The sequence below is a fragment of the Rhopalosiphum maidis genome, chromosome 4 (assembly GCF_003676215.2).
Source record: "Rhopalosiphum maidis isolate BTI-1 chromosome 4, ASM367621v3, whole genome shotgun sequence".
NCBI lineage: Eukaryota > Metazoa > Arthropoda > Insecta > Hemiptera > Aphididae > Rhopalosiphum > Rhopalosiphum maidis.
Window position 1 is genome coordinate 17,373,679 of NC_040880.1, and position 72,089 is coordinate 17,445,767.

A 72,089-nucleotide genomic window follows, 5' to 3' on the forward strand; every position below is an offset into this window, starting at 1 on the left:
AAAAGTTCAATTCTCCAGGAATAATGTTTTTAAATTATAACAAAATAATTAACATATAGTTATTTATCGCTTAATTAAGTAATTTCAACCAAATTGGAACTTAAAATGTCTGTAAAAAATAAATATCTTTATTACATTTTTTGGATTTTATTATATCAATGTAAACTACAACTACTTATGGAAAATTATATATACATTTTTAAAAATTTAGATACAAAAGAAGAAGTTTTTATGAATTTTTAACTATAAAATAGTCGAAATATTTTGAAAATTTTATCGTAAATAAAAAACGATAATAAAAATATTTGGTGAAAATTTCAAATCCTACGATCATTCGTTTTTGAGTTACAAAATAACAAAATTGATTTTTTTTTTTTAAAGTTGCCATCTATGGAATTACGTAAAAATGCCCGTTTTTCTAGAATTTTTCCCGATTATAAAAATAAGTTATAAGAACTTTAAAATGTTACCTATTTAAAGTACAAATTAGATCCAATTTTATATCCAAAACAATTCCCATTTTTGAAAATCGAAGCATTTTATCGACAATTTATCGTGTACTCGTCCACAAAAATAAAATAATGATATAAATAATATAAATAACTAAAAAAATGGTAAAAATATTTAAAAATTATATTTTATTATGTATAGAAAACGCTAATATAAACGTTTTTTTAATAAATTTCAAGTATCTGTAGATATTAGCTTATGAATTAACACCGAAAAACATTTTTTATCAAGATTCAAATTACACAATTACAAAACTTATTTTATTGGTATTATTAGGGATTTAAGGATACGCTGTACAGACCATAATAATGGGTATTAAATAATTGTTGATTATTTTGTTTATTTCTTATTATTTTCCTGTAAATATTTATAAAATAAAGATAGTATTTTACGAGTTTATTAGTTGTTGTAAAACTAATTTAATTAAATAACAATAATAAAAATAAAAATGTAATTATCTTAACGATATATTTAGATAATTATAAATTAACTCAAAATTATTTAACTTCCAAAATATATTACTAATTATTATGTATTTTAAAACAGATATTGTCTAGGGCCGCTACCATGGGAAAAGAGACAATATATGAGAGAATGTACCTAGTTTTTGTTATTTTTTACTGTAATAATAGTAACAATAATAAATTCATAAGACATAACAATTAAACTATTATTACAAAAGGTTTTTTTATATAATAAAAAGTATCTAGTTTAATTGTAATGCGTATAGATATACTTTAAAATTATCAAAGGTAGGTACTTGTGATTTATTAATATTATAAAATCGGTGTAGGTACCTTCCTACCTACATATTTGATAAAAACATGATCAGAATGAATGACCGGTTCATGATTCGAACACAAGTGTATAGTAGCGTGCAAACAATCAAACTAATAAGGTTCAAAACTCGATCACTTGGAAAACTCAAACACAAATCCACTCATTTATCCATTGGACGTATATTTAATTGTTCCGTTTGCATAATTCCAATTTAAAGGTAAATACAATTATTTTTAATTAATAATTTATGATATTATTAAAAACTATATATTTTTATCAAATTTTTACGGTTTGAAATAATAATGCTGTTTAGTTAATATTCGATTGTATCATTATATCGATAATGGGTAGTATATGTATGATGTATATTGGAAATAGGCTCGACTATAATCCATAACCTATTTATTTATCAGATATTTTTTTATTAATTACTAACAAAAATTTAACCAACGTTAATGTATTATGTATGTAAATTACATTTTATTCAACACACTGAGTATAGATGCTTATAATAGTACCTTGTACCTATAATATTACCTAATATGTATAGATGTATAATAGGAAAATGATTTAAAAAAATGTAAAAATGATCATAGTTGCCGCTTACCCAAACCCAATATAACCGTTCTCGTTGACTCAGTAGTCAGTAATATTATGATCATAATATTTACTGCGATTAAAGTAAATATAAATTATAGTACTACCTATGTATAATAGGTTGAACTTGAAGAATTAGGAAGAGGATGAAGAATCTAAGTAATTCGGATTTTTTTATATGATATCATGACTAGTGACTACTGTTTTTACTCTTTTAATCTTATATTAAGTCTACTGAGATTGTACTGGAGATCCGTCAATGGACGGTACCCAATCACCGCATCAAGAAGCATTGCCAATAACGTAACATAATATGCTTACTGTGCAATAATTTTTATGCAAATGTTATATTCATTTTTATTAAACTTAAAAGTCCACACTCCATTGTTTTCATTAAGGAATAATAGTATGCCACAATATTCATCACACTTCCAATGGCTACTATCAGATCCGTGCCGTTAAGATTTGGCGCCCGGGGCAATATTAAAAATATTCGCCCACTATTTTATTTATCATTATGCATTTAAATTTTTTTGGCGCTCTTTTAAACCATGCGCCCGGGGCTACTATTGTCATGTATATTTTAAAACGAAATAAAATATCTTTCCTCAAAAAACTCACCGTTGTGAGTCATTAAGTGGATACCCACTACACCCGCATTTGCAGTCGTATCTGCCTTTACAAGGTTAGGTTAGGTTAGGTTGCACGTTGCATAGCAAATTTACGTCGTTTTATTGTTACAGCGGAGAAAATAAATGTAGGTATAGCGTCCTTTTAATATTTTCATATTTGCCTCCCACCCTCGTAAGTCTTTTTAAATTCACGATAAAACACATTTAAAATTGGTAGTACGCCCATTGTACTAGTTTCGTAATATCTAATATCTATATATTTTTAGTTTGATTCACGTCTGTATTAATATGTGTATTGTGTACTTAAAAATACAACAATATAAAATCTGAAATTTGTTTTCATTAAAATTGTTTTTCCAATGCGATTGTGGATGACGTAAAATACCAATACATTCGTCATTACATGTAAAATCTCGTTAGATCATGTTATTGCCGTATTAGATTAATGCCTTGTCTGGCAAGTGGCAGGTGGCTGCACAATAATAATATCAATGGCTAATTAGTACAAATATATAGCATATTATTATAACGCAGTAGGTATAAAAGTATACATATACATGTTAAACAAAACAAACAGAACATCTAGCGCACAAAGGCCATCAGATTAGATTAGATATTTATTTAAAACTTTACATACCTAATTATATAATTCTAATATATATATATATATATCAATTCAATATCATTAAATTGTATAACATAAAAATCGTGTTGTCTCATTATAAACTATCAGTAAGGAAAATGATCATAATTAAAGTTCTACCAAATGTTACGGGAAAGGTTTTATCCCGTTTATTTTTTAGTACAAAATGTACCAACACTTTTTGTAATACAATTAATTGCGAAATGTATACATAACGCAAGTTGCAAATAAGCCTGCTTGTTTAGAATAACTGTTGAAACCAAATCAAACTATTACACGCAGAATATTTTATATAATTATTGTTAATGTGTTGACACATATAAATTACTTCGTTTTAAAATTACATTATTAGATGTGATAATAACTTCAAACATAACTAGGTAGAGCTTTTGTTTGAATGGTCCAATATGCAATATTGTATGCATGTACACATGGTCATTGTTTCATGGGACTAAAACTTAAAAATATCAATAGGTCCGGTTCAAATACAGTAGTGACATTTACCTCTCTATAATGGAAATCTCCTTATAATGAAAATTGTTATTGGTTCCAAGCGATTCCGTTATAGAGTGGTTTAACTGTATATTATTATACACCTCAGAATATATTTTAATGTTTGGAATTGTTTTGCGCACCAATTTTTGGCTCTATACATTATTTATTAAGTACTTTCTTAATAATATAATACATTATACAATTTTACAGAATTATTGTTAACTTGTATAATATTTAAAATCTGTTTATTTTGGAAAATTATCTGACATATACAAAATTGTATAACAAATTATAAGCATTTAATTGATATTATACTATGTTTTTTCAACTTTACAGCTGTACAGGCTACATTTAAATTTTAATTAAACAATACATTTGTTTTCCATTAAACTGTTCAATGTCTTAACTGGTTGCTAATCCATTTATTTATTTTTTTTCTTTTTATTGGGAATGTTTTTTTAATCACATACATAAACACGTGGGTACTTAATATTATAAATCACTAAATCGTAATTACAATAGAAAATTAGCCAAAAAAACTAAGAGCGTATTCGGATAATTTTTATTTGAGGTCTTGGCTCCTGATATCACATAAGTTTATAGAGCATTTATTTTTTTATTTTTATTAAATAAAACGTGTAGATTATTTATTATTAGTAATTGCCAATTTGTATTTAGTTCACACCACGTACTATACCTACGAGCTACAGTAATAGAAACAATTAATCTATAAACATATATTATGAGAGCATATGTTTAACTCTATACGTTTTATATTTTTGTAATATCAGATGAAAACAAAATAATGATTATAAAGAGATCAAAGACCAAAAATCATAGTATAGCTGGTTGTTACATCATAATTAACGTCGTGTAAAACATACTTAGTACCGCGAGCTTGTTTTTTTTCATATTTTCTTCAAATCTGACGTTACATTATAATAATAGTATATTATATAATTATAGTATTATAATTTATAATATATATAATACCTATCTATTATGAAATACAATTATGGACTCGCGGAAATCGGCATCTAATGCAGATATATTTCGGTATTATCACTGTTTAAATAGAATATGAACTTACCTATAGCCGCTATAGGAATTTATAAATGTATTATATAAATAATAATTTCCAAAGAGATTTATACTTTCGTGTGAACGCGATTTGGTCGATATTCTATATACCTAATTAAAACGAATAAACTATTTTAAGCTTTTAATAACTGCTATAACGGAATAATTTTGATTATTTTAGCTACATGAATATTTTAAAATGTAAATGCGTCGAGGGGTAATGTAATGCAGTGGCGCCGAAGTGTTTAAAAAATACTATGACATCGGACATCCAAGGGCCCCTCTGGAGCTTGGGCCCCATTTTTTTTCGATGTAACAATTAAATGCGAAACAAACTACTCACATATTTAGTGTAAAACCATTTTTTTTTTTCATTTTTTAGCCGAACAAATATTCAAATGTATTTTTAGTAACGCTTGGTGGGCCCCCCAGCTATAAAATCTACTATGACATATGTCATAGATAAATTAGGTGATCGGCGCCACTGATGTAGTGTTGTGAGTTTTGACGTCGTGAAGGTATTTAAACCTTATTATTTTTGGACTGGTTTGTTTTACAATTTGATGGAATGTAATTTATCCACTCAAATCAAGACGCACGTACTCAATGTCCGTTCGTCAAATATAAACAAGGAGTTGTAACTGTTACAAATAAACTTGTTATATCGTATTTAAAAAATTCAAATTTTATTGAAATGGTATTTTAGTGCAATATAATAGTAGTTATAGGAGGATTTAAATTTCATTTGAGGAATTGAATTTTTGATGTTCGGCATATTAACAAGAATCTTTTGTACATACTCGCCCTTCGTACGCACCACTTTTAGAAGTTTATGGTAAGTTAACTTATAACTATTAACTAGTAGCTACTATAGACTACAGTATACCTTAATATATATATAACGATTATAGTTCCAGTTTATTAAACGTATAAAGCACCATCGTGCACATTTAGACTTGTATTTCGTATTTAAGCTTTTTTTCAAAAATATTAATAGACCCGATTTCTTTAGCTGTTTATCGTTCTCTATGCTTACGTACGTGTAGTACTATACGGTCTACAAACTTATCATACTTGAGCTGTCAAGGCGTCAAGTAACTTACCGTACAAATAATACCCATGTATAATAAAATTATGAAATACATAATATAAAATAAAAATACCTAAACTAATTAGAATTTTATTTGTATATACATCTATAATAGCCTGAAAATTTCTCATAATCCATATTTGTGTTTATTATATTCGTCGTACTACTATTTTTATTATTAATCTCAATTATTTTATTGGACCTTGCATGTTTAAAATTAAATAAATGAATAGGTACTGGTGAGAGACCCAGGAAAATTGTCCAAGGACATCACAAAGGATCTTTGATACCTTTCGATACTGCAGCCCAATGTCCATTAGCACAGTTATAGCAGTACTTATACCTTATATTTTTTTTTACTATTCCTGTATAACAACGTAGGTCTCATACATGTCCAGCTAATGGTTTGTTTACGTCCAGTCGCTTATCGCGTTTATTATATACCGTACATTGGTACAAACGATACATGTTTGAAAGTGACGTTAAATTATACGGTAAAATCGCACAAATATCTGAGTGAAAGCCGCAACTCGTTTAAACTGAGAATTATATATATTTACCTACCTATATTGATAAGGTTAATTATATGCTGAAAAGTAAGAAAAAACACTGGCGTATACCTACAATTATACTATACGATATCGACAAGGCTTTGGTGAGTTTTGATTTTTGATCCGGCTGTATAAATTTTTGCAAAATATACAGGACGATTATTTTAACACGAATGGGTTGATATATATTTTTTATCTCTACGCGTCTAGAATCTAAATAATTGAAATGTTTTTGTCTTTTTTGGAATACTATTTGTATGAACGTGTAAATAATAATAGTTATAGTATATTAACATTAAAGGTATGGCCCGAGTCTAACAAAATACTTCTTGTACGCTTAAGTATTTGAGCGTGCGGGTAGCGGGAACTATTGATTTTCAAACGGCGACCGGGATAATATATGAATGTTGTGTATTAATAAGGCAAAATTACTGGCAATTTTTAAACGGATTCAGTTTTTTTATTTAAAATTTTTGACGAGTCGTTTTTAGTGATTGAAAACATGCTCACGTGCGTTATATCAACATAATATAGTATCGATGACGTCGCGTTAAGAGAATCGCTCTGTATCTTCATGTATGTATAGTGTTTATATATAAATACTACTATACTCTCATTTGATTGATAAATTCCTCGAGCCCGCTTTTATATAGGTACTACGCCAGTGATGACGGTAAAACGATTCGCCCTCAAACGTGCAACTGTACATTTGTCGAATTATAGTTATTTATTCATATGATTATATATTATACATGCGTATTTATGTATGGTCCTAGTAACAAATGCTTATACGGCTTCGGTAAACTGCAAATTATGTTCACTGGTTCATCCGTGCAGCCGTGCAATAATGTAGAAAATAGTTTACTGTTTGTAAATGTGACACTATAAGAGTTTAAAAAAGAGAAAATGTAAGTGTATTTTTTTTATTTAATGTTTATTTTAAATTATTTATGAAAATAACATAAATCATATAATTCGTCCATTATTTAATATTAAGAGTATGTTGATTCGTTTTTTAAACTACGAGATGTATGAATATCGTGAGCATCAAAGTTTTCCATCGACGTGATAATTGTATGTAACTATAGCTTGAGGCCTATCTGCACACGTTTTATGATTAGATAAGCTTAGGTGTGTAATGAAGCGTGTACTGCTAATTAAGTATTGAATATTGTAGATAGGACTTTAGGCTAATACGACTTTTATTTTGTGAGTGCGGGGTAAAAGACTTAAGGACACTCGGCCTTTTTTTACCGACTTCAATTTGTAGATGAATGATTTTGTGTACATAATATATACTATATATAATTTTAATTGCTATCGACTATCGTGTCCTATTAATCGATATCAGGTGATTCTTTTTGCATGAGACATATAACTAACACTACTTTGAAAAACTATTATTATATATACTTTTATATAACCTGAAGTCATTATAAAACAACATTTTTAAAAATCAAGAATATTTTATCACTTGATTTAAAGTTTTTGATGAGTGGAGTGTAATGGAATAACATCACCCTGTAATATAATTGTTCCACTATTCCACTAATGCAAATTTTAAATAATTTTAAATTATAAGTGTTATAACTAATTAACTACCATAATTTGTAATATATTTTTAAACATTTAAATAAATAAAAATATAAAGTTAAATATGCTATAACAGTTATATTATAAATATAATTATTTTTGAAAATGTTGCTTTGTAATAATGATTTAAATTTATGAGAAAAAAATATTTGTAAAAACGTTGGTAAAATAACAAGTGCCTTGTTAAAAGAATCGCGTCTTGTATAAACTGGAGAAAAAAAATAACAAGTGGGGTGATGCACCTCGCGGAGGTGGGACGCGCCCGGTCAGGTACGGATGGCGTATAAAAAACGCGCGCTTTCCGGTACGGAAACTACAATATTATCATTATCATACTCGTGCATACCATCGTCCATAAAATATAATATAATATTTACGCGTCCATGTCTAGACATCATAATATAGTATACCTATAATCTCGCGATAGTACAAAGTACTAGCCGCTTGATGCTCACAATCTCTAACTACCCGTGACTTTGATTATACCACTTTAAATTCGGATGGTGTAGCACATGGTATAAACTCGATTGTAACAAATGGTAAAAACTTTAGTGTTTATTATATATAAAAATAATATGTGTATGTGACGTTCGTACTTGTGCAGGTGTTGGTATGGAACGTGTCAGTCAGCAGCAACAGTGCGTCAAGAGAAGAGAGGATCCGACCGCGGCAATGGAGTACGACGACGAAGAGCGACAACAGCCGATGCCGTGGCCAACAAAGAGGCCGTGCAGCTGGGCGACGACGCAAATGCAAGTGCAGCGACCGCTACAGCAACGGAACGACGAATGCAACTCGACCGTGGACGCCATAAGGGGCTACTGCCGGAAACGGAACATGCCATTGGACGTGTATCGACCGGTGGTGCACCAGGACGCTGACCGGTGCGGCGGCGGAAAGTTCCGGCTGACCGATCTGATCAGCGAGCTGCACAGAGTGTTCGCCGAAGACCGCGTTAACGTCGAGTACGTGCAGTACCTGATGGAGTCGTACCGGAGCGACCCGGCCGAGTGGCTCAAGTACGCCAAGTTCAACAAGTTCCGGTACACCAGAAACCTGGTGGACGCGGGCAACGGCAAGTTCAACCTGATGGTGTTATGCTGGGGTGAGGGCGACGCTTCGTCCATACACAACCACCCGGAGTCGGACTGCATAATGAAAATGCTCGCCGGACAGCTGACCGAAGTGAGGTTTGCGTGGCCTGAAAAGTGCACTGTAAGCGACGACGAAAACGAAGACGACCAACAGCTCCAGCCCATGTGTGAAATAGGACGGACGCTCCTGGAAACGGACGGCGTGTGCCACATAAACGGTTAGAACGACATAATTATATATTATTATAAGTTATAGGCTAAAAGATATAACATAATATTATGATCCCAACAACAAGATGCAGATGTTATCGCAACAGCGTGCGAAGCTATATTATAGGAGTTAGGCTTGTCTCCGCCAACGATTTTAATTTTTAAACTACCGTCTTTCGTCAACAATCGATGAACAAAATATACACAAAAAAAATTGTAAGCGATACTATATGATGTGATCCGCACGTTGTACTTGTTGGCTTGCCTAAACGATTGGAATCGTAGTCGTCGAGCCGTCCTTAAAATCCTGATTATTCCTAATTGTACGTATTCGGATATTCGTCATAACCTTATAAATGTCTATTATTATTTAAACGCGTTATAGAGTTATGCGAGAATGAGGTGTTTAAGTTCAGATGGGTGTGTGCGAGTACAAACGACGTATATTATACAATACGTATTATATATTTATATTAAGAGCCCGGGCTCTCGTGTACTACATATATAGGTAGTAGGTACACACATTTACCGTGATTTTCAATGAATGGTCCGAACGAAAAGTAAATACAATCATATTACTGTATCTAACGTTATATTATATATCTCGTTAGTATGTATAAATATCTAATAAGACATACACGTATAGTAGACAATTTCTTTTTTAAATTATATTATTTTCGCAACAAGAATAATAAATAGACATTAATTTAAATTTGTTGCGATTTTAATGGAATAAACGTATAATAATCGTGCCCACATTCCGATAGTGACTAAACTTTATACCATTCTTAAACCTTAGTTCGTGGATTTTCACGCCCTAGTCAAAGGTGAATTTGTTATTTTTACTACACCTACAACATAAAATTAATGCTCCGAAAGTATAATTTATAAAGTGCAATAAACGATTGATTGGCATTAGATGAGAAATTTAATCTAATATATTATTACCATAATTTGTAAATATACCTTAATTATAATAGTATATAATTGGTAATAATGTGTCCTTTTAATTTTATCGTTATAAGTAATAATTATTTTAAATAGGTCAAACGTAAAATATACATATATCTGTTTGAGAATGTTAAATTTTCAAAAAGTTATAATACCAAGTACCTATAGATATTAAATGTCTACAACTTTTACTTAGTAACTACTTGGTCAAGTATGGATAATAGACGTGTAGACGATTCTATTACTATATATATTTTGAGTTTTAAAAATGTTATAGTCTCTTCCGAAAACCTATTGTTTTCAAATTGACAAGTAGTAATAGAAAATAGTACCTAAATTACCAATACCAACTACTGAAAATTTAATACGTATATTATCTATTCTTATCATTATTTAAAAATCCACGATACACAGCAACTCCTCAACTACATTTTTGTATACTTCAGTATTATATTTTTTAACTTTTAATATCGCAAATGGCAATACACATTCGGTAACCGTATCCTGCAAACTGCAAGGGATAGGTCCTATACATCATAGGTATATCACAGCTGTATCCGATTTTAATACGTTATAAGTAGTATTTTATCACAGCTAGCAATCTAATCTATACATTTAATTTCTGTATATTAATGTTTATTCGTTCATTCACTTGTGCGACGACAATTTTTGTTAATAAAATATATTTATTTTATTAACGCGTTATCTGAGTATTTGTTATATTATATACTACAGTATTTCCACTGCATCGAACGATGAAATAAGAATGTACAAAACACCTGTCAGGCACCAGGCACGTAGCCAGGAATTTTTCCATCATAAAATGCGGCCAATGTATGTTGGCACATTTTATTTTCCCTCCCCACTACCACTATCCTTCCCTTATCACTCAATCTGTCTCCATCAATTCAAAATATTTAATAATACAACATGGGGGGGCGGTTCAGGGCCACTATTTTTTTACTTAGGAAGTCCGGCCCGCTAAGACCTCTACCTTGGTGACATGCCTCTGACATCTGTGTAATCGTTTAATAGGTACTTCGGCTCAAGGGCCAGATTTGACCGAGGGTTTTAAGGGCACATGTACCGGGCAACAGATGTTTGAGGCCTTAAGGGGCATCCAAATGCCAGAATACTATGAAAAAATTTTTAAAATATTTTGACTCTCGGTTTAGGAAATTTATATAAAAATATATCACCTTCAAAAATAAATATTGATTTGTATTTATTATATAATTTGGGGTTCAAAATTAATACGCCAAGATTTTAATGGTAAATATATTTACATATAACTTATAAGTATTATCTAATTTCAATTTTCGGTCTTATTTTTAAATAATATTTGCCCTGGGCATCTAAAAGTCTAAATCCGGCCCTGGTCGGTTCGTTGGTTTATGTGTATGTGTAATTATGAATATGAAATTCTGAACAGGTCAATTGTGGTGACATGCAAGACTTGACGATAGGACAAATACAGTATGATATAGTGTATGAGTGCGTTATACCTATTACATATACGTAATCAGCCATTCGTTTTTGTACGCGAATGTTTAAAATTTAAATTGTCTAAAATGTCACTGTAACGTTTGGGGTACAAAGAAAAATATCGTTCGCGCAGAAAACAAGATGGAAGGTATATTATGTTATGCACACGCCTATAGCTACGATTACAGCTATACAATGTATAATATATTATCATTGCTGTGTAAATATTAGCTTTCGATTTCACAGGTGGCCAAAGCTCTTTAAGTAATCTCGTTCTCGTATCTCGCAAGATAAATTATAGGCAATATAAAATAGCTAAATACGTATAATTCGCGATAATAATGTTTTTGCCGATGTGTGGGACGTCTTAAAGTGCGAATCAGCGCGCGTGCACGGTGCATTATAAATTACGTGTCATACGATTACGGGGTATTATTATTGCCCGACGCACTTGAACACTCGACATAACTCTCGCCGATCGCATTTTGTAATACGCACTTTAACCGTATAAGTACGTCAGTCGATGACGCGAGACCGGCAATATCTCTGTAGCTCTTCGACTCCACGCACAATGTAATCTTCACTCGCACACCAGAACATTATCAAGCCGTGCGTTAATACTTTATAGACACACAAATAATAGTACGTACACTATTGTATAGGAGTGCGGCGATATTATATAATAATATCGAAATTTCAAAGTTTATATGATCGCGTCATTTCCTGCAGCACCTCTCGTGCAACAGTGGTGTGTGTGTGTGTGTGTTCGAAAGAGATTCAAAGGGTTCCTTCCACCTACGGAGAATTTATTATACTATATGTTCCTGTATATTTTTCTATCACTAACGGGGGAAAAATACCAAAATATTGATAGTAAAATTTATTTTTTTTTAAGAAAATACTGTCACAGAATTTCTTGAAAAATGTGTACAGCCTTTTCCATACAGTATACATATGTGGGTTATGTATAGTATATTTTCTTAGATGTATATGGTACAGTAGTTGCTGTATGTATTGAGTATATTTACCATTTACGAATTATATTTTTATCATATCGATTATCGTCGAACTATATCATATAGTTTTACGTTTTTATCTATAAAAGCTATAATGATCGATTTATTCAAGAATAATGAATGGTTATACTACTCATAGGTTAAATTTTTACCAGAACATTTTTTCAATGCATCGTGATCAAGAAAAATTTAAAAGCCTAAAAGTCACCTTCACAGTTTCATATTTAAGTTCAATGTACGTGCGTACTCTATGTAATTTTTGCAACTGCATATTTGTTTGCAATAGTTATAGGATATTATAGACCAGATGTACATTTTTTATTAATGACGTAAAATTAAATAAGTACGAAGTTTGACTCCAAATGTTTGCATATTTCATTACATCTTACAAAAAAAGTATGATCGACAAACTTATTGAGCATGCTTTATCATAGACATATCGTTTTCTCCTATTTATTTCCCTATAATTTTAGATTTTAGAGTTCTTTTGGTATTTCAATTGCATATTTCGAAAATGTTTTCTATAAATGTACAAAAAATCTCGAACTAATGAACTAATGAATAATGTAAATTTTTAACAAGATTAAAAATAATAATTTTATTTAATCAAACATTTTTGTTTTTGATTGTTAAATAAACAAAAAAAAATTATCTGTATATTTTAGATATTTATTAATAATTTGAATTGCATATTCACACATTTTTCTTCGGTACGATAAGTCCCGGAATTCTATTTATACTTATAGGTATTTTATTTTATTTTTATATTTAAAATACTTACAATAATGCTAATATTTTCACAAACTATGTATATATATATTTGTTTTCGAAAGCCAATTCGTTGAAAATGATCTCTCCCTGGTCGCAAGTGAATTTAGGTATAGTTAAAGATCACACATTTTATTCGCTGCATTCGACTAATACTTGTCTATAAAATTGCACGTATTATAGCATTATAATTTATAACACCTATTTACTCGTGACGACGTTTGTCGCGATTTTGTTTGGTATTCCGTCGCGGAGATGTACGTCAACTCTCTGACTATAAAATATATTATTATTATTTTACATAGTACATTGATAATTAACGCGGTTTTAACTGAACTCTGTGCGCTTGTAGAAAAAGAGAAACTCTAGTATTTTATATTATTTCCGATCGAATAACTCGAGTTCAGTGTACCTATACCGATTACTGGGTATATATAGATGGCACCAACTACCTATATCTACCCGAACACGAAAATGACCAAAACAAAAACATCCGAAAACGTTATTTGCATTTCACCACGTCTGCGATCCACTAATTATATATGTATAAAAAATAATAATTTATGAATAACTTACCGCATTAATTATACACACACGTATGTTTTTTATGCGTAATTCCGGTCGAACGACTCGATTAATTTTTACATAATAATATAGAATCCGCTTAATTGTGACACATTGGTTATGACCTATTTGTCTCCATTATCCGGCTATCCCGATTAACCGAATAACCAATAAACCGATACATTCGTTCGGGGGACTATGCAACCTATCCCTATTAAGCGGTCCCCTTTATATGGTGTCCCAAATAAGCAGATTCTACTGTATTTGAAATATTCACACAGAGATGTGTTAAACGAATTTCAGAGAAACCGGCTAGTATCATATTATAATGTTATTTATGTGGTAGGTCGGGGACAAATGTTTGGCAAAACCGTATAAGCTATTGATTAAGTATGCTAAATTATGGCCTGTAGGGAAAAAATTGTATTTTTTCTGTTTTACGCACAGCTGTGTGTCATATGACCTTGCTCGCTAATTAACTATTTTCTCTCCTTATGAGTTTCTATAATATGTCAAAGGCAAATCTCTTATGCTTATAGGATGTGTACATTATTTGTTTGTATTGTTATTTCCTCAGATACGATGGGTCTACACCGAGTAGAAAACGCCAGTCACACCGACAAAGCTGTAAGTCTGCACTTGTACTGTCCGCCGTTCGAAGAATGCTCCACGTTCAACCAGCAAACAGGACACAAGATGACGGCCAAATCAACGTTTTGGTCCATTTACGGCGAAAAAGTTTCCAAGGTATAATACTTGTTCATTTTTCAAATTTTATATTTTATTATATAAATACTCGTACAAATGTGCGTCAGATATATGTAGGCATAATTTCCATTACTCCATAGAGACTTAGACGGTAGACTTCTGTAGTGACGTCCATATAACTTTTGTAAGCGTGATTGAGCGCGGTGCCCCTCTCTCTCGGTCAACGGAAAAAATCGTATACCCTTCTAACGTACTTATTTAAAAAGATCAAAAAATAAAGTCATAAATACAACCTTTACTTAAATGCAAAAATAACTCGAGGCGAAACTCAAACCCTCAAATTCAAAAACCAATTTTTAAATCGTTATATATATATATATATTTATACGAGTACGTTACAGTAATATATAATATATTATTTAAAAAAAATAGCTGTCTTCATGTTTGTAACTATTGCGTTTTATTAAATTGTCCAATTGTCATGTAGATCCGTCCACAAAATTAAAAAATTAAATCTTTTACGACGTAAACATGTCTACGCAAAACAAACGAAAAGACATAAAAAATAGTTTTAGTGTTTTACAAGTACTTGAATAAAACTTTAATAAATTTAAAAATATACATACCTATTTTCGCGCCTGCAGACTGTAGCTCACCCAGAGGCGTATTTAGAGGAGGGCGAAGGGGCAATCGCCTGGGCGCCAAATTGTAAGCTTATTAAATGGGCGCAGCATTAGAAGTTAAATTTTTAGGGTTTAGGGTTTAAATTATTTTTAATGGGGAAAAAGGACGCCAAAATCGTAAATACACTTCTAAGCCCACCTTAGTCCTTATCTGGCTGTATCTCAATTTGTTAATATTTTCTAATTTTATTTTCAGAAACATGCTGAAGAATTGGTACCCGCTGATGATAATTAAGTTTGAATATAGCAAAAACAATCAAACATAATATGGACAATATCTTATATTTTGATTTAGATGAAAATTACTAATTATATATCTATACTTACCTTTACCTACCATATCACGTATTTCTATAATTTATATTGTTATTAAATATAAAATTTTATATGAAATCATGTGTCATGTTAGGTATAATATAGTATATAAATATATTATATATTGTTATCGATAAACAATATTGTATTTTGCATACTATTTTAATATATTATTATATTTTTTTTTAAAGTTTTAATTAAGTCGATAATTATTGTGTTCAATGAACACCCGTCATTAACATTATATGTATCACAATAATATATTACAATAATGTACCTACCTGCATAATATTATTGTGTAATGCCATTAGGCCAGGCATTTATAAACACACCTACACTAAAACCCTATTAAATATATATGCAGTTATGTCCTAAAAAATAAACTGATTTCACTCTATTGTGTATATTAACTGTTAAGTGAATACGATTGATACGAGTATACTTCTACCTACATTTAGGCGACTAAAAGACTAAAAATTATAATTATTGGCAGAGCTCTCGTGAGTCAATACAATTACCAATTATTATTACTATTACCCTCACTGTTTATAATTAGAATTTTAAACAAATTGTACCTGTAGCGTGTTCAGCACAAAATAATTGGGTAGACCAGTTTTGTTTTGTAGCGTGTAATTGGGTTTATAACTATTGGGGAAGATTTGTCCTATCACATATGGAATATATGGATATGATAATAATATTCAATAATAAATATTAATAATATTTATATTATTTATAGTAACGCCACTGTACCTAATTAAAGAATGCAATTAAGTATCTATAGTAATTATAGTATAGCTATTTAAATAAAGAAATATTAATAACAATTCCCCAGCTCGAGTTAAGGACGAGATGGTCTGTCCTGACTTAATTAATTAATTTACAAAAATTAATGTTACCTAAGACTATAAATAGGGTAGGTCTTTATCAAAATATGACGATAGCTGGTCTGAACCGGAAACTGGGTATAATAAAGCTCGAGGTATTACCTCGGGGGTATGTTAAAAGTTACTGTGACACGTTGACGATCGTTTTATTATAGATAAAATTAAGATAAACTTTTCGCAATAAGATGTATGAATAAATTACTTGGAATGGATAACAACCAAGTTTGAAGCCATATGGCAGACATAAGTTTTCTATTTGCTCGTCATAAGACATTAACATTTGTAAAATTCAATGATGACGTTTGAAAAGTTTTTTATTAGACGTTGGTAACTCAATTATCTAATGTACGATCAAGCATTAAAATTTTCATTAAATTTGTCCAACGTGTTCATCTGACTAACTTTGTAATATAAGCTCTACGATATAACAATCTACAATATTTGTAAAGGCCAGCATTAGATAACGTCCATTATTGCTAAAAATATTCGACAGCGAAAAATGAAAGATTGTAAGTAGTAAGTACTATGATGGTCTAAGGTATTATTTGTGCGTGATGTGGTCAACACTTAAGAGGCCAATCGACAATCATTCAGCTCCAAAACAGAAGCTGGAACCAACAAAATGTAATACCTCCCTTCTCCATTAAAATCATTTAAATATTAAATAGGTACCGTTAAAAAAAGAAGGCTAATTAAACACTACTTATTAACAAAAAAGGTCAGCTGACAGCTATTATAAAATATATTACAAGTGTGAGTGAATATCGATACAGCTGAAATTTCATTTACAGAGAAATACGGTACAACGGGTAAAAATAAATAAATGGTACAATTTACAATTTTTAAACTAATTTAAAACGAAAACTTGTTCCACTCTTACGTAGAATGATGATTGTGCATATATGACGGTGTTATATCGAATGCGAGGTTGAATGAGAAATAGTCAACAATAGGAATAAGGTAGATGAATTTACATCAATTAAATAGATGGGTAAGTATCATTATAAAAACATTAAAAACCATAAACTTGTATCCATTATTGTCATATATTATTTATTGACTTATTCTATATTTCTATCTATTAGTCATTGCAAAGGAATCTAAAATCGAGGTCACGCTAGAGATCTATTTCAATGAGTCTTTACAGCTTTAATTTAATGATGACATTTTAATTTCTAATAGTGTTGCCAAAATTTAAAACTGCCAGTTTTTTATAATAGCAAAAAATGTATTTTATGCATGAGATTGAAGGGTTATAAATGTTATATTATAATGTTGTGTATTATTATTATTTAATATAATAATGAATTCAGAAAATTGAAAAGTTAAACACAGCATTTGTCATGCACACCAATATTATACATCTATAAATAAAAATATGCATTATCCTCTATACATAATACATATAATATAATATATTATATTACACACATTATGTGTACCATAATATATTTCAATTTGTAGGTATAACAAGCCTATAAGACTTAGAAAAAATAAGGATACATGCCACCGCCCAAATTATGATCTTGAATCGTGTCAGTGTATATGCACGTCATACACAACACATAATGTTACAAGATATAACTTCTGAAATTGCAGTATAATTTACAAACACACGTGGTCAAGGTCAATGATCAATCACAGTTATGTTAAGTACAGGATGTAACCTTTTAACTATTTATGCTTCAATCCTAGTCTAATCAGTATGTCTCCACTTAGAATCTTTTGTTGTACACAATTATTTATCATTAAATTCAAATTGAACATATATTCACTATAGCAATCACACTTAATTAAGAGGTACACTGAAAACCTACTAAACAGGAAAGCAAATCCAGATTTTTTTATTTATGAGTGGGTAATTTTTTTTTTTTTTATGTACCTATAGTGGTTCACCTAACTTCATACCTAATTTCCAAATAATTGAATTTATTTCAAAATAAAAACAATTAAGTAGATTCTACAGATCTTGTTAACTTAAACAAGGAAGCTCAAAAAAGGATAAATTACTAGATAATGACAATGATAAATACCCAATTGCGACATATTAAAATAAAAAATTGATTTACCACAAAATACAAATAGTCCACAGCAATATTTCAGTTTCACCAGAACTAATTATTATGAGAATATAATAAATATATATTTTACTTGATTTAAACTATTATGTGTAGGTTCCGATATGGATCTCTGACAAACTGGACTCATCAGATAATCATAATCATATATATATATATATATATATATATATATATATATATATATGATATTATGTACAGTAGGAATATTTATAAAATCATGTAAAATATATGACAAATAAATATTCAGTTACCACAATATTTCTATATTTGTTAAATAACAAACAATAGATGGTCAGTTGTCTAATACTAGTTGTTAGTTACACAAATGTTGATGTTAAATTGCCATTATGTATTTTAAATACTAGATATTGCATAATACAACACCTAATAAATAAAATCATTATAATTAAAAGGACAACAAATCTTAAACTATGGTAAAGAATAAATTAAATGGATTAGAATTTATTATGTTTATAAATAGTTATAGGGAGCTGCCTCTTTACTCGATTCAATTGATGCTAACAAAAACTTACATCTAATTTTAAATATAATAAAATGGAGACTAAGTTATTTCATTATACAAGCAAAACTCATGCTTCGGGCAAAGAGAAAGAATTCTTCAAATGAAGACATGGATATTGGCGCGTATAATCCAAATCATTTTCATCCCATTCATCATCATCGCTGGATTCTGAACGTACCATTTTGATAGTTGCAACAATTGGCACAGTTGTAAAATGATCCTCGGATATTGGCATTAAATTTTTCAACTTTTGCCTAAAATAATATGTTATATAAATCAAAATATAATACATATTATAATTACTCTATAGTCTATAAGACTATAACATTCAAACATACCAAATTCTTCGATTTGCAACAGCAAAGACCTTGGGAAGTGGGAAGCCATTAAATGTACTTGCTACAGGTATTGTATAAGCTCCCATGTCCTCAAAAATGATCCAATCACCCATTTTCATCAATGGCATATTTACCAAATCAACTACTTGATCTAAACCATCACAAGTAGGTCCCCAAATAGAACTCTGACTAATTGGACTCATCGGATAATCCTATAGTAATGTTAACATAAATTTATTATACAACTAATTAATTAACAATTTAATGTTATCTAACTCACATTCAGAGGTTTGGGTACAACAATTGAATGATCATAAAGAATACTATTGAAAGAACCATAAACTCCATCATTAATAAAATACATGACATGGTTTTCATCATTTGAACGTTTTTTAATAGAGTGAATTTTCGTAGAAAGTGTAAATGCTGAAGCCACAAAGAATCTACCCGGTTCTGCTATGATGGTTACACCATTGTTTGGAGGGAACCATTCATTAAGTGCATCATTCACTATGTCTGCAATCTAAAAAATAAGTATACAAAATAATTTAATATAATAACTTTAATTGCCTTTTTTAATAAATTGCATACTTTATCCAATGAAGTGTTTTTATTTCCAGGAAATCCTCCACCAATGTTCAACAAGTACATATTCATAAAACCTAACTGCTGGGCAAGTCGGAAAATAGCTGCTGAAGCAGCGATTGCCCTTCGAAAGGCAGCTGGTTCATTGCATCCTGAACCAACATGAAAGCTTACTCCCACAACAGACAAACCCAAATCACGGGCCAATGACATTAATGCTGGTGCTTCGGTTAGAGGATCGCAGCCATATTTGATACCAAGTGGGCACTGAGTTTCAGTTGCATCACAACGAATTCGTATAACCAAGCTAAAACAGTTAACAAACTATTAACTTTATATCTTGACTCTTGAGTTGACTATTATTAACTTACTTGCAGGATGGGTGAATAGATTTAATTTTGTACAGTTCTAGTTCATTATCAAATGTTGTCAGATCAACACATTGACTCATGGCATACTTAATATGTGAGGTCATTTTTGCTGGATTAGCGAATATTATACGAGACGGATTCACCCCCAAGTCCAAAACTTTTTTTATCTCGGCCTAAATGATAAAATGAAATTATAAACCTAAAATTCATATATATATATATATAATTTTTTTCCTTACTTTGGAAGCACAATCGAAATTCGTTCCAAATGCAGCTAACGTTTCTAGCACAAGGGAATTGTCGTTGCATTTTACAGCTAAAAATTACAAAATTAAATTTCAAATGTAAATAATAACATCATAAGAATTAATAATAAAGATGTTTAAAATATTATTTTTATATACATTTTAATTAATTTTATTAAATAATCAAATAAATATGCACTTAAACATTCTTAGACTATTTTTTAAAACATCAGCAAAAATTGAATGTAAAAATAAACAACATTAAAATATGTGGTCTATTTAGTTAACCACTATTTAAATATGTACTACACAAATTTATATCCTATAACCAGTATTATCTAAATAATATTTATATAGTGTTAAAAAAATTATAATAATAATGACGGTAAAATGATCTTATACCAGTTAAATTTACTTTTAAGCTATGATAAGTAAATAGTAAATATAACAGGTACACAAAATTATTTATTATCTAGATATTTTTTTTTATTCATTTATTATCTTATTTCAAATATTTGAAAATAAATATGTTATCCATCTAAATCTTACAAATATCTAACTATACTAACATGATAATATATTAAATTATACACAAATTTCATGTTACATATTTTTTTATGATTCCACATAAACTTATACATACGAAATACCTATAGTATACTCAATCTATACCATTCAGCTCACAGAATATAACAAATAAATAAAAAAAAATTGTTTATTCGTTCAACTCAATTATAGCATTTGCCAACAAATGTGTAATAATTTTACTCTAAAATTGCAAATAATTATTGGTAAAAACTAAAAATATATAAAACTCCAAATAGCTTTGAAGTATGTATTATGGTTATACATCAAATATAAATAGATAATAATAAAGTTAGACTAGTAAACAATAAAACTTTGTACTAATTGATAAATAATTAAGATTAAAAGTTCTAATTATTACACTTACAATTAGTAGTAATTTAAATTCATCAATTTATTTTAATTAAGAATAATAAATAAAATATTTTTAGAAACAAGTAAATGTAAATGGACTTAAAAGTTATATGCACATTATATTCCTATTCCCTGTTCTAACAGATTATTTTTATAAATATACAAAAACATATACAAGATTTATAATAATATTTAAGAATAATAAACATGAACAAACAAGTAAACAAGTATTTTATATTTTTCAAGCTACCTAAATACAGTGTTTTCTGCAATTACAAGTACTTGTAAAAATAGTCTAGATAAAGAAAATTATATTATTAAGAATCTGATCATAACTTTAATTTTTCAAAATACCTACTGTGATAAAAATGATAAATTTTTCCAATTTCAGAAACTGACCTGAAGAAAAGTTCCCGTACAATAGAACCAAATCCTAATACCGACTTGAAAAACTCATGTATAAAACAAATAAGCACTTCTCGTCTTGAAAATCCTTAGTTATTTTTCATCAAAAACCCAAAATTCTTGATTCTAGTTTTTTTATATATTGAATCTATGTGGAGTCCAAATGACAAATCTGAACGAAAAACAACTCCTAAATCTGATATATTTAATACATATTTTTTATGATCAGTTTTAGAAAAAAATATGATTGTATTATTTTCTATTAAGGAATATATACAATAGTATGTATCGCATTGCATTTAATACTGTTAGGTATCACTGTTTATAAGAAATCTTTTTAATTATTTCTACATAATTTAATAGTTATCAGTGCATTTAATTATAAAATGAGTACTAAATCACTCACAATATTATTACTATATTAAAACACTAAAAAATTTAAATTAAAAACAAATGATAATAGTGCCCAGATGAATCTTTGAATTAAACAATTGTTTTAATACAACGAAATTAATATTTACAGTTGTGACCCGTCAACTAAAAATTAATAAGTTAAGATTAAATGTCTTCCTATGACAATTTAATATACCTAATATTAACTAAACTGAATACCTCATTAATATAAATAAATTATTAAAATCATTTTTATTTAATTATTTATTTCGTATGGCTAAAATCATTGAATACAACACTATACAAATAATTTAATGAATTAAGGTAATGAATTCATTATTCTACAACAAAAGAGCCAAAACAACTAGTTCAATACTATCTAGAAAATTTGTTATTTGAATGCACATAATACATTTTTATCAGTATACAAAATATTAGTCTTGGAAATATTCTAATATAAATAAAATTAATAAAAACAAATGGACTAAATATAACTTAAATAGTATTGTTCAATTAATAAGCATTATTAAATTGAAATAAATAAAGTTTTATACACTATTCATGAATGCTAAATAATATTACTAACATTCTCTACAGTTTAATAAGTATTACCTTATATGTTAAATGTGAAAATATACCTAATGGCTAATTAAATAAAATAACATTTTTATCTGAACTCACCATAAAAAGGTTTTACCCGTGGTAACTTTTGCTGCCATATTTTTGCTTTATGCACAAGATCACCAACATCAAATATATAAAATGGATCTGATATTTCCTAAAAAACAAAAAAAATATTAAGTATTATATGTAATTAAATAACATTTAGTACATTATAAAGTAATAAAGTTTGTATAATCAATAATTACCTTTGTTCTAACTATATCTTTTATAATTTCCTCAACAGTCACTTTATTATCAATGACATGAATTTGTTCTTCAAGTCCACAAATTCTCATACTTGTTTCGCTTGTACAATACAACTAGTGTCTTAGATACTATATTTAATCACCGAAAATGTTAGTGAATTGAAAAGGTAAACTAAAAATAAAAAAACATTAAATTAATACTAAAACATTTTCATTTAAAATCTCAACTATTATTTAGTAAGATAAATTTTAAAATTTTAAATTTTAACAACTGTTTTAAGCCCTTAATAGGCAATTTATAAAAATTATAATATTAATTTAAATTAATAATTTTTTTTTTGTTAAAATACAATGATAACATAAAAAAAAAAGTTTAAAGTGCAAATTAGATAACAATTTGCTATCAAATATTTAATTTAATTTACTTCTTTAAACACACCATGCTATTTTATCTAAAAAATTAAATAGTAAAGAGAAATATTACCTATGAATACTAATTACTATTATCTATAACAAGTCATACTAAGATACTTAATCTAACTCATTAGTCATACAAACAATATATAATAGAATAACTTGATTTATATGATGTATAAGGGAAGAACAATAATTATATTCTACAAGATAAAATTAAATTCTCAAAACACATCATAAAAATTCTAACCATTTAAAAATAATTTTTTCTTCTACATTGTAAGTAACATAAATTTATTTTGAATACTTAAAGATTATCTAATAATTTAATTTATAAATAGGTAAAAAAAAAAAAACGTGTTTAATCATTTTGTAGTTATTTTATATCATGTAACTAAATAAAAGTGATAATCACTTTAGCTATAAATACTAAAAATATTACACATGCAAATAATTTATTTTATTATTTTATAATAAATAAATATGATATATGAATAATATAAAAATAAATATTATATTTAATACCAAGAAAATGAATTATCTATATTATTAATATAACAAATTAATAATTACATTTATTTTATAAGAAAAAATTTATAATTTTAAGTTATTTAATTTCCGATAAATAGATATTAAAGAATAAACTAATACATTTTTGTTAAACTACTAATACATATATTACTTACGAGGCAGCTTTGTAGTGATATTTTATTCAACAGTGTAACGCTCAATCACAATGTCAGCAACGCCACGGTGGATCTACGTTTAGTCCAGATTGCCAATTCACTGTACGCCAAGCGTTTCCTGTTGCACACCACTTTACCAGCTGACGCTGTCCCTGAAAATTAATTTTTTTTAAAAACATTTTAACAATTCATTAACATTAAAATAAATATATAAAAATCTCAAATATGAATATATTTCTTAATAACCTACCCTGGTGTTTTAAAAAATACTATTATTTGCATAATATATAAAAAGTAACCAAATGTATGTAATTGAAACATGTAGCACAGAGAGCTATAAGCTAAATGAAAGCTACTAATGGAAACATTTTTGATATATCAGACAAATTTATCTTATCAGCTCATACAATAAAGATCAAAGGGCATTATTTAATTGTATAAGTTGTGCAACACCATTTTTAAAATTTATATTGAACATTTAATAATACCAAATATGTTAAAACATTTTTTGATTTACCTTTTAAATGTTGTTTATTTAAATTTTTGATTTAAACAAAAATAATTTTTAAATTTTAAATTTTAATTCAATTGCTCTTTAATCTAATTATTATTTAAAAAAAATAAAATCTAATCACGTGTTTAAATGACTGTCATAGATAACAATACACTTGACATTTAAATGATTAATACAATTAATAAAGATTAGCTAAATTTTTAAAATATTTTTTCAAAATTCTATGTTACAATTGTAATTGTTCAATAGTAGTCAACCTATAGATGTATTAATGCTACTGAGTATCTTTTGAATTATATATTTATATTAATAGATATAGGTAGCGTACAACAGCAATTTTAAAAGATTACATTATGACATAATGAATAATAATAAAAATTGTGCGCATTTTCATACATACCATCCTCACTCCACACTTTTAGTTAACATTTAAAATATTCAAATAGGTACATAACATATACGATCCTGAATAAGTTTCATTAAATTGACCTTGAACATTTTACATATAAGTATTTAACAATTCACATGTCAGAATTTAACTACCTTTAATCTATACTTATATGTTGGTATTAAAAACAAAATTATTTTTTTTCGAGAATAGTTAAAAGGACCTACAATTTTGTGAAAACTAGTTTATAATAAATCTATTTAAATTAAAATGTTTAATTGATTACAACTTAATAATAAAATTTGTTCATTTAAAATCATTTTTAATGGTAAGTTAATATGTATACATACATATTCTGTTGACTGTTTCAATACTTATTGGAGGATCACAGTCTAAATTGATAATCCAAAAATCCTAAGATTTTTTAATAAATTTTGTTTGATAGAAAAGTTAGATATTATATTGAATAATATATATTAATATAACAGAAAACTTAAAATTTGAATATAATTTGATTTGTATTAAATAAGCATAATAACAAAAGTATCTAGCATTGTATGTCAAAATATCACATAGCATCTGGTGATTAATTTAAGATATTTATTATGATAAAAGTACAATTGTCTCATCTCTCCATTTGAAGTGATATCTATTTACAAAAATTATACATTTAGTAATATAATATTATACATTTGTATAAACTTAGAATTTAAGAGTATTTTCCTATCTACAACCCTCAGATAGATAATATAGATAAGTGATGTTTATCCAAAAATTATTTTTTTTCTTTGAATACTAAATTAAAAATTATTTTTTTATCTTACATTTCATAAATATTATTTTAGACTTTGAAGCCCTCTAATTATGTAAACTACTTAATACTGACTCAGTCATTGGCAATATGAGTGCAAATCATTTATATATATATATATTGTATCAGCTACCAAAAATTAGGTTTATACAAAATTTTATAACTTATATCATTGTAATATAAAATAGAATTTAGTATTACAGTGAAATGATTATTTTGAGATGAGTGGGTGATAAGACGATTACTGATATTTGTGTTTCTAATGATTTCAGAGCGACTTGGCAGAAGATAGCTATATCAAAATGTATTAGGTATAACAATTGTAAAAATACATGATTTTCCAACATTCACTTTGCTTAGAGCCTATACAGTTGCCCTCCAACAACAAACGGTGACACAGCGACGTTTACAAATCGTCCATGTCCGATGGAGCTGCTAGTAAAAATCATTATCTGAACGAATTGTGCTTACCTTAGAAGTGGAACACCACCCTAACTGGATTCTGTTTAATGGCGAAATTTTGACTGTAGGTTAAGAACAGGTAAAAAACGAAATTAAATGCATAAATTTTTCCGACGTTCGAACAGACGGGAGCGGTGTGTCGAAAAGGACGAAAACAAGTATTTTCGATAGTAGAAAGATAATTAATGTTTTTATCAAAAACGTAGGAAAAAAATAAATGGAAAAAACACATGGAAACAGTGTGACCTCGAGCGAATATAATTATTGTTTTCGCGAGCAGACCAACATCGTTCTAACGCAAAATTGTCAATAAATCATGTCTCGTGTGGCAGTCGGCAGTGGCGAACCTCTAGCGAATGGCTAATGCCTTTCGATTCTCGTGTTTATACTAAGACACTAGCTAAGTGGACGACAGGTTAATAATAATTAAAATAAGTAGTAGGTACCTAAAATTAATAATAATAATTTGTATACTACTAATATAATATAATATTTATAGTTGTTAGGTTATTTCACATTGGCCTCAGGTATGCCACTCTAGACTTGTCGGTAGAAGTTACAAGGGTGTGCCTTCGCCTGTCGCACACCCTGAAAATCCAATCGCCTGTATAATACTATTATAATATTAACTATTAGCCTAGGTGAATGGGCGTCTACGACTACTTTTACACACTGGCCGGCCCCCTTTGCTTTCAAATTACAATTTTTCTACGTCGTCACGCCAAAACATATTTATCATCGCTTAGACACCGATGACAAATAATTCGTTTTTATGAATCATCTAGCAATGGCATATAATTCGATCATCAACAATGATACAGTATTTTTAAAATATCCATTCAGAATTTTCGTCTGCCTAAATATCAATTCTATATTAATATTATATAATGTAATTTACCTACGCCTATCTATGTATGTCTATTGCTTATAGCTTCCAATTTAAATCAAATGTCAGAACAGCAATCTTTGTACGAGAATAAGAAACTTTCTATTATCATTCATTGAAATACCACAAAATATGTAGGTATACATACAGTGTATAAAGGCTGCACGTTTTTCCCATACCCGTAATTCCTGTAGCTATGGCTGACTCCCCCTTTTTGAAAGTTAAGTATATTCTAGTTGTAATGAAGGTGTTGCCGGTATTGGAGCTACTGGTTAAGGAGCAAAAATTCGCGTACATCGTAAATGCCAATTGAGTCAGAGATCGCAAGTAAAAAATATTATAAGAAAAATCATCATGTTAAAATTATTTTGTTAACCTATAAAAGGACACTACACCCTCATGTGTTGTCTCCGTCTTACACATATAAAACATAGCAAAAGCTGTTTTGCGTGGGATAGAACCACTCTGGCTGTAGTGATGGTAAGACTACTAAGACTTCAAATTGGTATATAATATTTTCACCACGTAAAAAGGATAACTTTGGCTGTGAAATATCGTTTTAATTTTTTTTTAATTATACGAAAAATTTCTTATTGTTTCAAAATCCATTATTTTTGAACTTAAATAACTTTTTTTTTAGTTACGATATCTAAAAAATAAAAACGATATTTCACAGTCAAAGTTATCCTTTTTATGTGGTGAAAATTTCGTTTCTTAGTCATTGCTGTAGCCTTCTCGGTTCTTTACCGCACAATACAGTTTTTGCTATGTTTTACATTTGTAAGAGGACACAACAAATGAGGATGAGGGTGTAGCACTATAGCGTCCTCATTTAATGACTATAATTGTATAATTACTAATATTAAAATAAAATAGATAAATATGCATTTGAAATGATAGTTATTAAAAATATAATGTGAACACTAAAAAGAGTTGGGGATGTGGGTTTGTGTCCTGCGAGCTCTTCACTTTTTGAGCACTCCCAGAAATATTGGTTTAATTGTATCTATCGGTACATAATTACTACATATAATACATATACTGTAGAGTGTAGGCATAAACATTAAAACATAATTTGTACCAGCACCACATATTATACGTTTGGGCTTGGCATCTACATAATATGCAATAAAATTATACTAGTACAAATATACATTTAATTTAATAGTATGAGAAATTGAAAAAAATATATATAATATAAAAAATAAAAAATAAACGTTGATATTTCAAGATACATATACCTAAAAACGGCACTATGAATTTGTTCCAATTTGTAAGTTAGTAAGTTAACTAATTACTATGCCACAAATTAGTCTCAAGGTAAATATTGCCATATTATTTTATCATTTAAATTTTTCAATGAATCGAAATATTCGAAATCCAATGTGACCTGTATCATCTTTCAAACAAAAGAAATATTTGGAATGAAATCTAACTATTTCATGAGATATGAGCTTTCTTATGCGGAAAATGTTTGTTTCGAAAATGCGTAGAATTAATGTCTAACCATATCCTATGCCCTTTTTTTTAGTAAGGTGTAACGTCTTACGTGATGGCCGTGATACGTGTTGTGTTAAATGTGTTCTTGATTATTCCTGTAGCTATGAAACATAAAATCTCTTTAATAAAGTATTATTCGGGGATAACCTACAAATTAAAAACTAACAAGCGTTCACGAAGGCGGAGGTCAGGTCAGTGACAATATACAGACAGAAACGATGACGCGGGGCATTATAATTAAACCGCTTTGTATCACCAGCGTAGCCGCATGTAAATATTAAAATAATTAATAAACAACTATGACACGCGAGCATTACGTTGTTGTTTTCTTAAAACATTATAGATATTATAGTAGGTAACATCAATTAGACCGCTGACCACTGTTTAAATGTCCTAATTTATTATTTAATTATATATTCGCCGAGTGCACGATTGCTGATAAATGCGTTCTAGGTCTTGTTCATCAGTACCTATAAATATTATAAACTGTTGTCTATTAAACCATCCTAAGTCAGAATTATTAATTAATGAATCATCATGATGATATGTGGTTACACTGCCTATCACAGGTATGAGGTATAACCAACAATACTAATAAATTATCCTACTTCAGTTTGGATGGCAATTCGCTTACTGTACCACGGCCCACGCAGAATAAATAAAATTTCATACGTCTTTTAAGTTTTAATACGTTTACTGAAAATGTTGGTAACAAGTTAGCTATACAATTATAGTAGTAATTACTTATTAGTTATTACTATAGAAGTACAAGTTGAATATATTTCAACGACACAATTACATTAGAAGCCATGCTGGTACCATAAAGAATAACAATTATATCTCAGTGGCGCACCAAAGTTGGTGGACTCCGAGCTGGACCACCCCCCCCCCTAATTTTGAAGCATATCAAATTAATCATTTTTATTATTTCATTCATTTTTTTTTTTGTGATATTATAGTAATAAATTTATTTTAATGTATTCTATAGTAGTATATTTTTCTAATTTAAGGACTTTTTTTAATCTTGTTTTTGCATCAGAATTTTACATAACAACTTTTTGTTAAATAACAATGATAGATTTGTAGTTCTTAGAACATCTCCCCTTGGAAAAATACTGTTTGTCCCACTTAAATATACAATGTAACAAACAGTAATCGATGTCATTACTTTCTCATAATTCAGACTAACGTTTGACCTGTAATTTAATGGTCCGAACGGCGAAATTGAGTTCAAAATCAATGATCTTCCTACGCTGAATACCACCGCATAACAACATTGGAATTACATTAAGAGGACGCCATACCCGCATATGTTGTCTCTGTCTTACTAACGTACATCATAACAAACTTTCGTTCAGCAGAATACATTTTGTGATGTTAGATTTAATATTGAGTAAATTTACCTAATACCAAATTTAAAGGTAAGAATATTATCTAGACAATGACATATTATGCTTTTATTTATATTATTATTTTAAAGTGAGTTATTGCTATGTAAAGTTTTACAACTCTAAAATGTTCATAACTCACTTTTAAATGATAATATCAATAAAAGCATATGTCATTGTCTAGATAATATTCTTACCTTTAAATTTGATATTAGGTAAATTTACCCTAATATTAAAGCTAACATCACAAAATGTATTCTGCTGAACGAAAGTTTGTTATGATGTACGTTAGTAAGACAGAGACAACATATGCGGGTATGGCGTCCTCTTAAACGAATCCGAAAACAATTATTTCGTGAGATTGGCTGCGTATTCTAATAATTTAGAAGATAAAAAGTTCAAGCCATAACAAATAATAAGGCGACAGAAAATGTATGTAAGAAATCTACATTTATATGAATATTATTTAAATAATTTATTAAGGTTGGTAATTATTTTAATTATAATAAATAAATTATAATGTGAGTATAAGGTATTACTCATATATTCTACTACTTCTTGTTCTACTTAGCAAGACAAAATATGCATATAATATTTTAATATAGTTCAATCAACGGCAAATATGAGCTGGGGCTTTGTGATTCAATACATAATTAACCTGTATAGCTTAACACTTACAAATTATTATATTTTAAAACTGAAAAATAACGAAAATCCTCTATATATAAGGTGTATTAGTGTATTATTAGAGTATTAACCTAACAACTTAACTTAAGTATATATATATAATAACTTATAAAAAGTAAAATTCTTTTGATAAAATTATGTTACATGATACTTTGTATAATAAACTCTATATCACAGGCACGATATAATAACATATTCACACATACGGAAATAATTAACTGTAAGACTTATTTCCAATAAGCACCATATGAAAATAATGCTTCGCTATACCTATACATATTAAAATCAACAAATTATACTACAGACTACCGAACTCCGTACTACGACATGGCCACCTATACTACTGACTACTGTAAAATTTAAATTACATACCTACTTTAGTACTTTGTAAGTATTATTTGTTTATAAATAGGTATTTAGTAGTCAATAAAACCAATAATAATAACTGTATAATTGAATCTTGGTTATATTTAAATACGTTTAAGATCCTTAAAATATCTGTCTACTACCAGTTACGGTAATTAATAATAATTATTAGGTATAATTGTTATACATATAGGATCACACGATTCTCCCTAGGTATCTTATACTTAACTGATCACCCCCTGGCTACGTTAACGTTCTTATAAAATACATCAGTATTTATTAAACACAACATGAAAAGAAATATTTTATGAAATATAATGTATCATAATGGCATAATGCACGTGTTAACTTATAATTGGTGTAAAAATAAATTTTGATAATTTTTCATTTTCAATCTTGTTTTTCTGTGTATTTTAATTGTTCATAAATAAAAAATCAAGATAAAAGACACGATAACGGATAAAATACAATATCTCACTGTCTACAATGGGGATAATATGATTAAGATAATTCAATAATTGTTGTAAAGGTATAATATATCTGGTTATATCTAATGATTACATAGGTACCAGGTACGCATTCAGTAAATTATTACAGAGTTACACGTGCAGTTATACACATTTACACAACATATCAACAACAATAAATGTGTTTATAATTATAATAATAACCAATAAATCTATAAATCCGAATTATTTCCTAACTCTACGGTATTGTATCATAATATTTTCCTAACTATAATTTCAAACACTTATAAAGTTATAAAAACAATAGGCTAATTATATAACATAGACCAATGCCAAGTCATCACTTCAGTGGTAACTAAATTTTTTTTTACTCGAGTGCCGTTTAAAAAATTTAAACTTTGTAGACCACAATGTAAAATTTATATCGTAAATAAACATACTTATAATTTTTAGTGGTATAAAATGCAATACATAATACATACTTAACAGATAGATCTAAGTTTTCAACGATTCTTACATCATTCCATTATTTAGACATTTAAGTTTATTGTAATATATTTTCTTATACTTACTTAAAACAAATGTATTATTTTGTTAGTTATGTGATTACGTTTATTATTGAATGTAGCACAATATATATATATATATTAATACTACATAAAAAATGTTCAATAAAATATTAAAATAAACATGATAATTATATGAATAGTTCTATAATAGGCACAAATAGTCCAAATTTCTTAGTAGTCTCTTAACTCCTTTAAAGTATTATTTTTATATTGATTAAATAAACATTAAGTGTATTTAATCAATGGTTTTAAAAATACATGAGGCATATCCTCTACCCCATCTTCACTAACAACTATATTTATCGACATACAAAGACAAATTATTATGTACGTCAGTAATCAGTAAATAAGTACCTAATAAGTAATATATTATATATAATTTACATTTTACATTCAATATCTCCATTTCATTTATTATTTGTGATGATTGATGAAAATAATAATTAATTGTTGGATCATATTATTCTTTAACCAAACTACTGTATTTAGTATTACCTATTAATATTTATTATGGGTTAGTAAAAATTATGGCTCGCTGGTCGTAGGTAGAAACTATTACTAAATTGCAAATAATACAAATAATGATAATATGGTTTATTATAAATAGTATTGATTTATCGAAATCTGGAAACTTGAATAATCATTATTTTGATATATATATTTCATAAACCTAACAATTTATACTTCTAAAAATATGTTAAAGAGGCCAAAGAAAGGTATGAACTTACACCCATCTTCAAACGAATTTGTTCGTTAATACTTTTGATTAGGCTAGAATACATCCCAGAATGTTTACTCCATAATCCATATAGACATAGTTATACTTCTGAATCAACATTTAATTTGTATTTAAATGAACTGCAGAGTGCAAAAATAATATTATCTGATAGTGATACTGATAACATTTAGTGTAAATTTAAACTAATATATATCATACAATTATACAAATTACAATTTAATTATAAAAATTATGAAGAACAATATTCTAATTACCGTATTTCATTCCGATGAATTTTTATTTTTGATAAATATAATATTTTATAAATTATATTAAAAAAAATATTTAATTAAATTTTCTACTTGTAGTAACTATTGTAACTAATAATAATAATACAATATATAATTGAAATCAAAATTAAAATAAATATAAAATTGTTATAATTAATTTGTATTACATAGCTTATGAAATTACACATTGTGTGTGGTCATAATCACGGAAGTATAGGTATAGAATATAGATATAACTATGTAAAACGGTTATTAATTTTATTTATTTAGTTATTACTATAAAGGTCCTCGCTGATTAGTAACTAATCTAACCTATTGACTTTTAATAATGTTAAAATAAGTTTATTTCGTGAAATATTTACAAATTATTTTTTATTTCAATACTAATAACTACATATTTTAATTTTGAATATTTAGATTTTTTTTTAATAATGTTCATTAAAGTTATAATATAGTAATACTTTTAAAGTTTTAATTCGACTTAAAGTTCAAAATACAAAAACGTTATCCTATCAAGAATACATTTTAAATTATAATATGTTGATGTAATTTAAAACTATAAATGGTTTATTAATTTTAATTATTATAGCATTTATATTTTATTTTAAGTTGTAATTTTATCATCATAACGTGTTTAATAATTAAATATGTATTTATTCCTTCCCAACCACACACATATATATATATTGTGCCCCGTGGGTATAGATTGTATATTGCAAATAAAGAAAAAAAAAGTTATAATTGAAAGAGTAGAGATGATGGTAGGTATTACATTTAAATTTAACATTTATCTATTAATATATTAATTTTCTCTGTTATCTCAATCTAAACTAAAATAATTTGATTAGTATTAAATTTAAACTATGCATATCATATACATATAGGTACCTAAACTAAGTATCGATATTTCTAAAAAAAAAAAAAATTGCTATAAAATGAGAAATTATAAAAATAAGAAATACCATTTAAAATATTTAATACTTTAATATCAAATAAATGAATACATTTGGTTTTATTTTTTGCAAAAATGTAAGTTTCGTAATAATTGTATAATAGGCATATAAACACTAAACAGTTAGATATACCACCACATACACCACATTTATAGTATTCATAGAAAATATTTATGAGGAAGTTAGTGTCTAATGTACTAAAAACTATAAATTATATAATCAGAATCATGATGGGGACCAATGTAATTATAAGCAATCTAGACAAAGGTATATTTTTAATTTATTATAAATATCTTTTAACGTTTTAAATTTAATAATACCTAACTACCCAAGTATTTAAAAATTATAAGTATAATGTAGATATATCTGCAGTCGTCGACGTTATATAGTGACTTATAGTGACAGTGGTTGGCAATGAATATTTTAACCAACATACTAGGCAAAATTTTTGTCAGCTAGTAGACTATATATATTTAATTACTGGGTGACAAGCCAACCAGTGTCAGATTTAATATATATTTTACCCAGGGCAAAGTATAAAATTAGCTCCCTCTCACAATTCAGCCCTCTCTATTATTATTCCACTGTTATACTTATATAACAGTTACTCTCCAAAAAATATTTATAAATATATATACATATAATTAATACATGATTAATATGAGTTTATGACGATTATCGTTCCGTGATCATATTAGTATAGTTGAATTGTTTAATTAAATAATTATTTAATTTGTAAATACTTGTGTAATAATAATCTGACTACAAAAGTTTCAATTTGTTTTAAAAAAATTAAAATGTAATAAAAATAGTATGAGTTTAAAATTTGAAAACTGCGCCCTTCTGGGCAGCAATGGGCCTGGGATCGCCCCCCTCTAGATCCAGTACTGAAACCAACAACGATATTTTTTAAAAATGACGTTTGAAATTATTAAACAATTTTATTTAATAGTAAATAATAATTTCTTATATTTTATTTTGTTTATCATTTTGTTTGATTATTTAAACTTAGAAGTAAAAGTAATTATTGAGATTTTCCACAGTAGAAAACCATGTAACCACTGACTGTTCACTGTAAGTTTCTATAAATTAATATAACGCGAGAAAACAATTTATTTTATTGACAACTCCCTTTCAGCCACCGTGAGCACGCTATAATAGCTATAGCTATTGGTTGAATATTTTTTCACTTTAAACTTTCAAATTATAAATTGTTGAAGGAATTTAAAAAAATATATAATGTGTTTATTTTAGTTCTTACTTTTATTTTACAGTTGTTTTTTATTCTTATATATGTTATTGAATGCCATTAACAATTTATTATATAATTAAATTATTTTAACATAATAGCTAGATTACATTTAATTCATAAATTATTTATAACTTATTTATGTGTTTCGAGTTTTAATGGTATTGTTAGATATAGGTATAATTTTGTTTATTTAATGCTGAATTGATTTTTTAGACTCATATTTTCAGGTCGAATTTAACTATGATTTGTTGTGTGGAACATTTTTTTTTAAATGTCGACCAATTCTTTAAAAGTTTAAAATATCTACATGTATAGTTAGTGCATAACATTAGTGTTTTAACAAGTACTTTTATATATATATATATTTACATTCAGTTCAATTGTAACGTAATAATACTATATTGAACAGTAATACACATTATACAGTTAGGATTAAACATGAGAGTCGTGATATCAACCATCATATATCATAAAATTGCGCGGTCGAGAAAGATCATGTAAGTAGGTACACTCTAAGAATTGGTACATATTATTAGAATAATAATTAGGTATACACTCTATGTAATCTATGTGAGACATCGGTTTAAAGTTCAGACCGATTATGTTATTAGGTTTTATAAAAACCAATACGTCGTAGAAGCGCATTTAACACAATTTCGTTTGACGGCGGTCCGACATTATACGTGTGTATAAAATATATTATCAACTGATTTATTCAACACACCCATAGTGACTTTACGAGTGGTCATAACTATCATAATCTCTAAAATTAAAAATGGCTGCATTAACTTAAAATTATTATTTAACATTATAGACGATAGTTGATATTAGATATCCCATCATAACATATTTTAGAACGTTAATACAAAATGCAACGTTTAAAGATTTATAATCGCCACAATAAAATATACTGACGGATTTTTATTTTTTTATGAGATATTTTATAAATATTGCTAATTTGTTAAGTATGAATTATGATCCGTAAAATGGGGTAAATAGAGTTACACATCATGCTCGGCAACATTTTAAACTGTCAATACAGCAGACATAAAGTGGTATAAATTACGTCATAGATAATTATTAAAATACGTATTGTATATAATAAGCGCGCTCTAATTAATTGTTTAAGACTATTTGCACATATTACACGTTACTTGTAAATTACAAGAGCTGAGAGTGATTAAAAATTAATTGCTGGTTTATGTATATTGCAAATTATAGTATTATATAAAAATAAAACATTGTATACTATTGTCTATAAATCTATAATACACATAAATAAAACATTCGATTTTTGACGAGAAATAGTTTATTGGGATAATTTTAACGATTATTAGTAAATTGTTACAACAAACTGAACAAACGTTCAATAATATACAGGTTAAGTTGGTTAGTTATTGGAATTTTTCAATCATAAATCTCGTATTATAGTTTAACACAAGTGAAGTATATAATCTACGAAGATAACAAATGATTATAATTTAATGCGATTTTTCAAATCAATATCACATAATTAAACGTACAAATGAAACTTGCTTAATAACCTATATAGTTGGCACCTAATAGTACTTTTGATAAAATATAGTATATATATAAAACTACTATTATTTATCTTATAATATCTTATCATTCTTATCTTACATTCTTATATCATACTGCAGTAATAAGCAATTCGTGCCTCATTTCCAAATCTCTATACCATCGCCAAAAATGTGTAGCCTATATATGTGTAATATGTAATTGATCAGTGATTGACTTAAGTTATTATAACTTATTTTGTATATTCAATTGGCAAGCTGGTGAAGTTTGTTATATCCTATTATAGCAAGGTGAAAGAATACTCCAGTGATAAGTTGTATTAAACAGGGATAACTTGTATCTCTCCTCCATGATGAAAAATACTACCCTTATTGTACACTTAATACTTATAGTATGCTAGTCCAACAAAATGTCAATATTGATAATTTAGTATAGAGGAAATAATAATAAGATGTTTTAATTAGTTTTATAACGAGTCCATCATTAGACGTCACACCCGCATCTACAAATGCATCTGATCAATGGAGAACGGAGAACATTAATATTGAGATCAGCAGTTCCAATTTAGCTTAAAAAATAGAGTACATTGACCTGTTTTAAAATTTTTAAGTAAAAAATTACGTGTTTACAGTTATGAGAATTTTAAAATATATATATATATGTTTATGTATGTATATAATACATATATATGAATATATACTCATAACTTGTTTAAATATTAAAATATCATAAGCACACCGACAAGAGAAGAGAACACGGATAATAATAGAATAGGTCAATTTACGAGTAATATAATATTTGAGCTAATAAGACAAAATTAAAACTGCTAAACATTAATTTTAATATCTATGTTAAGCATTAGATAGGCAACATACGTATGGGTGAAACATCTTCTCGATTATTTAAAGTTTTTTTTGAATAGTAATTCCCAAAATTTTGACAAAAATGAAAAAATAATGACCAATTTGAATTTTAAAATATTGCACTGAATAATGAAAATTGTCTTAACATTCTATTAAATTAAATTTTATCGCCAAAAACTGATATTTTTCCAAAACCACTAACCGTTGTTATACGTTTTACATTTTATAGATAAACACTGGTTTTCATAACCTTTTTTTCTTTTGGTATAAACGTATTTATGTATGCATGCATGTATGACATAAAATCTGTTTACAGATATTGAACAATCAAGACGTATACCAAGTACCTATGTTAATAAACACGGCTACACGTAACAAAATGTATTGAATATACCGGTTTATAGGTTTATTATATTTTATTATTATTAACTGAAATATTTTGCAAGTTTTATAAATATTGGAATGGACAAAATAATATTACTCCCTATGATTATCTCGATGATTTGATTGTTGTAACTTGACACAGCAGATGCAGGTAAACAATATTTGTTTGGTAATTACCTATTTCTAAGGAAATTGCTGACAGAAACACTACTTGAGTTAATTTGCAGGCAATTAAAAAAGTATCCTATTATATAAAATTAATTAATGTAGAGAAAATGTGCTTAAAAACAACACTAAAACAGAGAAATATTCATTATGAATGAATGAACCTATATGTACTATGTACGTGGAATTGGTATTTATATAAATAACTAATTATTATTAAGTATTTAAAAATATAAATAAATTTATAATTACAATTTCATACTATATTCAGTATATTCTGCTGTCCAGTAATTCTAATAATTAACTATTATTATTTTTAAATAAAAATTCATACATAGATTCCCTATGCTCTACATAATATTATGACCTAACTAAGAATTTTCATATGTTATTATTATAAAATTAATGGCATTTTATAAAAATAAAATATTTTTCATGATTTCGTAAATCTATAACCGTAGATTTTTATAAGAATTTTCGTACAATATACGTAATACGTAATACACATTTCCACAATAACAAGTTATTTACATATACGATATATATAGTTACATATATTTACATTTCCGCGTGATGAAATAAATGCAGCATTGTCGTTCCGAAAAACATACATAATTCCTAAACCATAGAACATGTTCTATGCCTAAACTAAGATAAGTTACAATTTGTTACGTACTCCCGTATGATGTTTATATCACTAATCGACTCTTCTGTCATTATACAAGAAAAAAAACCGATAAACTTAGATAGGTAGGTTACTCCAAAAATTACACAAAAACGTATAACTGTAAGTAATTATTTCTAGATAATATTAAGTATTCTTTTCTGACGAACATAAATAAAATATTACAGTAATTCCATCAAAAATAATTTACAAGTCATCAACCATCGTATTTAAATGTTCGCGCACTCTTTTATGAATAACTATAAACTGTTAACTATGAGAAAGTTAATTTTTTTATTGGCTTTGTCGTACAACAATTTTTATCTTTCTAATTCAGAAAGTAGTCTATTAATAAGTCGATAATAGCATTATAATTTATAAGTATTATTCCTAAAAGACTCGAATTTAAAAATTTATTTCTCCTTTGTTTTCATCTACTATTAATTTTATTTTTAATTTGCGTATTTATCGATAAGTTATATACCCTAATTTATCAAAATATAAATATTTACCTTATTCTGATCTGGATACTGTAATAAAAGGCATACTACATACTAAAAAGTAAATATAGACGATAATAACAAAAAAATGAAAATAATCCTATTAATTCACAATATAATGTTACGAAAAATACATTTGTATAGGTTTCGTGAAAAAAATAACATTCATGAGAATAACAATTCCAGATTATTTTTTCCTGTTTTATATTTTACGATGTTTTAAGATTAATTTGTCATTCTGATGCCCTCTCAAAATTTGGCGCCTGTGGCCAATGACCCCCTTGCCCTCCTAAATACGTCACTGCTCCTAAGCCAAAAGGAAGTAAACAACAATGTTGTAATTTTGAGAAAAATAACTTTTTCTGAATCATGAAAAACTTTAAGAAACCTTTTAACACCTCAAAGCATAAATACATACTTTTAGCTCAGAGGTATATACATCAATATTCAATATTATTGTTTACAGAAGGAAAATGCAGTATATGCAATATGCACATTGCATATAATTAAAACGTGTTACGTGTACAACATTGAACGATTTAAACAGTAATAATAAGTAATAATAATTTACCTACTGATATTAAAACAAGAAAATAATATATTATATAATTATAATAAACAACATTTATTAATAACACAACCATGATAATAATATTATATCATAGTCGATGCCCGATGGGCTAAACCACAATTACAGAATTAATAACACCTAAAATGTTAACAGTAGATATCTTTATAAATTATTATAAATTATAATGTGTGATAGTATGACATTCTGTGATATTTATAATATTTTTGTCAATACCTATTACCTACTAATCGAAAATACCATATTTGAGCCAATATTAAGTAAAATTATGGTATAATATGAAACCAATAGCATTTACGGTATTTTTGCTAAAGAATGAAAAAACGCGTATTAAAATAACAAATATTTTGTTGTAATAACAACTTCAAATTTTGTTGCTTACAGCCTTTTGGCTTAGGAGGGCAGTATTGACGTGTTGTTGGTGTTACGACTGTTACTAATCAGTTATCGCAATTTATACAAACACATGAAACTTGTAATCTATTAAAAATGTACAACATAATATTTTTAAATAATAATACAATAATTATTGTATTAACTTTTTAACAATTATTACTCTTCCCAAAAGCGGTTATAATCAACAAAAATTAATGTTGATTCATCGATATTACGATTATATGAGTTTGGACAGTCGATACCTTAATGTTTGGTCGAATGTCGATATAGACGATAATATATTTTTAAAAGCAATGGCGGAACAGGAGGGCTATAATATGAGTGTTCATTTTCTAATTAACTTAATAACTTAGCTAGTTAAAGCAATAAGCATCTATTTATATTATAATTTATAAAACAATAACACTTAGATTTTTTTCAGTTAAATTAAAAAATAATACGTTGAGTATATAGTTAAAAGTTAAAACTACAATTACCTAATTAACAATTTTTTTTGGCTTGATCTCACTGTATAAATACAACAATTTAAAAATATAAACATTCCTAGATTTAATCTTTTTGTTGAAACAACTACACGATTGACGAGTAATTGCCTAAATCGCTAAAACAATATGTGCAACAACAACAATCAGAAAGCATGATAAAATGCAATTTCCATGTTTATGTATCTATCATTTAAAATATTGAAAGTTGCACTGAATAAGTGTTACGCGGTTGGTAATTAAAAAAAAAAATACTTCTTTTAAACCGAATAGCTAATTTAATATTTGTCTCCGTATTAATTTTAAACTTTTAGAGTCAAGACAGTATTGTTTATTTATAATTTAGCGTTAACGTTTGACTTAAACTTAATCAATTCGAGTAAATTTCTATCATAAATTGTCCATCTTTGTTTGAAATGTCCGGCGCCTTATGATATGTATGTACGCGATTAAGCATCACATAATATACTGTGCCAGCTAATTCGAATATACATCAATAATATATTATTGAGACTCGTTACTTAGGCACAAACACGCATTTTATCATCGTAATGTTTCGCCACTCACCAGTCCCAGTCTTCTTCTTCGGAGGGTAGTTCGGTAGTTTTGCCAAACGCGCATTACAGCGGGCCGACACACCGCCGTTAAATAACATATAAGCGGTACGAATTTCCTTTGTTCGGTTATCGGGTATCCAACAAAAGTGGGAGGAGGACTGGTGCTGAGTATTCTCGCTGTGTGAACGACCCACGTCTCTGCACACCACCTGGCCGGCGTACCACCTACCCCGTAGTTGAGACCCGAGGCTCAAGACTATAATACACAATGACTCGAAACCGAACAAACGACCGTGATTCACCGCGTCTTGGACTACGCCGCGCCGCCGTCTCACGGCCACCTGTTCCACCTGCTCGCGGGCTCTCTCTCCCCCGTCTACAACGCAATCAGATATAATGTATACTCCCGAGGGTGGCATATCGTAACTATGTACCGTAATACATTTAGTTACTGAAGTCTCTAAAACCGTGTTTCGTTTCGGTTTTGACGAGGAAGGTACTTGGTCCGCGGTCGCGACTGAATAGCACGCAGCAGAGCTGCCGAACGGGGTTTTTAGTTTTCTTCGATTCGTGTCTAAGAACAGATTTCGAGGGTGGCGACTTGGTGGAAAAAAGATCGGGCGGGCAGGTTATTACAGCAGTGAAAACCCGTATGTCGTGCACACACGCGTCACCGACGTCGAGACTTTCCAAAACTCGCGTCCGCGGTTTCGTGCGAGTCTAAAAATAAACCACACGACGGGTGAGTTGACGAGACACGATAAGACAAGTCTCCATCGCTGTATACGATATCGCCGTGCGCGGTTTACACGCGGGTCCTTTAAAGCGGATTTATAAAAATACTTCTGGAAATAATCGTCGCGGACGTCTAAACTCGGATGTGAAACCGATTGATTCGTTTCGCGTTATCTCCGGCGCGTGTACGAATACCTCTACCTGCCGCGGCCGTGCAATGTGCCCCATATACGGAATCTGTTTTGTCGCGGCAATCCGACGATGTTAAGTTATTAGTTATTACGACGTGATAAAATCGTAATTAAATAATATCGTGTCGTCGTCGCAGATCGCTATCACCGGCACCGCGACGTGTAGTGTGGCTTGGCTTTATGGCGTGCACATCTACCTAAATACGATAGACGGATAGACGATATCGAATTATCAATAATATTATTATTAGATACCCACTTGTATGTGTCGGAAGCCCCAGTCGGACGAGCTCACGGCCCGGCGGGGGTACGGTATCCAACGCCGATGACGGGGTACGACGACCTACGGTGTCGGGTGCAGCAGCAGCAGACAGCAGTACATCGCGATCGTCGTCGTCAGTACTCAGTAGTCGGCAACTCACTACTCGTCACTCGTCACTCGTCCGTCGCGTAGTAGCCAGCAAACAGCCGGTCAGGGATTCACACGTCCCCGCAAAATAAATAGTCCGAGCCGCGTTTCCGAGTGACGAGTGTGTTTTTATTTGAATTTCTGTTGATCGAACCGGCATACGGACGACGACGATTCACATTAAATAATATTACTATAATTATATCCAACCAACGCATTGTTATTTTTTGTAAACCGCAATAAATCACACCAACATTTCAACATTCTACACCACTGGTCTGTACAGTGGCTTTACAACCTTAAAATCGAAAACTTTACAACCATTTCTGGGAAATTCGTAGTCAACAGCAGAACTAACGTGATTTGATATCCACCACCGCCAAACTTGGTGCTTCGCGATAATATGGTAAGTGACTGCCTTCTCCTCTTCGGACGTGGGATATCGTGGATGTTTGCTGCTATTTTTCCTCGACCACATGTTGCGTTGTCTTTTAAAATTAAAAACAATTTGCTTAATTTGGCTTGCATCAGGTGTCCTATTTTAGGATTAACTGTCGCCGAAAAATAGACAATACTATTTTTGTAATTTGTTGGAACTTAATTGAATTTTTTATTTTTTAATGGTTTATTGATACCACATACCATACTATACTTGTGCTTTAGTGTACCAAAATGTAGTATTTTCTTATTAGTGTTGAATGGTTTAACTTGTGAGTAACTGTGGGATTGATTTAATATTTATTTCAGGCATTGAATCATCAAAGACGTACTGATAAATGGTGGGAAACAGAGTATAGTGACAATATACATTCATATTTACAGTACCACGAAGTTAAATGGAGGATGGTTTATGGAGCTAGATCACCACAAGTAATGCATACATTTATTATAATATAATAATAGTATTTAGACATTATACTCTATTTTATTATTATTTAGATTCATTTGCGACCCGTGTTGTTAAAAACTATTAGAAATATAGCCAAGACATGTGAAATGTCAAATGTATGTGTTCATTTGGCCGTCACCTTGATGGATTTATTTATGGATAACCATGATCTAAAATTTGATACTATCATGCTAGTCTCGTTTGCATGTTTAACATTAGCTGGTAAGTGCCTTTCTTACCATTTTTAACTATCGATATAAAGTTAAATAAAATTCATTTTATTTCCATAGCAAAAATTGAAGAACATTGCTTAAAAATACCAAAACTAAATACCATGCAGAATGTCATTAGTAAAGATGTAACAAATTCACACTTTCGTAAAGTAGAGATGAAAATTTTAATGTTTTTCGAGTTCAATGTTGCGATACCTACAGTTGCACATTTCATTGAATTTTATAAAGACCATTTTTTCTGTGATAATGATTTTTATCATAACGAATTTGCATGTATTTTAAAAGACAAATTCAATAGAATGATTCTCTCATACCAGGATGCATCATTGGAAAGTTAGTATTCTATATTCATTGAATTCATTCACATTTTATGATTTAATTATTGAATAATATTGTTTTTAAATAATTATTATATATTTTAAGTTTAAAAAGAATGGCTTGGGCTATTTAAGATGTATCATTTTTTGAATTTTCATGAAACTTTTATATGATTCTTTACTTTAATTAATATAAGTATATTTTGGATAGGAGTAGATTACAACCAATATTAATTAGTATGATAACTTTTAAATTTAACCCATGTTTGTTTCTTATTGATTTTATTGACTTTATTTTAATATGCATATATGATTTATATTATTTGCAATTTTTGTAATGTATCGCATTATTTTTATTAAAAAAAAAACATTAAAAATCAGTTTGTTAATCAGACAGCATACCGATATTACACCTCTCAATCATCACAATGTACAGTAGCAGATTACTAAGGTTCCTTTTCATAAAAAACAGAGTATATTTTTCTAGGTTTATAAAGATTTGTTTAGAATGATAAATTTATCCACAAATTTTACTTTATTAAAGTTGTTCTTAGAAATCAAAAGCTAAAACTAAGCGATGGTAATTTAACTATTTAAAACCACTAGAAATATATCTGAATATATTTAAAATTGTATAATAGTTTAATACTTGTTATGTAGTTATATTTAAAATATATTATGTTTGTATGTTTCAGGCATAAAACTTATATCTTATAATCCATCAATGGTTGCCGCTAGTATTATTTTAACTACTAGGCATACATTAGGATTGGTACCATGTTGGACTGCACAATTACGAAAAGTGACAGGATACTTAAAAAAAGATCTTGTGCAGTGTTGTTCTCTATTAGGGTATTTTTTTTAATTATTTTTATTATAAATTTTATTTAGTGATTTTTTTTTATTTTAACATGTGTGAAATGAAGGTTGAGCTTATTACTGTAATAATCTTGGCTAAACTAACACACGAATAAAACTATTTTAAGTGGACATCAATTTTTTCTATAAAACTTGTAGTGTTATTATTTTTGATTTTTATAATTGGTATTGTCAATTTGAGTTTTTTTATTCAAATTTTATTTTTATGCTTACCAATTAAATGAATGACTTATTTATTTTGTTTCAATAAATGATACAATCGTAATTAAAAATAATTTTTCTTTTGATTTTTTTAACCAACATTTCTATCTTATATTTTATTTATAACTCATTAAATTGTAATTACTAATTTAAACATTATTTTGCAGAAGAAATGTTATGCAGCACAGAAAGTTTGTGCCAATGGATGAAGGATATCTAAGTTCTTCTCCTGGTTTTCGATCTCCAATAATCATGGGAAGTAAAAAGAAAAGAAGTCACATTGATGTACCAAATGTAATTTTATCAAAACGAACAGCATTCTAAAACTTTTACAACTGTGATAAGTTATCCTACAATTTATTCCTATTTTCCTTCTTGTGTACTGTGTTGTTTCACAATGCCTATTCTAAGCTATTTATTTATTTCTACTATTTAAAAAATATATTGTGATATTTATTTATTCATAAAGCTCAATTTATTTTATGAGACTGAATTCTGTTTTGTTTTATTGGGTAATTTATATTTACTATTTTTTTGTTGTTATAAACTTTAATTTTTATTTATTTATATTTATTTGTTTGTGTAGATAAAACTAGTTAAAAATGTATTCAATCATTTATTATGTAATTGTCAAAATTTCAAATTCCTAAATGGTAGATTGAATATAATTGTAAAATACAATTATGTTAACTAAACATGCATTTACTTTTTCATAATTGATCAACTTCCTCTAATTCAAAGCCATAACTGGGGGGGGGGTCAACAAGTAATATATTGTAAATATGGCCATATTTCAGGGATAATTTTATATTATTGTTAAAAGACTCTGTGTACTAGGTATACTTAAATGAATAGGTTCTTAATTTATTATTTAAATGTCTTTTTCAATAAGTACTTCTTTATGTATAAAATATTACAATTTCATGCATTTAAGCATTTTGATTTTCAAACTTAAAATTGTTTTGTTACCTACTTATTATTTTATATAATACTATTATTTAGCTTCTCTATTCTTAGGTCTGGATTAAATAAGGATGCCAGATTTTGAAATTCCTAAACATGTAACACTTATACAGAAATAAGTATATCTTCTTTTTTTTACTTAAATATTTATTAATATGAAGATACATTATTATTTATTAATAATATAATATTTTTAAATTTATAGTATTTATATAATATAATGATACACATTTTCTCTCAACTTCTATTAATTAGGACAAGCTGAATAATTGATCGGGATACTAGTATGTATTTTTAAAATCAGAACTAATGACGATAAGCCTATTATTAAGGTAAAAAAAATGTATCCAATGTATTCTATCTATATTCAAATTGTATGTTCAAATTTAATTAATTGACTTCATAATTGTCCATAGGCGTAACTAGATGAAGGCTAAGTTGAGCTTCCCCTGCCCCAAAAAAAAAAAAAAAAATTTATTCATGAAAAATATTGCAGGGCTCTAAAATATATTTATAAACATTTGACAAATATAGTTATGGGCCATTGTAAGCTGTTGTTTAAAAAAAAATTGTATTAAGTAATAGTAGTGTTACAGTCATTTTACTTTGAAGGGTACAGTTAAATCTTTTTTTTTTTAATTGGAACCTTAATATTTTATGAAAAAATTATGATGTATAAACTATAAATATTTACTGGTACTTTAAGAACTAAGAAGTTAAATATTTAAAAAAAATCAATACAAAATATAATAAAAATTATTGTCACCCATTAAATCTTAAATAGATCTAACATAATGTGTATGTAATTAAGACAGCGACTTATAAATAATATGTAGTCAAAAAACATTCATACATTTATTAAATGTAATTTTTTCTTGGTTCATCATATAGATCATAGAATGTTGAGTAACACAATTATAATTAAATAAATTATTTTTAATTGATTAATTAAATTTTTTATTTACATCCTTGAATTTAAAATGGCCAATGCACATATACACTAAGAATATATTATTATTTATTACCAACTGAATTATCATAAACAAATATTGGTAATCCGAAATTTAAAAATTATTAAACATTTAATAATTGTCTATAATATTAAAGTATGAATAAGTAATTTGAGAATATTGTAATATATTGACTACTCATAGGTTTGAAAGCAATAAAATGTTTGTATGTTTGTTAAATTTAAAATTTTACAATACAATATAATGAAGAAAAGTTTTTTAAAGTATTCAATCTATTTAAAAAATACAAGTAACAAAATACTTATCATCATTTATTTTTGATACATTTGTTACAGTTTTAATATTATTAAAAATAACATTGATTACAAATATACAAATAAAATTTATCCAAAATTATTAATTACCAACATCTAGACAATTTTAATAATTCATAGAGTATTATTAACAGATTAATAGAATTAATTTAGTTAGGAACATTTAATGAATAATTAAGAAAGCAACAGTTATACTTCCAATATTAATTTTATCATACACATATATTTATATACAATAAAGGTCAATATTTGTATCGGTAATTAATATTACATTATTGCAAAATTTAAGAAAATTTTACACATTTCTTACTTTAGGGAAAAAGATTATAATACCATCAGCAAGAAAAATAGCAAATTATGATTATTATATATGTCTAACCTAAGCAAAATAGTATTATGCAATTTTTTTGTTTCGGATTCATTGACGGACATCTAATGCAGCCACTATATAGTTTCAGAACATAGAAATTATATTTTATTACCTAATTTTTTCTCATAAGCACTTGTTCTGAAATCTCAAAAGGTCAGGGATCTTGGAAGACTTATTTTAAATATATGAAAAATAAAAACCTTAACATCATACATTTTATTTTGTATTATTTATTTATTTATATTCTCAATATTTGCATTATTTGGATAGCATTGAATGAGTTATTGGGCCATTTAAAATGTACTTATGTAATATTGTATTCATAATCATAACAGATAAATACAAGTTTCAATTATTTTAAAGAGAACTTTAGTTTTTGAAAATGTTGCCACATAGTCAGATATTTTTCATATTCACACATTAAATTTATTACCTGAATCTCTTGTATTTACATTTTAGCTATATTTAGGACATTTATTTGCATCTGGCTTGGTAAAAATTACATTTTTCAATTGGTTTTTTGTTCTTTTTGAGACTAATCCGATTGCTGAATTTGGGTTATTATTTATAAGCAAAACAATCTGATGAAATTCCTTGATATTTTTTATCAAAAATGTTTACGTAGTATAAGCTTTATATATTCCATGTAAGATGATCATAGCAATAACTAAAAGTTACAAAAATAACCATCATCATTAAAATTGTGTTATCGATAAAAAGTAATTCCTTAACACTCAAATGAAATTCAAACTTTTTATTTTACAATTATACACATTTATTGAAAATATATAATTTTTTTTTTTATATACATAATCAGTTAATATTTTTCAAAAATAAATATAATCTAATTTTGAATTAAAAAAAACAAAATCAACTTTAATTAAAAAAACATGTTTTATTTATTCTGCAAAATCAAAATAAAATAATGTGATTAAAACAATTTAATTAAAAACATATAAACATACATTAATCAAATCAGCACAATAATAAAAGTTATGTTTCGTTATATCCTTATAATCCTGGTTTTTTGATTAATATAATTTACTCAAAATTGAAAATAGCATAGACACAACACATATATTGAATGGTATGTTTCAAACTCTACAAGACACTAGTATTATGTTAACGTTTATATAGTGGGTGATGAAGAATTTGATAGAAAATTTATGGAAAAATCAAAAGAATGTTTTGCTTATCAGTAATTTGACAAATTTAATAATGAGGACTAGTTCAGAGAAACACCAGTAGAAAAATTGATCTGTATACAACTACGTTTGAAAATGTGACAAAATATAAACTCAAGAATAATATTCAAGGATTTGATATTTATACCAACACAGATACATTTACAACAAAAGAGTTCCACTTTAAAATTCTGGTAACTTAATAATTTAGATGATTTTTCTATTGTTTTTATTGTTTTAAATATAAATAAAATAATAAATGCATACAATAGGGTTCAATAGCCAAAATTTAAATTTAAAATAGAGAAATTATGCAGATTGTAGAATTATTTTTTTTAAATTTTAGTTTGTAAAAAACAATATCTTTGATATTTTAAAAAGGTCTTATATCAAAATTGGGAAAACACTGTTTTCAGATTCTGCAACTATCCACCAATTATTATAGTAGGTAATTAAATTACTATGGTACATTACCTTAACTTTAATTAACATGCTAATTTGTATTAAATTTATGTTTTTAAATTGTTTTAATTATCAATTACCAATACTATTGATACAAACATAATATTCAAGTAATTTTAATTTTGTTTGTTTTCACATATTAGAGTTGATAAAATAATAACTAAAAAATTAGATGTTATTTTTTTTATTATTATTAAAAGTTTGACATAAAGTTGAAATGTTTTTTTTTTTTTGTTCAAACCAGATGCTCTCATTCATTAATAATTTTTTTAAATATAAATATTAAGTATATAATATTAAAATCTATACTATTATTAATGTAGTACACTCCTTTCTCAATTAAATTCAAAAGTTAATTATTTTCTGAACTCATTGCTTGAGCAGCATCTGCAAGTGTGGAAAGATTATCAGGTGGTACCTCTCTATTTGTATCAATAGAATGCTGTTCCTCTTTTTCAATTAGTTCAGCTGCCGCCTGTAAAGATGCTAATCCTGGACTATTTATTTCATTAACATCTGTTCGCATGTTGCGGTGTTCTGTACGTACTTCAAATGTATGTAACGGTAGCTGTTCAAGCCATAATTGCATACTAGAAAAAAGACTTAAGGTTTGTTTACATTTTACAGTAGTCTCGTGATATTTAGTTGTTGCATATTGAAATAGATCGAAGGAGTATTCACTTATTGCTGCAGCACTTAGAATATTAATTATTTATTGAATTACACGCATAAGCACATAAGTTGTAATACATTGTGATATAGCATTTTTATAATATTTTAAGTCCAGAATCTAGACTATTTAGTAATAATTTAAAAACTTAATAATATTTTTATTAAAGGATACGAGCTTTCTTCTTTTTCTACTTTGATAATGGTTGGTAGTATGTATTTAGCTCTAAATTCAGATACTTGATCATTGAGCTCAACAAAATCTAAGCGTTCATGCATACCATCATTACCAAATTTTCCATTATATTTATCATAATGTACTTCTTCTAATACTAAGCCTAAACCTGGAGCAATAGGTAAATCAAGACGATCAGGTTGCCATGATCGTTCTATCACATCATGCTTGGCTACACCTCGGCAAATAGCAATAATAACACCAACCATTTTACGAATCTGATGAAGCATAAAACTTTGTCCTAAAACCAAATTAAATATAATATATTAACATTCATTCAATAATAACAAAACATTATTGTAAAATTTACCTCTAACATACAATGATATTAATTCAACACCATCTTTTTCATATGGTTTATCACAGTAAAAACTAACCATGTACCTTTGTGCACTTGGATCACCTGGTTTTCTGAAATCAAATCAAATCCAAATTTAAAATTTGATTGACAAAATAAGTGTTTATGAGCTTAAAAAAAATTATTAATTTATTATTTTTTTAACTTACTTTTTAGAAGTGTAATTATGATAGTTGTGGCATCCTAAGAAACTTTTAACAATTTCATTTATTCTATCAATAACAGTGGCATCAATCCGATAATTAAAATCAATGGTAGCTTCTGCTGGTGCAAAAGCAAAAGTTGGACACGTGTATGAATATGTTCGTCCGTCACAAGAATTTTTACTGTTGAAACCTTTAGTTGTTCTTCTGATATCTAGAACTCTGATTTGCTCTGGTAAAGCTGAATTAATAACTTGTTTATCTACATCTTCGGCTGAAATGATTAGAAACATACAATTTAAAAATCGATTTAAATTTTGTATAATTTCAATATTTAAAATCAGAAAATTAAGCTACAACAATAAAAAATAATAAAGTATACTCATAAAAATGACAAAATATGAAAATATATTTTTTAAATTATGTTGCGTCTTTTTAGTTTATAGTTTTTATTTTTATAGTATAGTTATATCATTGGTTTTAGAATATTTTAAAATCAATGGTTATATTTTATTCTAAGGTAATAATTTTTATAATGCATAACTATAATATCAATTACTATGTTATATATTATGCTATATCGCATTTATTACAAAATTGATAAAAATTATCAAAAAAACTAATATACTGAAGGTATATAAATCATTATAGAATTTTTTTTTTAATTTTTTATATGCATAAAACAGTAGTATGTAGTATGTACTATAAAGATTTTTCAGCAATAATTTGAAAAAAAAAATTAAAATTTCTTTGTCTCGAGATCTGCTTAGTATTTTTAAATTATATACATTGGTTAGTAATACCTATGCCATTATAATAAAGTAGTTTATGTTTTACAAAAACAAACATTAACATAGGTAGGGTGATAAGTTGTTACAAATAATATTGTTTAGTATTAAAAATAACTTACGTAATAAAAGTGAAATTATTTGTCGCAGAGCAGATACTCCCTTGTCAGTTCTAGCAGCACGCTGAAAATTCATGGTTTGAATTTGTTCAAAACCTTCATCGGTTATTAAATTATTTGATTTTAATGCAAGCAATAATTCTTCTTCAACTGTTTTTGTCCCCTTATTTCTACAAGTGACAAATATTAATTAAATTATTGCATTTACAAATATTATTTTATAATTACCTCTGTAAACCCAAATATCCTTGTCCAGAGTATGCCAATAATATGGCACATTTTTTTCTTTTGACCCTAGGCTCTATGCACAATTTTTTAGTAGCAATATTCTCATCGTCCTCTGAAAGTGGATGTTTTTGATTAATTATCGGATCAGACACCATCATACGGACAGAGAATCGAGTTGTTCCAAATGATGTTCGACAAACTATTATAAAAGTAAGCAAAATACGTATAATTACACAACTCTATACCTATATTACTCATATTTATATAACCCTGCAATACCTATTACTGTGTACCTGAATTTATGGGCAACAAGGCTTTGAGTAAATAACGAGTAGACAATACCATTTAGCGCAATTTGTTTCACTTTTGAAAAATACAAAGTATACAGTAAGTGTATAATAAGATGTTTTTGATTTATATAAAAATATTTTAAAATGCAAATTTTAACAACCCAGCATCGGCAAGCCCTAGAGCGTTCATCAACTTTTAAACTTTCTGACAAATCGGCAAGATTGCGCGTTCGTGATAATATGGTTCGGCGAACACACCATATTTATAATTTATAGTAGTTGATAGGGAAATCAACACAATTTAATATTACAACAAACATTCTGAACAATACACATGCTTAAAACAAAAAATTTTGCTCCCACAAGGGGGTATTAAAAAAATGTGAAAATTATATTTCGTGACCGGTTACCGTGTTACTGGTAACGCGCAACGAAGCAATGTAGGTACCTATAAAAAACCGTCCGGACAACGTTTCTCGAACAACCGGTTAAGACGTGGCAAAGTGTATAATATTATTTTACACATTGTGGTTTGTGGCAGTTGCCGGTAGCCACAATTAATTATTTAGTAATAAATACTTTATTATTTTTTAATTTTTTTCTTCTTATATTTTATTATTTCTGCCATAGCAGCGACATCGACAAATGCCTAGTCTAGACAATTGAATTCTCCCCACCACAAAATTGTGAGCGGACCATTAAGAGAGGGCGCAATGTAGTGAAAAAAATAGGGCATATAAACATGGTTTCGTACTTCAGTTTTCAAGTGATACAGCCTATAAAAGGGGCTTTACTGCTTATAGTAAAACTACCTATTATAAAAATATAAAATTTGCAGAGGAGAATTTTATCAAGAATTATAAGAAGCCCGATTTTTGATATTGTTTTTATTAGTTAGTTAAATAATTCAACGATAAAAAGTAAAAATAAACTTGCTAACTTACTATAAAATATAGGTTTATTAATTTAAACAATCTTCGAATTGTCAAAAAATTAACAGTATAAACCACAATATTTGTCATATTGCCATAATAATGAAAATTAGTAAAATGGTAAAAAAAAATAAGTCAGTATTTCTATCTATCTAAAAAAATTTAACAAGATATTCGGAAAATTGTTCTTACGAATTATGTTGTTTAAGTATTACTACTGTTTCTTTTATGCTTAAGAAAATCGTTTAAACTTTTAAAACTTTTTAATATATTATATGCAACCATTTTAAATGACAATAAGGTGATTAATAAATCAAAACATGTTTTTTAAAAATTAAAATGGTTAACCTAATTTTAGTTGCGATACATTATAAATGCGTTTTTAAAATGTATGTTCTGCATGCAATAGAGAATTTATCGTAAATTACACAAAAATATAAATTGATAAGGCATGATTTAAATAAATATTTTATTACCTAGGTTAAGTAAAAATAAAAATAAATAAAAAATGTAAATTTACATAGGTAGGTAACATAAAGTATAATTTTCGAACCACGACGTTGACGCAAACATCACACTATATGAATTCATTAAAAACTTAAAAATTTAATAAATAATATCGTTAATTGATATATCTACTACAGCATTCATGACTAAAATTAATAATTAATAATTATAACATTTTTCAGTCCCTAAGGATTTAGAGGATTTCAAACGGTAAATTATTTCAACCAAAATACACCATTCTTTATTCATAATATTTATATCTAGTGATTAGTAATTAGTATTATATACAGTCATAAGATTATAATTTATAGTGATTATACTTTTGAAAACTGATATTATGAATTGAATACAATTTCATTTCATTTCATTAAATTTCTATATATTTGGTTTGTATATATAAAACTTTTAAATGCTAATTATTCGAAATCTAAATAAAAAATATTAGAATATGGCCTGATAGATTTCAATTTGACACATCAAAGAATTCAAATGAATTTCCAGAAGTCTTAAACTCTTAACGCGTTATTAATTATGTTTATTCATTCATCGGTAAGATTAACAAAAGTCAAAAGTACATACAAATTATTATTATAATATATTACTTATTCTTTATCGTGACGCCACAGAAGTGACTTGTACATTCAAGAATACTTCACTATTTTTTTTACATTATAAAAAATATCACACAGACTAATGATCACTTTTCACTTGCTACACACATATTCAAAAGACCCGTCATTAATGTACATAAAATTACTTATATTAAACTCCTAAAAAATTGTCGAAATTTTATATAATACTTGTCAAATACACATTTAGTGTGAAAGGAACTGTAAACCTACTTACCTAATAATTCGTAGTATTATTTGCTATTATTTGAATATCACTAAATATTCATTCAATACACACCCATGGAAAGCACTAAAGCCGACTTAAATACAATATCATAATATTGAAATTTGGTTTAGATTTATTTTTCGAATGTTCTTCCGTTTGACGAGACCTTTAGAATATTAAGTGTTGGTTCTCAAAGTATTACGAATTACGAATGTTTATATATTATATAAAATGCAATCATCGAGTATCTATATCAACTATCGTCTATTTTTTATGGCCGTTGTGGGCTTATTATAAAGCTATGGAAATATATGAATCGTTATTTTTATACGATTAGATATTAAATTAAATTATATTTTAAATCCAAGTATAAAATATAACTTTATAAGTTCTATAAGTTTTTCGATTTTAAACATTTTCCTTAAAACAGAATACCTATACTATACTTAGTATACTTATATATGTATATATTTTTATTTTTGTTTGATGTTATATTTACCTATTTGCTAATGTAGCTAAAAAACATATCTAATCTCAAACAAAAAAATAAAGAAAGTCATTACACAAACACACACACACACACACACACACACACACACACACACACACACACACACACACACACACACACACACACACACACACACACACACACATATATATATATTGATCAATTAACAATAAATAATTATAAAACAATATCTACCTAAATAGTTCGAAAAACAGAACAAACATTATTATATTATGATTTATGGCTACTAAATATTACATGCAAAAATGTATATTACAGATTATAATATATTAATATATATCAATATATGAAATAGAAATGTTATCGAATAAATACAATTTAACGAGTTTCACTATTATATATTGAATACTATTACATATAGTGACTAAGAAGTATATTTTAATAAACAGCTTTACAAACGGTTATAGCTATCATTTTTACAAAGCAAGTAACAAGTTGCAACTATATTAGTCTATCCATTATTCATTATTATAAATTATAACTCATAGCGTAATTAATAATATAATATATTTTAATATATTATTTTGGTGAAAAAAATATAATTTAGTACATTTTTGTAGTTTTATTAAAAGTTTGATCTCTAATGACCTTGATAAAAAGCAGCAAAATTTTAATGCCTATATAAATATAGGTTGAAAAAAATTATATCTGCCGATGTGTTCGAAAACCGTTAAAACAATTAAAAGTGTATTTTAATGCATTGAAAATAGTTCAAAATTTCAAATTGTTTAGCAGACTGACTTTATACCGCGGATTTACCCGAACTGTATCCCTTATAATTATGAATAATTACCCTTATTCTCTAGAAGGGAATAAGAACTCCGCTTCTCACCAGTTATTAAAAAAGGATTATTCACCACTGTCAACATTTTTTTATCATTATATAATTTAATTACTGTTTAATTTAAAACCACTTTTGCAGCCGATCTTTTCGATAGATCCGATCAACCTGAAAAAAATAAGCAGTACTGATATTTTGTAGCATTATTTAGCCTATTAAAATGCCGAAAAAAAATTCATCGTGATACTAAAAAAAAAAATACTATATTATTTTAAATACGTGCCTACATAGTACACAGTACATGTAAAACACGACATTTTTTCTATAAATAAATTTGCAATATTATCATCAGGATTCAGGTCTCAGGATGTATTATTTGATATGTTTTAACAGGATACGATTATAATAATGTAGCCACGGGTATGTAAACCAATGGAAATTTGGAAACAATCAAACAGAGCAACTTTGTGGGAAGACAAATAGGATGATGGGCATTGGACAGTGACACTGTATGTCACAGTGTAGGGACAAGACTTAATCAAGCATTTGGCCAGTGTGTGAAAACTAGGAATTAATTACTAAGATAGTGCTATTATTTTAGTCCATAATGAAAATCGAGTTGAGCTTTTTACTTTATACACAATTTATGTTAACTATAGGCAATCAAGCGCGCCCGTAAAATAAAATCTCACTCAGAGCAAGGTAAAATTTCCTTATAATTGTATATAAGTCCGCTAAAATGAATACAATTAGAATATTAGTACTAATATAATATTGTTGTAACATCTTTAATTATTAGATCTATTGGTCTAATATTCTAAATTATAATCTTTAATAACATTTTGTTAATGTAAATTTAAATATTATTAATCATTCATTTAAAATTATGCGTGACAAATATACTATAACAGGTAATATGTACATACACAATCCCACCCGGAGCAACACGTCCTTTAGTTCCACCTACGGGCACCATTGTAGGCAATAGTTATAAATTTATAACCCATTCTTAATAAACAATAAGAACATTTTGACGTTATCTTTTTTGACCGTTGTTGTAACACATTTAGCACAATACAAATATGATTAATGATTTTATTTTATTCATAATTATAAGTTTTATTGTTACATAACAATATTTAAAACCATTATATATACAAAACCTAAATGGAAAAAAATCAATAACCAAGCGATTGTCGAGTTCTATTTAGCACTTTTAACCATCTATGCTATTAAACTTTTATATTAAGCTCCTAAAACATAATTAGACATCAGTACATAACTATTATAAGACCTTTTTTATTGACCAAATTGTTGTGGGATTTATTTAGGTACTTAACATTTAATTCGTAAAAACCAAATTGTAAAATAAAATTACCTATATAAATTAAATATTGACAAGCCAATAGCTTATGATGTTAAGGTCTCGTTTCCAAAATCCAAATGCGTTATAATTATAAATAGGTAACATACTAACATCGTAAACCCAAATACCCAATATTGTACATATATAATATGTAAATTATATATATAAAGTACGTGCATCGTCCATGGTATTAGTGCATTACCAATACATTAATACAAACTTATTTAACTTATTTTTATCAACGCAGAATTACACTTTTAACAATATTTTTAGCTCAAAATAAGCTGGGGGTGCTAAGCGCCTAAGCACCGTCTGGCACCTCCATGGACTGCATGTGTGACAATGGCAATGTTATTGTTTTAAAACATACTTTTAAATTTTATACATTTATAATTTATATATCTAGTATATACTTACGTAGGTAGGTTGTATCTCAATAATTTAATGTAATGTATATTGTAGGTACGTATATTGTATATAATCGATGAATTGTCGCATTGAACATAGGTTAGGTTAGAAGTTAGAATACAATAAGTGGAATGCTCACCACGTATTGTAATTATTGTAGCCCAAAATGAGATGACTTGATGACGAATACATTAGGAGTATCTGTGAGTAAATGTATTATGTATTATTATCGATAGGTATGTGCCAAACTGCCAAGTAATATCTAATTATATTTACTATTTATACGGCTTGAGAGCTAACTCATAATTGAACTACAATACATTTATTTATGATATATATATATATTGATTAATTAGTAATTAAATCTCATCTGAGTTCAGAAAATAAACTGCCAGCTTCATTGACAACTAGTTTATATATATTTAGCAATATAAGTAGGTATATTTGTATAGGTATTTTATTTAAAATAATATTAATTTAATTCAAATTTTTTTTTTATTTAGCTCTAAATCAGGTATTCTAATAAATAATTATAATAAAAAGGTATAAAGTGGTAATGCTCTGCTATACGCCTATACATTTGGTGACGACTAGGTCACTTTTATAGGTGTGTTGAATTTGAATTTAAATCTAATTTTAAAGATATAATTCGTTTTAAACAGAAAACTATTCTAAGTGGAGACGGTATATTATATACGTTCAGTGGCGTAGTTACGGGGGGAAGGGGATTCTTGCCCCTCCAACCTTCCCTGGAAATTAACTTTTAAACAAAATTTGGTAATTTAAAAAAAATTATATATTAAAGTTGTATAAGAAGTTGCTTAGTATTGTTCTATATTGTTTCATTATATTATATTATATTGTATTATTTTATTGTTTTCATTTACTGAAATTAATTACTATAATTATTACCTATATGGCTATATACTTGTGTATTTGGCTTTATATAATCCATGATTATTATGAACAATTTTAAAATTTTGCCCCCCCCAACTAAAATTCCTAGCTACGCCATTGTATACGTTTATGAAAATATTGTGAATATACATTTTTATATTTTTAATGAGTAAATTAACAACTTATTAAGAAATTATTAATTCAATTTTCAAGGATTTTGACCCATTTATCAATTTTTGCTATTAAAAAACACTAATAATGCACGCAAATATAATTGTCTATAAAGAGCTCAAAATGAATTACAATTATTTGAAAACTATACCATTTATAGATAAAATGATAATATAAATGTTTAGTAAACATTTTAAATTTTACAACTATTCGTTTTTGAATTTTAAGAAAATAAAAAATCACTTTTGTTGCAAACTGGTTAGCATAAAATATAAAGAACATAATGATTTTAAATGAATTGTAACCTATGGTTAATAAAATCCAAATTTGTACAATCACATATTCACATGCAAACATTTGTATTTTATTATAAGACACAAATACCTACGTAACCAATGCATCAGTAAATTAGTAAAATATGAAATTTCAAATTTACATGAAATAAAAATAAAATCATTAATAAAATACACGATAATTAGTAAATAAAAATATGCGTAAATTCAACGTTTTAAGTAAAGTAATAGATACATACAATATTTTTGCCAATATTAAATTTGACCCGCTTTTGTTAGTGTCTTTGTAAAATAAGAACTAACATAATAACTACTTGGAGTCTTTTTATAACAAGTCAAAAAATATTTTTTTTTCAAAACTATTTTATAGTAATACTTTATAAAACGTTAATATTTCTCGTTTCTTGATATAAATAATTATTTAATTGGTATTTAATAAAAAAATGTATGCAAGGTAACTATAAGATAAGAATAACAGTGTTAGGTAATTTTCCACACCACCTTTATTATTAAACGACGTACAATAACATTGTCCGTATTGTTTAATAACTTAATGAGGTATTACACGAGGCGCGTTTTTTTTATTGTGGTGTCCCCAGTAGGCCTAATCCACATCGTAAGTGAGAACGCATCATATGCAGGGGTGTATTTAGGCAGGGGCTTTGGGTCCAGTTGCCCAGAACGGCAAATTTTTAAAGATTTAGAGGGGCGGCAAATTTTTATTTCGTACTTTATGAGTACTGGCGCAGTGACGTTAATCATTAATATTGTTCACAACAAATGTGTGCCATAGAGGCATAAAATACTATACTATTTATATAACATGGTATTCTATGGTATTAACAGTTTTACCATTGCGCGACATAGAAGTTTTTAAGGTTTTTTTTACTGGGGGGGGGGGGTGGCGGCAAAATATGTGTTGCCCTTATCCTAAAATTCCTAAATACGCCACTGATCATATGAATGCATTCAATTAATAATAGAAAAAAAATACAACAACTAAAACTATGTAGATACCAATAATACTATATAATTTGTTTCAATAAGGAAACCTAAGAATAAAACTACGATTTTCGCTATTCTACAAGCTACAAAAACAGGTAATGTGTATAATATGCGTGTTGCCGGCCGGCGATAGTCAATGTGTTGGATGAGTGGATGAGTGATGAGTTATTAAATAAATGTAAAGTAATAAACTACTTAAATATTATATACTACATCATTACAACTACAATATATACTAAAAATAATTTATTAAGTCTATGTACTAAGTCCTTTCGACAGTTGATATTAAGATGAACTTCTTGTTGATGTTGCCAATCTTCCTCCGGGTTGAAACGAAGCCGAGTGCCGACACATTTCCCATCTGCTTTGTGACAAATTCTTCTTCACTAATAAATATTATATAATTATATATAGTATACTGTACCTAATACGACTCTAAAAATAATAATATAATACAAACAAATCCTTTCGACAGTTGATTAACAGTTGAATTTATTTTTGCTGCTGCCAGACGTCCTCCGTGTTGAAATACAGCCGACACATTTTCCATCAACTTTGTGACAAATTCTTCTTCACTAATAAATATTATATATAGTATTCTGTACCTACTACGATTCTAAAAATTATTATATAATATAAACAAATCCTTTCGACAGTTGATATTAAGATGAGCTTCTCGTTGATGCTGCCAATCTTCCTCCGGGCTGAAACGAAGCCGAGTGCCGACACATTTTCCATCAGCTCAATGACAAATTCATCGTCGGTGAGTAGTCCACGATCCATCTAAATGTTTGGTTCCTAAAAAACTACAAGCTAATGTGCAGATTAAATGCAATTTAAACTCATAGAAAAAACAATTTTAATATTTCAGAAATCTGTTTTGGTGTTCTTTTATTTTTGAATTTAAATTAATTTCAAATTTTATGTTTATAATTTTTCAGTTAAAAATGTAAACAAGAACTAAGAAGATTATAGTATATTGCAGTTTAACTTTCTGTTCGGTGGCCACCTTTTAAATTCCTCACTCTCTTATTTATAAGAAAGTTAAACAGCACAATAACTATAAAAAATATAAATTTAAACATACACAAAGATGAACTAGCTATGTAATAAGAAAAAAATTGGTAATTTATCAACGCATTATTAAAATAAAAAGAACACCTAAAACCGTAGTACAGTATATTATCTGAAAAAAAAACCCATAAAAGTTAAATATAATTTAAGTAAATATTCATAATATACTGTACTACTGTTGAAAAAAATATAGTATTAAACAAACACGGCTTTGCGACACTTGTTATTCAGATGATCTTTTTATTGATGCTGCCAATCGTCCTCCGGGTTGAAATTATATAAGGTATAGCGTAATTATTTCAGTTTTGTTATTTTTCCGATATTATGGCAAGATCTGAAATTTTTTGTTGTATTTTACTATTTACCACACAAAGTACCAAATAGATCATATTTGCTACAAGAATTCATGACAAACAGAAAATAAACTACATAATTGTAAAATCAATATACATTTTTCACTACGTCCAGGATCTAAAGTGTACTTAACGACTTTATTTTATTCTTGGAAATTTCATCATTAATGCATGGTCGGTAACATTTTTGAACTCTCAGGTCACATTCATAAATTAAAAACAGTTTGTGGACAAGATAAAAATAAAAATTTTATATTCTTAAATTGTTTACTATGGAAAAAAATATTGTCTAGAACTTTAAAATAATAAATTATAAATAAAAAAAAAAAAAAAAAAAATTTCAGTGTTTTAGAATTTAAAACAGGTCGTATATACAATAACCCGCCGGTTGCCGACTACTTCATTGGACTGAACGATCGGAAATAAAATATAGGTCTGTCATCGGGGTAACAGCTTATAGAAGCAATAAATATTTATTTTATATATAAAAAGTAAATTTATTACTACCCGAAAATTATAGGACAATTAACCTATGTTAGGTTAGGTACTAGCGAAATCAAGCTGTGCCATATTAAAGTTCAAACGTGCACCGTCACCGAAGAAACCGCTAGTTTATTTCTTCATTCGTCTTCTTTACACTTCGGAATGGAATTATTGAAATATTTTATGAAAATGAGAGTACTTGTCAGTTGTCATGTACTGAAGGCTGTTGTTTGACGACTGTTCAATAAAATTATTAGAATTGTTAATCGTCTCCTACAAATGACAACGATTGTCGTTTGCCATGGATGATAAATATTATAATAATGTTTTTTTTATAGAACTCTTTGTGATTTTATGGGATTTATTATTATATTTCAGCTGTCTTGCATACGAAACTTTTGGTATCTAATTAATTTCATAAATAATTCATAATAATTGTATATTATCCTGAATTTTTTTTAAATTATAATTTTATAACGGTTTTATACGGTTTGGCTAAATTAAATAATCAATAATTTTAAAAATATTTAAAAGTTTAATCATTAAACTGATATTACATACTGAATAGTTAATAGATTATGATCTATTACATATAATAAAGAAGGACTCTCAAAATTAATAAAATTAATTTCTAAATACAAGCAGTTATTCACATTCAACTCGTTATACACATTTAGTCACATATCATTTCCGTTTCCGTACCATTAGGAATAACACATACTCATACTATTTTTACTGATTTTAAAATTAATCGATAAGTTCTAATTTTTATGCTCAGATAATTTGCGATATTAATATATATATATATAAATATATATTTATGGTATTATTTATTATCTATTTATGGTATTATGCGATGTTTATTTTATCCTATAAGTGTATAGTCAAAATATTTTGAAAATTATAATATTCATAAGAAATGCAAACATTATCATTTGTTAAACTTATCAAAAACTATAGTAATTCGTTTTTAAATTACTACAAAAAACAAAAATCGGTTGAGAAGAAACACTTATCACAGAAATATGAAATGAATATCTAATAATGTCATCAAAATTCAAAATTCTAACAATTATAAAATATTAATGTGGTTTTTCGGAAAACTTTTTATTTTTGTTAGGGATAAAAAAAACTTATATTAGTCGGGTACTCGGCTAGTTAAAAATGAAAAATGCTATTTATACAATTTATATTAGGTTAGGTATTTCGGTCTCGCGTATTTTATGCATTGTGCATTCGGGAATAAAATATGCATACGTATACGTCACCCGGCGGGTAGAAGATTGTCCGGTGCAATAAGTATGTATTTTATGTCTAAAAAAGTAAATTAAAGCTCCAAAAGTATAGAAAATTAAACTCACGTAAACATCGATTTTTTTGGGAAACTTAGTTGTGTCATATTTAATGTCCATTCGTTCTGTAACCACATCACCGACCCAGGAACACCTTTCCTCGTCCGTCTTTACCGCGTTTCGAATTGAAGATATTGAATTATTTCATACAAATAAGCTGAATAGAACGACATATGCGTGTAAAATATAAAGATTAAAGTACGGTTTAACGATTTGTACGTCTATTTTTTTCTCCGTTAAAATTATTACAACCGTTAATTGTCTCCGACGAATAGCGAAGATTGATGATTGCCATAGATGATAGATTAATATGATAGATCCATATCCATAGATCATATACTGTATTATTATATTGTAATATTATTATTAGCCAGACATTTAAATTTATTCGGGAGTTTGCCGTTCGAGAGACTCAATTGTGTACTTATACAAATTGTATATGCACGAACAGGCGGAGGGCGGGGTAGATTGTATAGATGTTGTTCAGAACATTGGGATTAGACTCATTCAAAATTTCTACCATTGCCATCGCATAAATTAGTAATTAGTTGTTGTTATCGATATTTTTCGCTCGTATTCTTATTGAATGACACCAGTCTTATCATTACTAATGTAAAAATATAATACAAAATATTATATTATCAATAATCAATATTAATATTGGGCATATAAATGCCCATACAAATATATCGTTGATTAATACAAACCACACCATTAATTTTTTCATATTCACGTTCCTATAATTTATTAACAATAAATAGGTACAATTATGAATAATGAATATAAATAAAATGTTATGAAAATGTAAATAAATTATAATAAATAATTCCAAATATTGTTGTTGCAAAAATACTAACTTACCGTATAAGAATAAAGATATTATTATTAAACATTTTTATATTGTGGCAGGTTTTTGCAGCTTCATTTAATTAATTTATTTTTTCTTTCCGGTTCTTTAGCAGCTCTTCCTAATCGTTTCTTTATATTTTTGGTTGTATCCATTTCCAAATTTTATTAGTTTATAAACGAAAATTATAATATGTAGCCGACTATATAACTAGTATATTATTCAGTATCCACACGCCACACGTATTTGTGTGTATGTGTATTGCCTGTTGGGTGACGGCGGATACAATAACAATATTACAATAAGTAGATATCAAGAGCTATTAATAGCTCAATATACTTATTGACAACAATGCCAGCACACTAAGCTGATAACTGAATTATGTAACACTATATAAAGAATCATATTCATATTATATGGTTATTGATTACAGCGGATACGAAATTAAAATAATAGAATGCAGGAGCATGACAGACAGCCATTTTACCATAATATCACAAATTTATAATTTCAATTTAGAGCCCCTAAATTGACCGGCCCAGGTGGATTTCTCCGCCTTTCTGCCCTGGTCAGTCCGCCCCTGGGGGCCGACATACACTCGTCTTGCAATTATTTTGTTGTTGTAAACTCTGCTCGAAAATAATAGGTATCTAATAAAAAAATTCGATTGTAAACTAGGCCCGATAAAATATAATTAACGTGTCAGAATTTAATGTTAAAGACGAAAATAATGAATAACTTACTTATACCTTATTGTCGAAAATTCGTTATTCAAATTTCAAATATTATAATTAAACATTGAGTCAAATTATTTCAATTTCATAATGGAATGTTACACTGAGAATAGCCTACTTGTAAGTTGTTATGTCTGACAACACTAAATGGTTTTCAAAAATATTACAAGATATTGCTAATAATTGAAATAAGAAAATCAAACCATGTTTTTATAATCAAGCCAAATTTAGATATTAATTATTGTTACCTGAAAAAATTTAAAAATCAGATCTTATTTAAAATCGTCCTTAAGTTGATATGACCCTAACATTATAGTAAGGTTATGGGCATTAAATTGTATTTTATTATATTTTTTGTGAATAATTCTAGAAATAAATTAATCATAATTACTTGATCAAAAAGTAAGTGAATTTTAATAATTCAAGTCTATGTTTTTAAAAGAAGAAAATACATATTTAAGATTCGTATTAAATACTAATTCGAAATATGATTGTTTTGATCGACTTGCGCGGTAAACGTGGTTATAGGTCATTAGCTCTCTAGAGATCTAACAAATTGATTTCGATTCATTTAAAATCTACAATAGTGCATTACTAATCCGTTTTTATCTGTTTGAATAATCGTGAACTATTTAAAATAAATTATGTGCTGCTAATTGTACATATTACTTGAAAACATATCTGTAAAACAAGGTTGATTACACGGTTTATACAGAAAACACTAAACCAGCTTTTCCCAGTGTAAGGTTCCGCCAGATGTATGTGATTATTGAGAAAATTATTTTATAATATATTTGGATTATTTATATTATAAAAAAAATTATTATTTTATATTGTTTAAAAAATCAGGTTCCGCGAAACAAACTATTTCTTAAGGGTACGCTGGTCGTAAAAAGTTTGGTAACCGCTGTAGTATTCTAAGTGAAAAAGCGTAGTAACAGCTGTTTAATGTTTAAAGTATATATACAAAATTTTAGAATCAATTCGATTAATAATACATTTAATCAATCCATTGACCATTCTGTTCTGTGATTCATCAAAACACAATTATACTCTTAAGTATTAATTTTTTCTTTTGATTATCCTTTTGAACAATTAATACTTTTAACTTGTTTATGTATTCAACACATGCAGTTTTTGTATTACTATACTGGATTTAAATTCTAAATTGCAGAAAACAAAAAAATTTGGATTGATATAATGATAATAATATTATGTATGAATGTATGATTATCAAGACCCATAATTCGACAATATTGAAATTACTGTTTTATTAATATACAATTAAGATTTTAAAAAAATGATTATAAACAGTCTGTTTGAAATTTTAATTCTTTTTGACAGGGGAAAACGCAGGAATAAGTTTTTAAAAATGTATAATTTTATTCTTATGGGAAATTTTGAAATGATTAAGTATTTTTTTTATTTTTTTTCCAGATATTTGTAAGAGGATTAACTCTCTCCCCTGCGTTCACTATTGTCATTCAAAATAACATTTTATTTGAACCAAGGAAAACACTAATAAAACTAAAAAGGATTACAAAAAATAATAATTATACAAGTTTATAAGTAGATATACCATAACAACATTATCCCTTTATCTAAACAAAGATAAAACAAATTAAGAATAACAAAATAAACAAAGAATAAATTATAATATAAATTAGTTATCTATTTAACAAATTTAGAATAAATAATCAAAAATCTGTTTGATAAAAATTGGTTAATAGCTTCATTATCTTTGGTTTGTTTTCAAAGTTTAGATTGAAGAAATTCAACCATTAAGTCTACATTTATATAAACAGTTAAACACAATGTAACCATTTTAAACTTCAACGGATTTTTTTTTTTATCAAAATAGTATTAAAAATATTTATCATTATTATATCATATATAGATATATACATGAAACATGATTATCGATTATACACCATACACAATATTTAACAAATTCATAATATATTCATAAATAATCTTTTTTCTAATAGACAACAAATTTACATTAAAAAAATTACATTTTTATGCTCAATTTACATTTAAAAATAATAATAATAAAACAAGTCTAAAAATAACTATATACACTAAACAAATTAAAGATATCTAATTTCTACGAAAATATTTTATTGTTCCGTTTTAACAATTATACCGAGATATATATTTATATAATATAGAATATGTATACAGAAAGAGGTCTTTAACTTTTGTTAAATGATAAATGGTAGTCAATTCCAATATTAACATCAAACAGGGGATAATTATGAACTAATTTATAAAACTAAATAGTTAGATCCCAAGTTTTATTTAGATAAAAAATTTTTTTTAAGAACTTGGAGATAAACAATTAGTACCATTATTGTGGAACATTATCATTTTTTAGGCTGTTTCCAGCATAATATTTTAAATATTAATAAAAACTTATTTTTATTTTACAAATAGATGAAATAAATGAAACAATTAAATCAATCTCTATTTTTGAAACATTAATTTTGTTTCCCCTGTAAAATATTATTTGTTAACACCCTTTTTTTCAACAAACTGTAAAACTCATGAACTGATGTCTATAAAATAAAATTATGGCAAATATCAAAGCTTAAAAAATGGTAATACATTTGAATACATAAAATAAACCAACCTATTTATATATTCATATATATGATCTATATAATATATACCTATATCTTAAATCGAAATAACCATACAGGTAACTTAATATTTTGAGAATTGTATATATAAAAAAATAGTCCATTCATTTATCATAACCAAACCTGGATAGTACATTTTAACAAGTAAATTTAAGGAAAAAATTATTTTAATTTAAACAAACCCCATAATTACCACATAAATTCTTTTGTTTGACACTTAAAAAATGTAGCCAACACTAATTGTAAAAAGAAACCCCCTTTTTTAATTTCAAATTTCACAATATAAAATTATGTAACTGCATAGATTATATAAAAGCTCATAAATTCTTTGAAAATACATAAACAAAAATTACTGTGATGTCATGTAGTTGACAATTATGCACTAAAATAATCGTTTACACGGAATTGGCCACCCATTTAACTGCACAATTGACCCTTTAACTAATTTCTTGGATTTTAACAAAAATAAACCATTTTTAAAAATTACTTAATTCCAAACACATAACCAAAAGATTTAAACATATTATATAAGTTAAAATGAGCTTACAAGATTTTTGAAAATATCACGTTAAGCATGCAATTTTGGTCTCTTTTAAATTTGAAGGTTCAAAAACTATGTCTATTCAGTCTTTGTTTGGCAATAAAGTTCTTTTAGCGCTTTTAACTCTTCAATAAGTGCTTTATTCTGATTTTCTAATACAGATACTCGGTTTTCCAAGCATTTAATATATTCTTTCTTTTTTCTTCTACATTCTCTTGCTGCTTCTCTGTAAAATAATATAAAACATTAATTATCTTAGCCATAATATATTGAACAAGGCACAATTTTTATACTTTTAAGATATATTTCCTATAAGCACAAGATAATAATTATTATTATACCAAAGTCCTAAATAATGAAGAGTGAGGTAGTACATTAAAAGAATATAAGCTATTGAATAATAATAAAATATAGATGAAGTTTAATATGGTAAAAAAGCCTATGCAAAATTCATCAACAGCAATAAAAAATATAGCAAGAGAATTAACGATATGTTTATTTTATTAATCATTATACCTATTAAAAAAGAAGTATTGGCAATTTCACTATACATGAATATATAATGAAATAATAATTGACATAAAAGATACTTTGACAACATAAATTATAATTTAACTAAGAATACATTTTATATAAATATGCGAATATTATTATTAAACGATAAATATAATTTAATATTTAGTGTAGGTTGCACATTAGAACAGTACTCAATGTACTAATCAACTAATAAAAATCTAAATAAGTTATGTAATACTATGTACGTGAAAGACAAACAAATCATTATGTGGAGTACTAATAACTCATAAAATTAATTACCTATTTTTTAATAGTCTCATTTCACGTTTTTTAACTTGGTCTTCGGGTACCAAAGAACTTGTATTTAAAGTGGAACTCCCTCCTTGGGTAACAACTAAAAAATATTTATAATACATATTTAAATAGTGTTAATTTAGACTGTTAGTATTGTGTTTAACAAATTTACCAGGTACAAAAAATTGTCCATCCTGACTTGCATATTGCAATATAGTACCACCAGTAGAAGTCGCATTTGACATTGTTAATGTTGGCATATTATGCATTTCACCTTGGCTATTTAACTGAATTGATGCAGGAACTGAAATACAAACAATTATTATAACATACAACAGTGGTTCAAAATTGTTTAGTAATAGTTTAAAATACTTAAATATTATGAGCCTACTACAATTTATTGTATAGTAATATATACACTATATATTATATAACAAAAAAAAGTATGATTATTATATGTAAGGTTTATATTAAAAAGTAAATACTTAAAAAAAAAAAAAATGATGAAAAGATAATTCTTACATACAAATGTATTTTATAAAATGTTTGATGGAATCAATTCTATTTTCTCTTTTCTTTCATATTTTATGTTAAATTGTTTATATATTATATTTTAATATAGTAATTTTGTACATATTTATAGGGCTTATGAAGATATTACATAATATATGTCATGACGTATGGAATAATGTGTTAGAAAGAAAGTGCCCACTGAGTCATTATTGCCGTTAGACATATCAATAAAGTACTTGTCAGAACTTATTAAGCGTTTATCAAAGTACCTATATTACCTATAGAACCTCCAAATAAAATATGTTTTTAATGAAATTATTTTATGTCAGTCTTAAGTCATCAAATGACAAAATTGGTAATGAATAATTGGTAGTGACATATATATTTTTTAATTACTTAATTTGATATACAAAATGCATTTTCTTCATATTTTAAGTGGTTTTTTTTTTTTATTATTATTTATATTTCTTTAAAATCCAAATCCTTATTATATCTAAGTAATTTAAACATTTCTTTTTGTAATGTTATATTTTATTAATGTCCATTTAAAATCACATATTATTAACTATACATGTTATATGTGTATTGTATAATATTTTAAATGTGTTTAGTAAGTATAGTATTATTAAGTCATAATACATATAGCTATAATATAGCCATTCATGATTCTCTATGTTAGATACAATACTATTAAATAATAAATACTATGTACAATTTAAGAAATCCTATAAATACCTACCATATCATTTGTAATTATGTTTAGAATGTAATAATATTATTTAATTTAATATGATAACTGATAACATACCCGCAGCTGTAGCCTACTCAACATTTAAATGTAATAATGTCTGCTATTTTGTAATATGATCTAATGGAATGTTTTAAAAACAGTTTACCGTTGCACTTAAAAATCACATTAATAAAAAAGTATTTTTTAAGTTATAATCAACTCCAATAAAATTAACAGTGATATGGATTTTAATAAAAGTAAATCATTCTAGTAAATAAGATTTGTATTGTGAATTAGGTGTTTTATTAAATGATTGAATTGTTTAAATGTGTCATGACACAAATAAGATTTTAACAATTGATTGTTTTACTTTCTATACATATATTGTATATCTACTGAAGATTTTTATAATTATTATTATTATTATTATTATTATTATTTACTACATACTAAACATATTTATTACTTATGACAATTTCACACTAGTACAACAATAATAATTTAATGTCTTTTATTTTTTATCAATAAAATTAACATTAATTTCTGTGTTTATTTGTAAGGATAAAAAAAATATGTTTTTAGACTATCATCTTATAACCTATAGTAAATTAAAATTCAACTAATCCAATTCAAAATATTCATATATTATATAATATACCTAATATTAAGTTGTTACAAATACATTAACTCACCAGTTTGGTAATGAGCAGACAGTGAATTTGAAGATAATTCGCTGTCAAGATTTGAATCGCAATCTGAACCAGATGATTCAACTTTTCCGCCTAAACGGAAAATGTAATAGTAATTATTTAATATGTTTGGAAACATACAACACGCGGATAGATCAAACAACCTGCGATATCATTCAGGATCTTCCGATAAGACGGCCTTCTTGTTAAGGCATCGTGGCGTCCTCTTTTGGGGCTATCCTCGTTTGCTGATAAGCTTTCATCACTACCAGCTTCGACAACCTTGAAAAGCAACGAAAGACGTAATTATATTATACTTTAATAAGCCAACAGATAACAAAACAATAAATAACAATCTCATACAAGCATACTCGATTTATGACATTTCAATATGAATAAATGATTATTATTATTATTGTTATTAATTGGACAATATAAAAATATACTACTACCTGAAGAGTTTGTATGTTTCCTTGAGGGGTTTGTATGACTGAATTCGGTTTGCTTAATAATATAACGTTGCCTTTGGTGAGCATGGTGCCTTGCGTTGCAGTCTGGATGACTGACTGTTGGTTCGCTTGAATGACTGAGTGCACCTGTCAACAGTTATTCACCGATATGAGAAAAACAAATACACACCATCAGTACATGCAAATAACGCCGTTTGACGTTGACGACTTACCGACGTGACGACAATCGGACTGCCGGTACCCTGCGAGACGAGGGCATCAACTGAACCGCCAGTCCCATTTT

General features: G+C 27.3%; 5 protein-coding genes across 8 annotated transcripts in view; 2 read left to right on the forward strand and 3 right to left on the reverse strand.

Moving 5' to 3' along the window:
* Nucleotides 1–1,350: 1,350 nt before the first annotated feature.
* On the forward strand, nucleotides 1,351–15,903 carry LOC113549948 (cysteine dioxygenase type 1). Of its 2 annotated transcripts, none has more exons than XM_026951485.1 (4): nucleotides 1,351–1,507; nucleotides 8,576–9,283; nucleotides 14,637–14,806; nucleotides 15,647–15,903. In XM_026951485.1, the coding sequence occupies exons 2-4, from the start codon at nucleotides 8,584–8,586 to the stop codon at nucleotides 15,683–15,685; spliced, it is 909 nt and encodes a 302-aa protein (XP_026807286.1). In that variant the 5' UTR covers nucleotides 1,351–1,507; nucleotides 8,576–8,583; the 3' UTR covers nucleotides 15,686–15,903. The 2 variants fall into 2 exon arrangements, with proteins under 2 accessions (XP_026807286.1, XP_026807287.1); XM_026951486.1 differs by lacking the exon at nucleotides 1,351–1,507 and adding an exon at nucleotides 8,325–8,510.
* Nucleotides 15,904–19,172: 3,269 nt separating this feature from the next.
* Nucleotides 19,173–26,842, reverse strand: LOC113549949 (ornithine decarboxylase 1-like). 2 transcript variants are annotated; one of them, XM_026951488.1, is made up of 10 exons: nucleotides 26,686–26,842; nucleotides 24,502–24,653; nucleotides 23,402–23,573; nucleotides 23,214–23,310; nucleotides 20,790–20,866; nucleotides 20,551–20,723; nucleotides 20,186–20,486; nucleotides 19,875–20,117; nucleotides 19,595–19,806; nucleotides 19,173–19,510 (listed from the first exon to the last, which is right to left on the reverse strand). In XM_026951488.1, exons 3-10 carry the CDS (start codon nucleotides 23,489–23,491, stop codon nucleotides 19,324–19,326), a joined length of 1,380 nt encoding a protein of 459 aa, XP_026807289.1. In that variant the 5' UTR covers nucleotides 23,492–23,573; nucleotides 24,502–24,653; nucleotides 26,686–26,842; the 3' UTR covers nucleotides 19,173–19,323. The 2 variants fall into 2 exon arrangements, with proteins under 2 accessions (XP_026807289.1, XP_026807288.1); XM_026951487.1 differs by lacking the exon at nucleotides 26,686–26,842 and adding an exon at nucleotides 24,752–24,902 and having other exon boundaries at nucleotides 19,324–19,510.
* A 16,088-nt stretch (nucleotides 26,843–42,930) lies between these two features.
* On the forward strand, nucleotides 42,931–46,252 carry LOC113548057 (cyclin-J-like). The gene is made up of 6 exons (XM_026948715.1): nucleotides 42,931–43,632; nucleotides 43,974–44,096; nucleotides 44,166–44,337; nucleotides 44,406–44,681; nucleotides 45,361–45,517; nucleotides 45,913–46,252. Exons 1-6 carry the CDS (start codon nucleotides 43,630–43,632, stop codon nucleotides 46,067–46,069), a joined length of 888 nt encoding a protein of 295 aa, XP_026804516.1. The 5' UTR covers nucleotides 42,931–43,629; the 3' UTR covers nucleotides 46,070–46,252.
* A 4,000-nt stretch (nucleotides 46,253–50,252) lies between these two features.
* On the reverse strand, nucleotides 50,253–53,231 carry LOC113548143 (tRNA pseudouridine synthase A). 2 transcript variants are annotated; one of them, XM_026948864.1, is made up of 7 exons: nucleotides 52,843–53,231; nucleotides 52,550–52,748; nucleotides 52,325–52,491; nucleotides 51,421–51,688; nucleotides 51,224–51,324; nucleotides 50,854–51,154; nucleotides 50,253–50,599 (listed from the first exon to the last, which is right to left on the reverse strand). In XM_026948864.1, exons 1-7 carry the CDS (start codon nucleotides 52,892–52,894, stop codon nucleotides 50,362–50,364), a joined length of 1,326 nt encoding a protein of 441 aa, XP_026804665.1. In that variant the 5' UTR covers nucleotides 52,895–53,231; the 3' UTR covers nucleotides 50,253–50,361. The 2 variants fall into 2 exon arrangements, with proteins under 2 accessions (XP_026804665.1, XP_026804666.1); XM_026948865.1 differs by having other exon boundaries at nucleotides 52,829–53,231.
* A 15,441-nt stretch (nucleotides 53,232–68,672) lies between these two features.
* LOC113560820 (cyclic AMP-responsive element-binding protein 1-like) overlaps nucleotides 68,673–72,089 on the reverse strand; it is a 4,539-nt gene continuing 1,122 nt past the window's right edge. Inside the window, exons 2-8 of the mRNA XM_026966912.1 lie at nucleotides 72,019–72,089; nucleotides 71,786–71,932; nucleotides 71,501–71,618; nucleotides 71,340–71,429; nucleotides 69,577–69,708; nucleotides 69,411–69,504; nucleotides 68,673–68,820 (exon numbers count right to left, since the gene is read on the reverse strand). The exon at nucleotides 72,019–72,089 is cut by the window's right edge and continues 44 nt beyond it. Coding sequence (XP_026822713.1) covers nucleotides 68,673–68,820; nucleotides 69,411–69,504; nucleotides 69,577–69,708; nucleotides 71,340–71,429; nucleotides 71,501–71,618; nucleotides 71,786–71,932; nucleotides 72,019–72,089 — 800 coding nt within the window. The remainder of the gene's footprint in view (nucleotides 68,821–69,410; nucleotides 69,505–69,576; nucleotides 69,709–71,339; nucleotides 71,430–71,500; nucleotides 71,619–71,785; nucleotides 71,933–72,018) is intronic.

What these genes read in the sequence shown, in the direction of transcription:
- LOC113549948 (XM_026951485.1), top strand. Translation starts at nt 8,584, where the DNA reads ATGGAACGTGTCAGTCAGCAGCAACAGTGCGTCAAGAGAAGAGAGGAT. An exon ending in CGGCGTGTGCCACATAAACG is followed by an intron (nt 9,284 to 14,636) that starts GTTAGAACGACA and finishes TTATTTCCTCAG; the next exon opens with ATACGATGGGTCTACACCGA. An exon ending in ACGGCGAAAAAGTTTCCAAG is followed by an intron (nt 14,807 to 15,646) that starts GTATAATACTTG and finishes TTTTATTTTCAG; the next exon opens with AAACATGCTGAAGAATTGGT.
- LOC113548057 (XM_026948715.1), top strand. An exon ending in ATGGAGCTAGATCACCACAA is followed by an intron (nt 44,097 to 44,165) that starts GTAATGCATACA and finishes ATTATTATTTAG; the next exon opens with ATTCATTTGCGACCCGTGTT. An exon ending in TGCATGTTTAACATTAGCTG is followed by an intron (nt 44,338 to 44,405) that starts GTAAGTGCCTTT and finishes TTATTTCCATAG; the next exon opens with CAAAAATTGAAGAACATTGC.
- LOC113549949 (XM_026951488.1), bottom strand. Translation starts at nt 23,491, where the DNA reads ATGAGAATTTGTGGACTTGAAGAACAAATTCATGTCATTGATAATAAA. An exon ending in AAGATATAGTTAGAACAAAG is followed by an intron (nt 23,311 to 23,401) that starts GTAATTATTGAT and finishes TTTGTTTTTTAG; the next exon opens with GAAATATCAGATCCATTTTA. An exon ending in AAAACACTTCATTGGATAAA is followed by an intron (nt 20,118 to 20,185) that starts GTATGCAATTTA and finishes CTTATTTTTTAG; the next exon opens with ATTGCAGACATAGTGAATGA.
- LOC113548143 (XM_026948864.1), bottom strand. Translation starts at nt 52,894, where the DNA reads ATGGTATTGTCTACTCGTTATTTACTCAAAGCCTTGTTGCCCATAAAT. An exon ending in GGATATTTGGGTTTACAGAG is followed by an intron (nt 52,492 to 52,549) that starts GTAATTATAAAA and finishes TGTCACTTGTAG; the next exon opens with AAATAAGGGGACAAAAACAG. An exon ending in AATAATTTCACTTTTATTAC is followed by an intron (nt 51,689 to 52,324) that starts GTAAGTTATTTT and finishes TAATCATTTCAG; the next exon opens with CCGAAGATGTAGATAAACAA.